The sequence below is a fragment of the Sturnira hondurensis genome, unplaced genomic scaffold (assembly GCF_014824575.4).
Source record: "Sturnira hondurensis isolate 20B ecotype Veracruz unplaced genomic scaffold, ASM1482457v3 Scaffold0010128, whole genome shotgun sequence".
Classification (NCBI taxonomy): Eukaryota; Metazoa; Chordata; class Mammalia; order Chiroptera; family Phyllostomidae; genus Sturnira; species Sturnira hondurensis.
Window position 1 is genome coordinate 15,868,799 of NW_028082759.1, and position 72,089 is coordinate 15,940,887.

The following is a 72,089-nucleotide window of genomic DNA, read 5'->3' on the forward strand; positions in this document are numbered from 1 at the left end:
GTCCTTCTTCACAGGGAAGAAAAGTGAGAAAAGCACTTAGTTGCTCACATGTCTTCAGCTGTTTTTTGCCACTTTGCATTCAATATAAGCTTAGCACTTAGAAATACCAGTTCTTCTTTATGCATAGATTATTTTTCCAAATTGCGATGGTTGCCTCAGGTTCCCTGCTTCCGTCCTCTGTCTTCACTCTAGTATTGAACCCATCCAGTGAGCTTTTGTTCTTGTTATTGTATTTCAATTCTCTAATTTCTATTTGTTTTTTATTTATGAACTTCTGTTTCTTCTCTGAGATTTTCTGGTTTTTCATGTGTTTCAAGAGGATTCGTTATTAATGAAGCACGGTTGTGATGTCTGTGTCCAAATCCTCCTCGGGCAATTGCCCTCTTTGCTCTGCCTTGGGGTTGGTGTCAGTGGATAAGTCCTTTCTTACGCAAGTTGTGATTTGCTTGGTTCTTGGTATGATGGTAACTTTCAACTGTATCCTGGAATTTCGTCAACTGTGCTCAGACACTCTGGATTCCGTTTAAGTCCTGTATTGTAGCAGGCACTCATCCTGTTTAGGTTTAACCTGCAGGTCCTGGACTACTTTTGTGGTCTGTGGTTTCAATGGCAGTTCAGTTCCTAGAACTTCTGTGGTGTTATTTTAGTTGGCTTGGTTTATCAGTCCCCGGAGGTTTCCCAGGCATCCTGCTGGTGCTGCTGAGGTGGTGGAGGGGTGGTCCCAGGCCTGGATGCTGGGTGACTTGTCCAGGAGGGTGGGGGGTGGAGGATGCCCCTATAGTGCCCCTGGCTACTTCAGTGTCTCTGAGCAAAGCAGTGTCTTGGCTCCACAGTCGTAAAGAGGCCTCATGGACCTGGCTGCTTCCTGTAACCAGGTCTATCCTGCCAGTTCTGCCCACACCTGCCTCAGTTTCTCTTGGCAGAAAAGGGAAGTCTCAGGCCCTGCAAGGAAGGAAAGTGCCTCCCATAGCTCAGGGCTCCCAATTCCCAAATGATCCCCCACGACTGTGGACTTGGGCTTTCCTGATGTTGTCAGAGGAACTCTTGTTCAACGTGGCAGCCGAGGTTGGCGGGGGTGGGCGGGTGGGGCGGGTTAGTTGGTGACGAACCTACGCACGCTGCTTCCACTGCTAGGTCAGGAGTTGGAAAATCTGTCCGGGGACCTTTCTTCCGCAGGCTGGGTGGGGGACAGAAGATGCCCTGCCGCTGTGCCCTTCCTCTTCTCCTGGGGTCCCAGACCTCGTCTTTTTCTTACCACTTCTCAGAGTTCTTCAGTGCCATGTCCATAGTTTGTTAAGTGAGAAGGAAAAATGACTCAATGCCATCTTGTCCATCCTGGAAGTCTGTGCGTGTGTTTTATGTCTTCTGTTGTTTTCCTTCGAGGGGTGGGGCTGGGATTCAGAGACAGAAGCTGTTTGATGTAGCAGAGACCCACCAGTTAGAACAAGGGGAGAGGTACTTCTCACTGGCTTACAGTCTGGTATGTTACTTTACATAGGTTTATTTCCTGAAGCGTTTTCCTTCATTTGCCACAAAACATTATTTTCCCCAAGCAACACTTTTTGCCCTTGCACAGGGTTGTGCCGTGGGCCGAGGACTTCTGCTTACAATATGCTGGAAGGTTGCAGGCTGTGCGGAAGAGTGAGAAGTCGCTTCTCCATCTCATCTCACTTCACCTGCTCCTGTACTTATCCAAGCGGCAGGCAGAGTTTCTAGGTAACAACCATCACCATAAGACTCACTGACTGAACAACCCCCAAACTCTGAAGTGACTGCATAGTTGTGGAATTACACATGCATCATAAATGGGCCCAGCCCTGGCTGGTGTAGCTCAGTGGATTGAGCTCGGGCCTGCGAACCAGGCGATCGTGGTTCGATTCCCAGTCAGGGCACGTGCTTGGGTTGCAGGCCAGTCTCCGGCAGGGGCCAGTTCCCTGCAGGGGATGCACAAGAAGCAACCATACATTGGTGTTTCCTTCCTCTCTCCTTCCTTTCCCCTCTGAAGATAAGTAAATAAAACATTTAAAAAAAAATGGGCCAGCAGTCATTGTCAGTTGATTTGAACGAATGATTCGTTTTGAGTTACATGTTCATTTTCTTTGTGTGCCCGAATCCCAGTTTTTCTCAAGGTTAGATCATTGTTCATTCATAATTCAACTGCATGTGTGTTGAAACGAGGTTGTGTGCTTTGGCTGGGTGTCTCCGCATCCGCAGGTCCAGTTCATTGAACGTCTTGTGAGTGATGAGGCTCACACATATGTTAGCATAAGCAAACCACTGGCTTTAGGAATGTGTAAAAATATATTCATCGAAAGGATCAATCAGCAACGCTGGGGAGTTGGAAGAGCGAGAGTTCCCTCCTCCCCGACGTCTCGGGATGCCTCCAGGAACCCTTGCCAGCTGAGTGCATAGAGTCTGGGCTGAGGCTCTCATGATTCTTACCCAAAACTCAACATAGTAGGAATTCACTCAGCTTCCCAAGAATTCCTATCCATCCTCAACTGGAAGGCTACCGAACCAAGGGCCTTTCATTTCACCTGGGAAATGCCGCCCTGGAGGGATTCCTAATGCCAGGCACAGCATGGAAATAAACACCTCACCTCCTAGCACAGGGTGCATGGCATTTTGTCCTTATTGTTAATTTAATTCAACCGCATCTCTTACCCACTGCAGACTTCACAGTGGGTAAGGAAATGGCACTAACTTGGCCGTACATTTTCCTTCCGGCATCCGACACAGGGCCTGACACACACTGGTGGGGGTGAGGAGGAGACAAACATGCGAAAGAACTGGTTGTTTCTCCAAGAACTTACAACTTTTGGAAGGAAGTTTAGGGAGGAAATGACTGACAGTGGTATAAGTCAGTAAAATAAATGCTAGGAAAAGATGAAAACGATCACTTCTGGTAGTCCCCACCACAGAACAGTTAAATTGCTAATTTATGGAATCAAGGAAGCTTCACGAAGGAAGTGGTTTCCAACTGCATCTGAAAATAATCCCGTCCGGTGCGCGTAGATTCCTGCTCCAGAGTGCAGCCCTCTGTCCCTGCTTCTATTTTTTTTTCTGAAAGGAGAAATTTTTACAAGGTCTTCCTGTTACTAAGGGTCTGCTTCCTGCGGATAGTCCTGGATAACAGTCAATGATTTCAGAACAAAACCCCCCACGTGGTGATAATGGGTCCAGATCTGGGTTAGGTTTGAACATTTTGAACCCAAATACCATCCCAGGGCCTTTGGGAGTTCACTCTGTTTTGGTTTAGGAGCGATTTGTTTTTGGCTCCTAAGTAATCTCAGATGGTAGTGGCATTTCTAATTAGATCTTAGTCCCGATGGCTGTAATTCATTTAAGGGTGTGAACGTTTTTGTTTTATTTTCTTAGATGGATTCGTAGTGTTTCTGAATTCTCCGATGACCAGGAGAAATTATACAGACTTCAGTAATTGGGTTTTTCAACTGAAAGGCTATTAACTCTCTCAAGAAGAGAGAGAGGATATGTAACAAATTCATTTGATCTCTGTTATTGTCTTATAAAAAACTATATTTTCATAAAATATTTTGCTGAAAGACTACCAAGTTTTGGGGGGGTGCATCTTACTGATTTTCGCTAGGAACCTGGTGAAAAAGGTGAGAAAGAGACAAATCATATTATTTTTCTTTCAATGATTTCTTCACCACAGAAAGTTTAAGTGACTGCTATACACTACGCAGCAGACCAGGAGCAGAGTCATGAATTGATGCTGTATTAGTGCTTGTTTTGTGGCTATAAAAGAAATTTAAAAAACCTTTGCCCCTAATAACAGAGTTTTCACTAACCACTCAGAACGTGAGGGGGTGGGAGCAGGGATGAAGGAGTTGAAACAAATGTCCTGAGAAAGGCAAGAGGAGGAGGAGAAGGCTGCCCGAGGGAAGCAGCGTTTCTTGAGGCAGTCTCTCCTAAGGCCACGCAGATGGTAGGTTACGCAATGTTAGGAGAGGCCGTGACTCTGGGGTGAGAGATAACCGAGGCAAAACTAAGGCAAAATTCACTATGTGAGGGTTGGTCGTGTGAATTAAACATTTCTAGGCCTTTCCTCTTCTACCTGGAGTCGTTAATATCCCCATTATTTTAAAGAAAGTTTGCTAGGGGCAGTGCATTTATTGTACAATACCTCTCACAATTAGCTCTCATCTACTCATTCAGTGCTGTTTTTACCCGCTTCTCCTCCAGTAGATTGCAGTCTCTTTAGGGACAAGGACCAGAGTCTGTAGATTAGATTCCACAGGATGGGACACAAGCTAGGAGATCCACCTTCCACGGGGATCTCACTGAGATGGGTGTAAGGGGTGTCCTTTGTGTTTCTCTCCAGCTGAAGACAATTCCCACCCTCCGAGGACTAAGGCTCTGGCCTTTCCCACCTGTGGGTGCTCAGAGGCGGCACCCAGAGTCCTGCCGTCACTCTGAAGTTCTCCTTGAGAGGACACATGGACCCAGTGAGATCCTTTCTGTTAGGCCTTTGGAGTTTGAACTAAGGAAGAAAAAGACATTGAGTTTCTTACTGAGGAACACCATTTACTAGAAGAAAGGAAAGTCCGCAAACTGCCGTGTTCCTGCAGGTGGCGCACACTCGGGCTGTCTACCAGGAGGCGGGGCTTCCACTGTAGTCTAGAGATGGACATACACCCGTAACCTGGTTCTACCTAAAGACATTCAGAGATCCAGTTCTGTGTGATCAGATATAATCAAAGTCTTCTGAGAAACACTGATTGTTCTTGATAAAAGAGAAACAAAGGTAAGTTTCTCTCTGCTTTAGTCACCTTCCTTACCCCAGCTTTCTGCCTTTGAAAGGAATGCCTGGTTTAAGGCAGCCACCTTGTGACCGTGAGGCAACCATGCATGAGAAAGACTGATAGTCTGAGGCTGGTGACATGGAAGGGTGGAGAGTCTGGCTCCTGGGTGATGTCGTTAAGTGGCAGAACCAGCCCTGGAATATCGGAAATGTTATTCTGCCAGATAATTGAATCTGTTTATTTCTGAAACCACTCTTGTCAGTTTTTTGGGTTACTTATTATAAAGGAAGGACCTAAGGAAGGACCACGTGGCCAGGATATGCCTTATACTCTATCAGATTCATCAATATACTTCCTATAGAGTCTTTTCCCCATTGGCTAACTAGAGTAAATTTCTATGTTGTCCAGCCAAAGAAACATTAACTTATAAAATGCTTGAGGATTTTCTTTGTATCACAGGAGGAAGTCAGAAAAATGTTTACCCAAATACAAAGAGTAAATAATACATTTTCTGTCTTTCTTGAGTTTTCTTCTGCGACTTAACTCACTCTGGATGAAAGCAACAGAAAGTCCAAACACGGCTCTTGCTGTTCTGAGCTCAGCTCTGGGAAAGAATTGAACAGAGAGGCGAGAGAATCCAAGCACAGCCTGATCGAAGACAGTAACCAAATGAATGCAATTCAGAGTTACTGTTGGATGTCACCTGAGGTGACAGTAAAGTTTAGGTACAAGTGTGCAACAACAGCATTTCAAACCAGCACATCTCAGTTTTCGGGGGATAAGATAACATTTAGTAGAGGCTATAAAGACATTCATTTCCTTTGAGCAAGTAACTCTAGACCAGAGAATTTTTCCTAAGGAAATATTTTGACAGGTGTAGGACAGATGTTTCTCTTTGTAATGGAGACAAGGAACTGAAAAAAAATTTCAATATTCAACAACAATCGAATAATGGAGGTAATTACAGCATGTCAATAAGAAGAACTACAATACAACCATTAAATATAATTATATAAGGAAGGTAAGAGTGCCGTTAACACTTGTGATATAGTATTAAAAAAACCCCACAATACATAATATGTAAACTATGATTGCAATTTAAAATAAGATCTGGAAGGCAGATGAAAAAATGAAAAATAATTTTGGAGCTGGGACTTGAGAGCGATGTCCCTTATCCTTCACTGTTGTTCCAGTGTGTGTCAGTGTTCATGCCACAGGGCGTCATGCGAGGATTGTCACCTGCACGCAGAAAGAAAGGTTTTTCTTTTTCCAAACGTCACACGGACTTAAGAATTTGCTCCTCTACATTCTTACACTGAGTGATGTGAATGATGGAAAACTCTTCAGGAGCCCAGAGCCGAGACCTGACAGGACCGCTGTCGGGAAGGGCACGGACGTCCAATACCCAGCTCTCCGAGGCTGCAGCAGGTTGGTGCAGATGGTCTAAGTGGTGTCAGGGCTGCTTCCCTTCTTTCTGACCCATCGTTTCCCCTCTCTGTGTCCTGGAGGCTGTTTCTCTCTTACCCTCGGGGAGGTTTCTGAGCCTGCACAGTCCTCTCCTGGGTCTTAGGGGTCTCTCTCTCATGGCCAAGGCTGTGTTCAAGGGCACACGGCACATGCTGCCAGGGGAATATCTTAGTGCGTGAAAACCGGTCCTTCTACCAGGACAGATAGTTCTTTTCCCGACAAGACTGTAATTGGTGCAATAGCCACATTGAGAAGATATTTTCCCCTGTCCTTTCAGATGAGACGAGAAAGTGCAGGGATATGGCGAATGGGGGCTGCACTGAGACAGGCTGGGAGTGAACTTCTGGGGGAAGCAAACACACTAAACTCCACTTCCATAGTTGCTCGTGACTTTGAAATAAGATAAGAAAACATTGCATCACGATGGTCATGTTCAGTGGTGCCTTCAGCAGACATGAATACACCCCTGGAGAGAAACCTGTGCATTATGAGTAGGAAATCCAGTGTCCCAGCCACAAGAAGCATGCACTCTCTTTTTGAGAGGTAGCAGGTGGCCTTACAGAGACACATATCTGAGGTATGGTAGTCCTTAACCACTGGAGCCTCACCTCCCGGCAGGCACTTGGAAATGTGGGGGAGAATTTGCGATGTCAGAATGACTGGGAGGTGTTGCTAAATTTAGTGAGCGAGGTTAGGCACGCTAGCTTCCTACAACTGACCTGAGCAGTGAAGAGTGATCCCTCCTAAAGTTCTCATAATGCCCCAGAGGAAAACCGCAGGAAATCAAAGCTGGGAATAATCATGAAAATGCGGTCAAGAATGAAAGGCATAAGGGGACGGCGGAAGAAAAACTCCCTTCTCTGGATGCTGCGTTCTGCTGTGATGGTAGCGGTTCAGGACTGCATCTCACATGTCGGGAGAGGCTTCTGTTAGAGACCCTTATGCAGCATCGTCCCAGGAGAAACCAGGTGCTTTGGAATTCTTCCGTTAGATTCATTCTGAAAAGGGTGGCGCTGTTTTAGAGAGGAGCCTACAGAATTTATCTTTCAAAATTATACCTGCAGGAATCAGCCTTTATAATTTTTCCAGGCCTTATAATTTAATCTAGGCCTCTGCAATGGTAAATCTGATGACAGAATGCCCATCAGTTAAAAATGTATAGGGATGGGACTTTTCATTGACGTTTTGAGCCCAATTCTTGCCCAGAACAGCCCCGCAGGTTTTTGTGTTTTGGGCTTCATGTATATTGTATTTTTCCGGTTTGTGGATAGCTGGGTTGCTGCTAATACGTTTAGCCAGGTAGCAGGGTAGACTTTGAACTGAGGCTTGTGCACGATGAACGAATTGAGCAGGAGGAAGTCTCCGTATCAGAGATTATTTATCTATCGGCTTCTTGCAAAGCTATTTCTGTAATCACACAACTGCGGTTATGTTTACTCAACCTGTAGTTTTAGGGTTTGACTAAACCTTTTAATTTTAATCTCCTTTTTCCTATGACTGATTATTCACTATTACAAAGGATTAACATAAGGAAAGGATTAGTCTGGTGATGATCCTTCCTTCGTGGCACTCATTCTATACTATATACTAGGGAAAAGCAGAAATTGAAGGGCACCACCCATTAGGTTGGGGGGGCGGTGAATACATTAAAAAGAGAAACATTACCAACTCATTTCCAGTCTTTTCTATATGCCCTAACACACACAAAAGTTTTCGCAACACTCAATTCAGGCTTCTTCCTAGTAGAGATTTTATTTCCCTTTAAGAAAAGTTAAAATCCTCTTTCTCTCTGCCCCTTCCCTGTCTGTACAAAGGATCCTAGTGTTTTGGCTAGTTCTCAATGTAGTTTTATTCTCCAAGTGCTTTATCTCTACCCGTCTTGAGTAATGGAGCCAAGTGGAAAAAGAAAAGTAACTTTAAAATCTTAATACACTTTCAGCCCTTTCCTTCCCTGCTTGCACCATTTTCCCCGTTGCTCAGGTTACTGTTAAGTCTGTGGAGAGAACGGGTGTGGGTCATGACCGGCAGTGGGTCATCTTCCTAGGTGGCTTTTTGGAGCCTGAACTTCCACTGCACTTACAGGAGAAAAACTCTCTAGAGACTGGAGGGAAAAAGATAAAAGAGTGCTGTTCTTAGTTTACAGATCAAAATAGAAACCCTATACTTGGCGGTGTTTTTCAGCACTCCCTGAGCCATGAAAAGGGTCAGGAGAGGCAGGGCTGGGCGCTTCTCTCCATTTAGGCGGCTGTAATCCCATTCCCAGAGGCGTTCCCCTGGGAGCTCGCCGCCTGGGTGGCCGGGGAGGCTCCCTCCCGGAGAGAGAAGCTGAGAGCAAGGGAGTGGCCAGAGCAGGATGGAAGGTGAGTGGTCTGTGCTCCTTCGTCCTTATACAGCCCAGAGCTCCTGGATGGGAGCTCAAGTTGGGAGGGTGGACAGAAACAGCTTCTTTGTTTTGTGCTGTTTTAAGTGGGAGGAATGTGATTATATTATTTCACTCTGTGTTTTCTCTTTAGCTTGACTTGTAGAGTGTGCCATTGTTCTTCCCCAACAGAGATCACCAACCTAAAAAAGGTTTGTAATGAAGGCCTCTTGAGTGGGTATGAGAAAACAGGCTGGGTGGTCAGTCTGGAGAGCTTTCCTCTTTCTGTAAAAGGGGCTTATTCTAGTAGAGGCTTACTGCCTGCTGTTTCTGTTGACTTGGTTATTCAATGCTTTCCTGTCTACGCAGAGGACTGATACTAAAATTTCAACCTTCCTTTGTGAAACATGGCTGAGAGCATCCGCCCTTCCCTCCCCATGGCGTATGCCCTCCCACGGCACCAAACACACCCTAGTGTAAATAAGGCTTCAGTATAACGTCCTCTACGCGGTCCACAGCCAAGTAGAGCCAGCAGCGTCTACCCAGTCCACCTATCTTTCTGTGATGGCATCTAAAGGTGTTCTTGCGATTTCTAGGAAGGCAACAACAACAAAACTACAGAAGGAGAAAGACTAAGTCCACGCGATGAATGAAAACCATTTACATTTGATTGTAGAACTTAAATCTTTGTGTTGTGTGTCCTGTTGGGATCCTGGCAACACTCCAACTCCCGTCTATTTCTCCCATCATTGTAGCGTCTGGAAGCCTGGAAACCACGTTTCATCAGGTTTCTGGTTTAGGTTCTATGAATGGGAGACGTTCTTGAGGTTTTGAACAGAACAGAGGAAAGAGAGAGAGAGCTGCCATTGACAGCAGCTATGGACAAGCATGTGAGCTTTGGAGCTCTTACTCCTACATATTACAGTGTACAAGGCCTGTCCGGGAAAAGCCGAGCCATTGTTAATACACCAGGAACAGTTTGTACAACATTGGTGTGACCTGGCAGCCAAGGAGCATGCATGAACAGTGATGACTTCACTGTACTAGTCAGTGGGAGCAGTAGACGCCATTGAGTGAGCGTGTGTACTGTGTGGCCACTGCATTTGAAATGACTAAGAGCAATGAATTTGCATGAGACTTTGTGTCAAGCTTGAACATTCCTCTGAGGAAACTATTCGGATGATTCAGAAGGTTGCAGCTGTGGGCAACTGGTGATTGGCAGCTTCATCATGACAACACGTCCGCTTATGCATCACGTCTTGTGCAGTTTTTGGCAAAATATCAAATCACCCAGATGACTCAGTCCCTCTGCAGCCCAGATTTGGCACCGTGTGACTTTTGGCTTTTCCCAAAACCAGAAGTGGGAGAGATCTCAGACCATCAGTAAGATTCAGAAAAATACAACAGGGAAGCTGATAGTGACTGCAAGAACTGTGTGAGGTCCCAAGGTGCCTACTTTGATGGGGACTGAGGTGTTCTTGTCCTATGTACCACGTTTCTTGTATCTTACGTCTTCTTCAGTAAATGTCTCTATTCTTCAAATTACATGGCTGGAGACCTTCTGGACAGACCTCATATTGTTGCATACAGTATATGCATGATACTTATTTGTTGAATTTTAAAAAAGAACTATGGTCATGCATTTGCTTTTAAATAATTTCAGGTACAATATTTGTCAGCCGAATACTGAATGAGTCAGGCTACTGCACTTCTAAAACATTTTTTAAATGTCTGATGTTCTTATACCAGGGAACGGTTCATCTCAGTAGGAATAATGTAGAATCATCACTTAATAATTTAAGCATCTACCAAGCAAATATTTGTTGATCTACCATGTGTCAGGAGTCAGGATACGCATTTTGGACCGCTCAGGGAACAGAAGAGGCAGGGATCTGTGCCCTCTTCATCTCACTGCCTTAATTTGATCTGAATCTTGAGACTGGGTGTCTCTCTTGAGACTGGGTGTCTCTCTTTTCCCTTGGTGTTAAGGGCTTCACGGTGACTAAGGCCACTGCTCTTGTTGGAATACGTGTCCTGATTCCAGGTCAGAATGGAAAACTGGTTCTCTGTGTGAGAAAGAAGCATGGAACCTAAGGCCCTGTCGGTGACACTCATCTTCCGGGGGTCCTTGCCGTAAGGATGCTGCTCTCTGCCTTTCTTGTCACCTGATGTCACACGCATATATGGATAAAACACCTTCTGTGTGAACCCCTGAGTGCCTACCCTTGATTAGTAACAGTAGGGGTCAGGCAAGGTTTCTCCCCGAACCTCAGCAAGTTGTTCTACTTGGATGGGTCACACTGAGTAGTGCTCTCATTCAAGTTCGTCCTTACCTGTGGTTTACAATACTGCTTTTACTGTTTATATTTAGACATAAAATAGTTCGGCATGGTTTCAGATCCTACATTCTGTTTTTGTCCTATTTTCACGAAGAAGTTCTCATTATCTTCGCTCATATGCTCCCTCTGAGGGATTTCTGGGAGGAGACTGACTCATTGCTTGTGACTAAGTTTGAGAGATTTTCTTTGACATGGATAAGTCTATAGTCAATCCTAACATGTAATCATTCTGAACTATTAAGTAATATAATTGTGGTAAACGGTAGAAATGTATTGACGTCACGTATGTCTTTTGTCCTTCTTAGCACATTTAAAATAGGGGGAGGAGAGTGCGCCCAACGCCATTTAGGGTATTTTACTTGTACTCACGAATAAAGGAGGCTGAAGCAGTCACTGGACTCCTGGAGGCCCCAGAGTGGCCAGAAGGAAAGTGGGGACATTAGCAGTCCTGGCTGATGGAGAGTCCCTAGACACCTTTGCCTGTATCTCCTTATCCAGGCTCTGCTTCCCGCCTTCCAGGCCAGAGCAGAGAGGGCGAGACTCTGACCAATGCTGAGAAGGGTGGGGTGGGGTGGGGTGGGCGGGGAGGGGCGGGGCGGGGCGGGGCGCCCTTAGATCTGCTGATCTGGCTGGCGGAGCGAGATCTGATCGCACTGCCTATTTCCAGCCATTTGGACAGCTGGGGTTTGGCCCTATTCAACAGAACCTGTGATTAAAGTCACAACATAGACCAGCTGAACTTGGACTTCAAAAATGTAAGCCAATTACTACAGCATGGATTTTTTTTTGAGAAGATGGAAAACTTACACTTCAAGATTCTTACTCTCTATGTTCCAACACGAAGATAGAAAACAAAGTCAGGCCAAATATACCGGTATTTTACTGAGCATGTGCTGCTGGCTGCCTGAATGTGAAGCAGACAGAGCCAGGTAGAAGACCAACAAATGGGAAAGAGAGCGGGCAGAGAGAAAAAAGAGGAAGGCATTGGGAAGACCTATCAATCAGTCATCAAAAAATACAAGGAAAGAAAATACTGGAGGCCTACTTTTAAATAATGCCTCTGAATTGTTTTAAATCAACAAAAGTTTAGAAAATTGGGAGCTAACTTTCATCTTTTCTATCCAAGCCAATCTAAGTATTCTAAAAGAAAAAAAAAGTTCAAACAAACCTCACAGGACAGCACAGCAATAGAAAAATTAATTTTACTGTATGTCAAGTAGTAATAATAATAAGAAGAATAATAAGATGATGCCATTTAAAAAACCAAGCCTAAAGCAGAGCTGGGGAGAAACAGAAAGATGAGGCTTAATAGTTGCTCTCTCTTTTGCAGCGTTTCCACTTTAACCTACCTATTAACATTCTGCATGTGACTTATTTAAATAAAGGAAGGCATGTAAATACGCTCAATATTGAAAGGTGTAGCTGGAGATGTTCGGTTTTGAAATGGGGCAGGTGGAAGGCCATCCGCGCACCCCGTCCCGCACATTCCTATTCTGTTGGCTAACCGAGAGGCGGTGCTGCAAAGAAATCCTAAGCAAATTTTTTTTTTCAGCTAATGGGCACAATTACCAAAATTTCACACAATACTTCAATCTCACTCTGCAGTTCCATTTCCCTTCCACATTCAATATCCACCTTTTTAAATCACACATTCATAGACCAACATTTGCTTTAGTAAGTTTTGAAAAGTCCTACCAAGTGGGTGGAGACATGCTTTGGCTTGGTTCAGACTGTGAATTTCCTCTCCTTTCCATGTCATTTTCTCCAGATTGCTGCTCTAGTTTAGGGAATGGGTTGAGCGCAGGGAGGAAGTGGGGGCCTGGAGGCAAGAATGCAGCACGGAGTCCCCTCTGTGCTCTCTGGGGTATCTTTTCTTGGGATGAAATCTCAGGGAGCAGCCGCAACCTTTTGGAAGGTGGAAGTGATCTGTCTACTAAGATCACTCCACCAAAGTTATTTCTACCGAGGAATATTTGAGATTATAATTAAAACCGCATAGAATGAACGACGTAACAAAATCAGTAAGTGAATTTAAAAGCCGTGTAGTACAAGCAAAGAAAATACAATGAGCCACAAATTATGTTCCGAACTTTATAGTAAGCAAACAAATAAAAGAAAGGGAAACGTGTATTAATTGGGTGAGTTCTTGCAATATGCCCAGCTCTGTATCTGAACACAGAAAAACACTCATAGTAATGCATAATAATGTCCAGCTATAGCATCTTTGGTGTCTTTACCCTGGAGAAAATTTGGTGTTAATTTTCTTTATCTGGACTGTAGTTAACTATGATAAGCAAAATACACCTTAAGCAACAGCCATGTCTAGGGACTTAGGGACTATTTGCAAACATGTCCACAAACATGAAAAGCCAGTGTTTCCATATGTAACTGAGGAGTCTGGCTGCAGGCCAGAATCCTCCGTACCATCTTTCAAGCCTCACCCTTGGCAATTACCAAGCTTTATCTGGAGACCTCTTTGGGAAAGTGCCCTTCTGCCCTTGGCGTCTAGTCCGAAGGGAATCACAGTCACTCAGCCCCCACGCAGTCTGGCCGAGCTCTTAACACTTATCTACCTTCCCAGGCTAAGTCCCTCCATTCAGAGGGGTCTTTAAAAGGGCCTTTAAGACACTGCTACACTCTTGGTGTTCTGCCCTTTTCCACTCCCCTTTTCCCTCCTGCTGTCCAAGGTTTTCCCCAGCAGTGGGATGGTCCCCCATCTGCACTGATACATCTGACCTTTGCCTAAAAGCTGGTGGGGGAGGTGGGGCTGGAATTTTCCTGTTCTGCCTCTTGAGTACACTGCCCCGGTAGGTGACTAAAGGCTTCGGTGGTGCTTCAGTTCGGCTCCTTATCTTAACTGACCACCTCATACCTGGCAGCTCAGCCTCTTCCAATTCAGCTCCTGGCAGTAATGAGACATTAAGGTTTGGAACAGAGACACAATTTAGGGTTCTCGCTCAGGGTTGAATAGCTGTTTATCCATAACAACCAGGCAGCTTCTCTGAATTCCAGACTCTGCTCATTGAGGGGAATGAAGCGCATCAAGGTTTCACAGACAGGACACAAGAATGAAACGTTGAGAATCTCGGGTTCTCAGATACTTTGCTGTGCAGTTTGGGCATGAAGCATCCTGCAGAGAGCCGCATGAAACATCCATGAAAACAGAAATTTCTAAATTTCTGTTTTCTCAACTACAAAATGCGAACCTTTGGGTAAATGGCTATCTAAGGTATCTTTCACTCTGTGCTCTTGTGAAGAGAGTGCTCACCTGAGTCATCATCACCTCTTTGCTCTTGGATGTATTTAGGTGGCAATACCTGTCACTCAGTTTGACAGGGGTATGGGAGTGGTGGAGAGAGGAGGCTGGGGCAGAGGGTAGGGTCTTTCGTTGGCATCTTTGGGAACAGCTGCCCAGTCCTCAGTGATCTAATGGGGAGCTGTAGGACTGAGATAACATGTAGGTTTTCTCTGAAAACAAGAGGAATTTGGCCTGGGAATTTCATAACTTTATACATATTTCCCAGAACAGACAAGTTTGTGGTTTAGTTTTAGGTCATCCTCGGGTTACTTTGTAGACACTTGGTAAATGATACTTTCTTTATGAATGTAGCAGAATGCTTACTCTTCTATTTATGAAATGTGTAGATTTTTGAACAAACATAGATGTTATGGATCAAAGTGTGACCTTCCAAAATTTGTATGTTGAAACCCTAACCTCCAATGGGATTGCATTTGGAAGTGGAGTCTTCAGGGAAGAGATTAGAGTTAAATGAGATCATAGAAGGGGGTGCTCCAGTTCCATGGGAGTTGTGTCCGGGTAAGGAAGATCGCTGGAGAGATGTCTCTCTCTGCCCGTGCACAGAGCAAAGGCCATGCGGGGACACGGCGAGAAAGTGGCCACCTACAAGCCAGGAAGAGAGGTTTGCCCAGAGACCAGCTCTGCTGACACGTGGATCTTGGGCTTCCAGAACTGTGAGCACAATAAATGTTGTTTAAGCCACGTGTTCTGTGGTGTTCTGTTATGGATGCCTGAGCAGACTAAGACAATTGGAGAAAACAATCATCTGTATAAAACTCATTGTCTAAACACCAAGTGAACAAAAAAGGGGCATGATATTGAATGGCTGGCAGACTCTAAGAAGAGAACACCCATTTGACCCTGACATTGGAACAGATTCCTTCAAGTAGCACAGGTTACTGACACAGGGTCATATTACAGTCTTCGTGAGTCTGCTCACGTTATTTGTTCTGCCAAGAACGGCATTTCCTTAAAAACATTTTAAATATTTGTAATTGTTTTTCAGTTTTCATAATTTAGTCTTTAGGCAGTTTAGAACATTTAATTATAGTAGTGCATATATGTAAACCTACATGAAATAACATTATTATGAATTGTAGCAGAGTAAAAACGAAAGGCAGAGCTGATAAGATAGAAGATGGTGTAGGAAGAAAGCTGGAGCAAAATGTAGGGAACCAATGCCTTGTTTTGTGAATGGGAGAGTTGAGAAATACTATCTGAAGTAGATGGATTAAGAAATAGGAAACACAGTTCTTTAAAGTTACAAAAATTACCAGTAGTAGAGTTAAAAATAAAAAAAAAGTAAGTTCTCAGAGGAAAAGGAGCTAGATAGTAAGCCAGATTCCCCATTGTTTATAAAGATCAATAAACTGCTCCCAAAGCTGCCGCATCAAGACACAGAAACATGAGGCTGTTGTTTGGAACTGAAACCCCAGACAGTGATGAGTGGGCGGTACTGGGACAGTCCCCAATCAGTAGAGTGGACTGATGGACATAGAGTGGACATGAGTGGACAGTCCCAATCAGTAGAGACCCTGTTTGCCACCCAGTTTCTGAACAAATTGGGGAATGAGACAAGCAGTGAGTTGATGGGAGAGTCAATTCATCCTTATTAATAATAAAGGCTAAGCTGGAGTACGTGGCTCATTCTGAGAGCTAAAAGGCCTGTTTAATGTGCTCCAGGAAGAACTTGATCCACGCAGTTATAAAAGTGCTGGCCCGGGGCAGCCGTCCCGTGTCGGGGGAAGAGTCCACATCTGGGAGAGCTAAAGAGAAAGCCTGCCACCGGGGCTCCAGCTCCCAGGAACAAAAAAGGGAAGAAGAGAGGAATAAATGCCAGCGTGAGACCAGAAGTCTTCACCCCACATCATCGCTAATGTAGAAGCCCCACCTAAATCTACTTGTTGTGTTCACTAAGACATGGGTTTGAAATGACGTCTTAGCCACCCTGTCCTGGTGTTTTGGATGCTCAGTAGCCTTGTTGTCTTTTCTCCTGTGTGAATAAATTCGAACAAGAGTGAGAATTCAGGGAGGGTGGAACTTTAGGCCCTTTGAACAGGCCAAGGGGGTTACTTCCAACAAAACTTGGACCCTTGTTCGTTGCTCTCCAGCCCGTTTACTCCTTCCACTCTGTTGTACTAAGAACATAATTCTTTAACCCCCAGAACTAAACATCCTTTCTTCCTCCATTTTTCAGCTGGTCAAGAACTTGACATTCATAATATCTGGATCTGGGTCGGAGTTAGTTACACAGGAAATGTCGGTATGTGAAAATGTATTGAGCTGTATACTTAATGAGTGCACTTTACTCAATTTACAGTACGTGTTATACACCAATCAAAAAATGAACCGTCCCTTTCAGTTTCTTGACAGTTTCTGTCCCTGCCCCAAACTGGCACAAGAATAGGTGTGGCCTTTCCAGCAGACTTTAATTATGGTCATGTGTTGAAGGTGGGGCTTTCCGAATCCTCCGTAACCTGCCAATGTTTTTCTGTCTTCTAAATATTTCTTTTCTTCAAGACTTGACTGTTTTCTATGCACAATTACCTTTCTCCTTCACCAGTTTTCTTTTTAACTGAGACACAAAATGTACAAGCCATTACAAAATATTGTTTGTTACTTTTTACTGCCTTAAAATAGGGCAACTTCTGCATGACAAAAACACCATGAGTGAAATAAATATGAATACTAAAATGAGAAAAATATCAAAAACTCAAGTCAAGTCAAAGGATTATGTTCCTAATATGGAGTGCTGACCAATTTTTAAAGAACCCAATAGAAAAATGAACACCTAGCCCTGGCTGGGGTAGCTCAGTGGATTGAGCACAGGCCTGCGAACCAAAGGACTGCAGTTTGATTCCCAGTCAGGGCACATGCCTGGGTTGCAGGCCAGTTCCCAGCAGGGGATGCATGAGAGGCAACCATACATTAATATTTCTCTCCCTCTCTCCTTCCTTTCCCCTCTAAAGATAAATAAATAACATCTTTTAAAAGAAAAATGAAGAAAAAATTCAATAATATGTAAAACTCCGAACCCACGAACAGATGCATGCTTATAATAGAATACTAAGCAGCTATTAAAATGAGGAAGTTCTTTTTATTTTAACATAAAAAGAATCTAAGTTCATTTTTAAAAAATCCAGTGAATAATGTAGTGTGCAGGTTATACTAATAAGTGTGTGGAGGAGGAGAGAATGCACGCACAAAGGAGGGGTAGGTCCCTATCTGGCTGGAATGTGTGTTTGGGGGATGAGGGAGGTCATGGTTAATACAGATAGACTCTGATGTAGTCATAACTTATCTTGTGTGGCCTTCTTTCCCACTGTATCCAACCCTTTCCTTGCCTTTCAGTTCTTTGTTCCTTTCCCTAAACTTGCTCCTTAACCCCTAAGGGTTCATAGTCCTACTATCTTAACATGGCCAATCTCTCTGACAAACACAGTTTTGTTTGCATTAGTGAATTGTAGTAGAATTCCCCCCGGTTGTTAGGTCAATTTTAAGGGAGGACCTGCAGGATGTGGGTATCTACCATCCTTCCCATGGCTGCATGGCCTGTGGTCCTTGAGGCAAGAGGGTGTCTTTGGTACCTGCTGGGCAGCTGTGGCTAGAAACGTTTGCAATGAGAATGCTTAATGGTTTAATGTTCTCAGAAACGGGAAATGCTAGAAACGATTTGATTTTGTGTGGTGTTTCTCTCCCTGATGACTGCCAAAAGTCCAATCATCTTATCAAAATAATAAGGTTTCCAAAGGAAAATAAAGAGCTCCTTTTGAAAGGAGAGGAAAGCACGAGGCTGTTGAAGAGGTGCGGAGCGTGCCAGGCCCAGCCCCCGCCCTGCACCACAGAACAGAGTGAAGGCGTCACAGGGGAACAGCAGAGAGTAGGAGAGCGAACGTGGAGGGAGTAAATGCCTCCCCAAACACAAAGGATGAGGGGCAGGAACAGAGGCATCTGAGAAGGAAGGATGGGGGTCAGGAGCACTGCCAGTGGCCCTGGTCTTTTGGGAAGGCGGAGCCCTGACCCCTCTGCCCCGCAGGTGAGCACAGGCACTTGACACTTTGAAAGTGGCAGCAGGCCAGCTACTGGACGCTGGCCGGGGAGGACTCACTAAGGAACTAGCCTGTTACCCTGCTGAGGACCGTCTATGGTACTACAGAGTGGTCTCCAGGGTAGACTTTTTAAAAGAAAAGGTAGATAAAATCATGTATAGTGTGCTACCATTTACCTAATGGATTGACATAAATAGAATAAAAAATGTATCTATCTATATTTGCTTTAAAAACAATAAGAAGATCAACTGTAAAATTAAGCAAAATGGGGGAGGAAATAGAATGGGGAAAGAGACAGAAGTTGATCTTTGAATCCACCTGGATTTATAGTTTTGATTTTGGAATCATGTACATGTTCTATTAATTTATAATCTAAGTATTCAATGAAAACAATTCCTGAAAAGAGAAATTAAGAAAAAGCAAATGAAGCTAACTGTGTATCAAATTAGAGGCATAATCATACAGTAATTATTCTAAGTGCCTCTAGGACAGTGGTCTGATGGTGTTTTCTAGAGGGCTATTGGCCACGGGAAACCATGGGACAAGGAGAGGGCTCACTCAACAACGGCGACAACACAGTTCGCAGGGACAGTAAAAGAGGAAGAGATGGAGAGGGGGACCCACAGGCTGAAGAGGTCTAAGGGGGCGCCTCTGAATCAACTGCAGTGTATCGACCAGATTTGGATTCTTATTCAAACAGAAACATTCTAAGACAAAACATTTTAAGAAATGTAAAAGAAAAATTCTAAGACAATTGGGGAAATATGCACATTTACTGGACATTTCCAGATATGAATAAATCATTGTTAATATTTTAGGCATGAATGTTTGATTAAGGTTAAACTTTATTTTAAAAGGAATTTTTAGGATTTACTGATGTAAATGGAAAATTTTAAAGACAAAACGGTGCCTGGGATGCAAAAAAATCATCCCAGGGGAAGGAAAAGTGGTGGGTACACGGGGGTTCGTTGGGCATCTTTCTTTTTTACATCTTTGAAAGTTTCCAGGCTACAAAATTAAAAGTTCTCATCGAATGGAACGTTAGGAAGTTCCATGAGTAAGGTCTTCACACAATGGAATTCTTTTCTCTGGACCTGGGTACTTGTGTCCTCGCCAGTGAGATGTAAACCCCCAAAGGTAATGTGCTCTTTCAGGGTACGAGAGAATGATGAAGCCTTTGGCGGGGTCAGGATTCAGAGGTTCAGAGTTCATTTCCATGTGCACCTATTATGTGCCTGCTAAATGTCAGGTGCTACGGTGGATACTTAGTGCACAGACGAAGCTACCTTCAGAGGGAATGCACTCTAATTGCAGTCAGACATATTTGCACATGTACAGAATTAGCAGTTGACTGTCCCAACACTTTCGTGAAGGTTGTGTTACATACACTTTTTTGAGACTCTGTAATGGCAAAAAAAATCACATAATTCAATTTATTTAAAGTGCAAAAATTTAAAACAGATTTTCTACTTAGAAATGGTGCAGCAAAGGAGAATGTTTGCAAATAGTTCGGTACGTTGTTGATACATGTTTAAAGTTCTGTGACAACCACTGAAACAAGACTTCCTCTAGGGCACCTGTCCACGCAGTCCAGCCCCTGATTCAGAAAACCAATGGGGAGCAAGTTGGGCACACAGGAATGCTCAAGTATACGTGTTAATCACGGGGCTCCTTGTTAGCAGCTCTGTTGAATTTCTATGCAGAAAGTAAGTCATTGGCTCGCCTGGGCCTTCAAGGTTGTTGCTGAAGTCCTGCTGATTCTAATCATATGGTTTTTTTTTAATTTTACAATTTTATATTTAGTGCATGATGGTTTTGCTTACCATCTTCTTTTGATTTAAAATGACTTCTTTCTTGGAAGATGTTTTTTTAGTAACTAATTAATACATTGGTTTTTTAGTTCTGGATTTAATGACATGAATTAATGTTTCCTATGTTATACTAGCACAAAACACTTTTGGAGTGAGTCCTTCAATTTCTCTTTTTGGAGGTGGTGGTCTGTTATTTATTTCCTTTCTTTGTATTAGGTTCAGGTCTACAGCTTGGTGGTTAGACAATTATATACACTCCATAGTGTTCCCCTCGTTATTTCCAGTACCCAACTGGGGCCATACATAGTTATCACAATATTATTGGTTATGTTCCCTATGCTGTACTTTATATCCCTGTGACTATTCTGTAACTACTAATTTGTAGTTATTAATCCCTTCCCCTCATTCTCCCATTCCCCTAACCCCCCTCCCATCTGGCAACTACCAGTCTGCTCTCCGTGTCTGTGAGTCTGGCTATGGTACACACATAATAGAATATTACTCAGCCATAAAAAGGCCTGGCTGGGGTAGCTCAGTGGATTGAGTGTGGGCCTGCCAACCACATTATCCCAGTTCGATCCCCAGTCAGGGCACATGCCTGGGTTGCAGGCCAGTTCCCAGCAGGAGACTCATGAGAGGCAACCATATGAAATATCAACCATAGTGATATTTCTCTCCTTCTCTCCTTCCCTTCCTCTCTAAAGATAAATAAATAAAATCTTTAAAAAAAAGCAAAGCACATAAAAAAAAAGGGATGAAATCTTACCACTTGCAACAACACAGATGGACCTAGTGGGTATTACGTACAGTGAAATCAGTCAGTTAGAGAAAGACAAATACCCTGTGGTTTCACTTATATGTGGAATCTAAAGAACAACACATATATATTTTTAATGAAAATCTTCTATAAAACACACTATTACTCTCTCATTGTTCTTCCCCCCAACCAAGCCTGTGGCACACAAGGTGAACTTAACTAACACTGGGTTATCTAGAAAATGAAGATATGAGTTGTGTAAGGCGTTTATTCTGAGTCAACGGTAGATTTGGGAAGACAGCTTATTTGCCTGATGGCAGCCAATCTATTATTTTGTTTCTAGTATTTAACACAAACGTAGCCTTTTATACACTCTCTATACTTTCATGTGTCTAGTCACAGTGAATGGTGACATGGTCATCAGGTTGCTGACGACTGCTCACTTATACTGACAGCCACTGCCCTTGATGAAGACGGAACGTTTTGGGCAATCACTCCCCAAGACCTGATTCTTATGTTTGGTGGGAATGTTTTCTCTATTACCATTTTGTTGAGATTTAGGGAAGGGCAGTGGAGATTGAGAATCAAGTTTTGTATTATTATCATCATCATTATTTTATTTGTTGTTTTGCGTTGATTCTAACCATGTCTGAAGAAAGTAACACACTTGTCTTGACCACTGGCTAATTTGATTAGGCAATTGCTTCTGTTATTACTAAAAACCAGAAGGGTGGAACTTATCCGAGGCAAGAAATTATTCCGCAGAGACATACGGAATTGTATACCATCAATTACAACAGAAAAGGACATTTCCATGTTTTTAAACCAGTTTTCAATATTTCCTCATTAACTCTGGAGCATGTTTGAGAACAGACTGCTCCAGACAGAACCAGATTAAGGGCAAGAGTATTTTTCACGGCTAAAAATGATCAAGTTCTCTGGAGAGATTAGCTGTAAAAATACAGTGTGAATGGTATTTGTAAACAGGAGGCTTGGACTTGGCCAAGTACAGGTTCTGGAGGAATTCAGGGGCAGCAGCGCCCCCTACTGGGATGCTGTGAGTTAGATCACAAACCACAGGGCAGGCACCCTGCAAAAGGTGCACCCCTGTTGTCTGTTTGTTTCAAAACAATTTTCAACTACAATTGGTACCCAATATTATATTAGTTTCAGGTTGTTATGGTCTATAAAGACACTGGGGTCGGTTCCAGGAAGTGGAGGGAAAAATGACACCCAAAACCCAAGAAATAAAAATGAACTTAAGAAGAAGAAAAGATGTTCTAATAAGGCAAGGGAACATTATGAGTTACTTTCTTTTTTAGAGTCATGGACCGATCGGTTAGTAAGTGGTGGACAGGAGAGGCATTAAAATAAGCCTGTTGCTCCGTTGTCTTGAGAATGGAGAAGTCGTTAATAAGTTCCTCGTTCAGAAGTTGTATGTGGTCCATTCTCTGAATATGATTGAAACGGAAATTTCTAAGATGGGCACCCAGAATTTTTTTCTTCAGCATTTGCAATTATTTAGAGGAGAGATAATCATAATTAGAGGAGAGATCCGTATTTATTTTAAGTACCCTGATGACGGGTACCCAGGATGGGAAAGAGGCGTGGTTTGCCGCAGCTATGGCGACTCACCATTGTTTAGAGTTGTCCTGTGCCCAGTGGCAGCCCTGGCCACTGACCACTGAACAGCTGCGCCTGAGGAACTGACGTTTCCATTTGCATTAAACATAGGTACTCAACTTACATATATGCAAACAATTAGTTCTCACCTATTTTCTGCAGCTCTTTCGGCTTCTTAACTGCTTTCTTTTTTTTTATTTTTTTTATTTTTAATAATTTATTTGATTTATTTAGAGAGAGGGGAAGGAAAGGAGAAAGAGAAGAAGAGAAACATCAATGTGTGGTTGCCTCTCACATGCCCCTAACTAGGGGCCCAACTTGGCCTGCAACTCAAGCATGTGCCCTGACTGGGAATCAAACTGGCAACCCTTTGGTTCACAGGCTGGCACTCAATACACTGAGTCACACCAGCCACTTAACTGCTTTCTTGCCTCTAGTCTTAGAGCTTGCTTGTCCAGCCTCAAAAGAACTGCAGTTACAGCAAAACTTTTAAATTCTCTTTCCGAGGACAAAAGGCATACAGAAAAGTACAAAATTTTAAGTTTACCGTTTGATGGGTGACTATTTTTTCCACGTGACTGGTTTGTTTTTCTCAATATTATGCTTGTGAGATTCAGCCATGTTGGGCTGTGTATCTGGAGTTCATTCATTTTCACTGCTCTATTGGAATTTATTTATTTATTTATTTATTTTGTCCAATTTCAGTAAATTTTATATTGACACAATATTTTAATCTGTATGCATTTCAGTTTTGTCAGTTGACCCAATATATCTTTACAGCATATTTTTTCTCTTCCAGCACAGGAGTCTAAGCCAGGGATTACATTTAGTTGTCTTGTCTGCTCACTTTCTTTTAACCTGGAACATTCCCACAGTTGTACTTTTTCTTTAAGGTCCTCAACATTTGAACAACTAGCCTCTCTAACTTCCTTTGCCATTTTTTAAAAAATATATTTTATTGATTATACCATTACAGTTGTTCTATTCCCCCCCTTCAATCCCCTCCACCCACACCCTCCCTCCCCCACCATTCTCCCCCCCTTAGTTTATAACCACGTGTCTCAAGTTCTTTGGATTCTATATTTCTCCCACTATTCTCGCCCTCCCCCCTATCTATTTTCTGCCTACCATCTATGCTATTTTCTGTGCCTTCTCCCCTCTTCTCCCCCTCCCACCCCCCTGTTTCTAACCCTCCATGTGTTCTTCATTTCTATGGTTCCACTCCTGATCTAGCTGTCTTCTTGGTTTGCTTTTGTTTTAGGGGTGGTTGTTAATAACTGTGTGTTTGCTGTCCTTTCACTGTTAATATTTTTCATCTTCTTTTTCTTATATAAGTCCCTTTAGCATTTCATATAACAAGGGCTTGGTGATGATGAACTCCTTGAACTTGACCTTATCTGAGAAGCACTTTATCTGTCCTTCCATTCTAAATGAAAGTTTTGCTGGATAAAGCAATCTTGGCTGTAGGTCTTTGGATTTCATGACTTGGTATACTTCTTTCCAGCCCCTTCTTGCCTGTAAGGTCTCTTTTGAGAAATCCGCTGACAGTCTGATGGGTACTCCTTTGTAGGTGACTGTCCCCTTATCCCTTGCTGCTTCTAGGATTCTCTCCTTCATTTTGGTCTTGGCTAATGTAATTATGATGTGCCTTGGTGTGTTCCTTCTTGGGTCCAACTTCTTTGGCACTCTCTGAGCTTCCTGGATTTCCTGGAAGTCTATTTCCTTTGCCAGACTGGGGAAGTTCTCCTTTATTATTTGTTCAAATACGTTTTCCACTCGTGGCTGTTTCTTTCCCCCTTCTGGTACCCCTATAATCCGGATGTTGGAACGTTTAAAGATGTCCTGGAGGTTCCTAAGCCTCTCCTCATTTTTTTGAATTCTCATTTCTTCATTCCTTTCTGGTGGGATGTTTTGTTCTTCCTTCTGGTCCATTCCATTGATTTGAGTCCCAGTTTCCTTTCCATCACTATTGGTTTCCTGTGCATCTCCCTTCATTTCAATTAGTTTAGCCTTCATATGTTCCTCTAATTTGTGACTTTGTTCCTCTAATTTGTGACTATAATCTACCAGTTCTGTGAGCATCCTGATAAATAGTGTCCTGAATTGTGCTTCTGAGAGGCTGGCAATTTCTTGGTCGCTTAGAGTTATTGGCTCTGGGACTTTGAGTTCTTCTTGTGCCATCTTTCGGGTTGTTCGTGCCTGTTCCATAGCAGGATCAGAGCCCTAAAGTGTTCACTAGAGCAGGGCAACTAAGTCGCTGGGTTGTGACGTTGTATGTGGGGGCGGGGTCAAAGAGGGACAATGGCTCTCACTGGTATAGCAGGGCAACTAAGTCGCTGGGTTGTGACGTTGTATGTGGGGGCGGGGTCAAAGAGGGACAATGGCTCTCACTGGTCTTGCAGGGCAACTAAGTCGCTGGGTTGTGACGTTGTATGTGGGGGCGGGGTCAAAGAGGGACTCTGGCGTCCTGTCTGCCGCCTGCCGCCACGGCCCTCACCGGTGCCACAGTTGCTGACGTCACCGGGCCCACGTGTTTCGTCCCACTGCACGCGAGTGTGCCACCGCCGTCAGCCCTCGCCCCCTGGGGCCTGCGTGGTCTGTCTCACTGTGCGCGAATATGCGCCCGCGGTCTGCCCCGCACCCCAACTGGTTCCCGTCTGCCTGCGCGCCTGGGTCGGGGGCTCTGTCCTGCCCGACCCTGCTCGCTGCTGGCTCCGCCCCTCTTACCGTCCCCGTTGAACGGTTAGATGTAGTTGGACTTCCGTATAATTCAATTTTCTGTCCTTTGGTTGTGTCTTTGTTTCTCCAAACCTTTGTTGTATTCAAACTTGGTTGTGGGAGAAGGCACAGTGTTTCCACCTATGCCTCCATCTTGGCGGAAGTCTCTATTGGAATTTAGAGTGAATAGTTTATCGATTCTTCTCTTCATAAACAATTGGGTTATTTCAGGTTTGAGGCTGCCATGAGCCATACTTTGAGCATGTTAAAAGGTGTTCTGTGTACACATTTCTCTAGGGTCAATCCCTACTAGTAAGTCTCTGGGTAATGGAGTACACGTGTCCAGGTTTGGAAGATACTGCCGGTTTTCCGAAGTACAAATACTTTTACTAATCTCCATTCCTGTAAGTAAGCGTATATAGGTTATGTTCTACAACCTCATCAATACTTCATACTGTCGATCTTTTAAAGTTCATTCATTTTATGAGCATTTAGTCGTGTACGGTTCTGGTTTTATTGACATTTCTTGATTAATGAAGATCAGCAGCCTTGCTGTATGTTGACTGGAAATGTATTATCTTTTGACGCTCCTGCCCCTCTTTTGCTCACTCTGTGGGTTGTCTTTTTAAGTGACTTGCAGCAGTTCTTTGCGTATTTACTTAGGAGTCACAAATACCCCACTCCACGGCTGTCTTTTTTTTTCTCCCTGGTGTCTTTGATGAACAGAAGTTTTCTACTTTTTTCCAGAAGTTATCTGCTTTACCATTGTTTTCCTTCATGACAAAGGTTTTTGGGGGGTTCCATTTAAGAAATTTTTTTCTATTAGGAGTTGAAGATATTCTACAGAGTTGTCTTTTAGGAGTGTTATTTTGCCTTTTAGATTTAGATGTATGGGATTCATTTTTGTACATAGTGTGAGGTAAGGGGTGAGTTTCTTGGATTTTACACAATTATCCAATCATCCCACTATGGGTTATGGGAAACAGCATCCTTTCCCCAATGAAGTCAAGTGCTGTCTCTGTTTAGGGAGTTACTCATCCGGATTTTCCTAATTTCTCTGCAACTCTCCTGGTTTGGGCTCTGAAAGTTCTGTGTCCTGGAAACTGTCTCAGGCAAATCGGGATGGATATTATTTTTTGTCATAAATCGTGTGTGCATAAAAATATGGGTCTATTTCTGGATTCTCTTGCACAGAAATAATAAGCCCATCCTGCCCATTTCAAGCCCTTTCCACTTTATAATCAGCTTAATTAACACACGTAAGAATGCCAAGATTGGGAATGCATTGGGCCTACAGGCCAATTTGAGGGAAATTAGGTATTTATAATATTGAGCTTTCTAAGCCCTGATTTATTTCGGTTTTCAATTTCCTAAATAATGCTTTGTCATATTGTGTGTGGAGGTCTTGTCCATGTATTGGTCGGTTTCTATAAAACCACTTTTTTTTTACCACTGTATTTGATATGATTACATTTTATATTCTTGTTCCTCATACATAGGTATACACTTGAATTTTGTATATTGGCTTTATATTCAGGGAACTTGCTAAATTCACTCACCAACTCTAAGACTTAGTTTACATGTGGGTTAAACATTCTTATGGTGACATGTTGGGTTTTCTACCTAGTGGCTGCCTCGCAGGCTGTAGTTGCCACCCCTGCTGTAGAGCGTGTTTACACTCTTTTCCTGGGGAGGGAGGGAGCGCCCGGTCTGCGTGGCATGCTGGCCGCAGCGGGAGGGCCGGGTCGCTGCTTGCGGGCACAGTGGGAGTCTGGAGCTTTCCAAGGCTGTCCCTCCTTTCCTGGATATTCTGTGAATTCGGGCAGGTGCCAAATCCATGTCCAGCGCTCCATTGCTGTGTGTTCATCCAAGTTTCCATCTGGCATCGTTTTCCTTCAGCCTGAAGAATTTTCTGTAACACAGTATGTGGTGCAAGTATGCAAAAAAAATTCTCTCAGGTTTTGTGAAGTAAGTCTTTAACCTTCATTTTGAATGATGGTTTCTCTGGTTGATAGTTTTTCTTCCTGCCTTTTAAAAAAGTCACCCCACTGCTTTCTGGCTTGCATGATTTCTAACAAGAGTGCTGTCTTTCTTGTCTTTCTATATCGAGATTTCAAAACATTTTAAAGTATTCTAGTCAATATTTTTGGCTTTGCAGGCCCTGCAGTGTCCGGCACAGCTACTCAACTGTGCCATTCTCCTGTGGAAACAGTCGTAGACAAGAGGTAAACTAATAGGTGTGGCGATGTTCCAGTAAATTCCGACAAAGAAAAAGGAGAAAGGATAGGTTTGAGGGCTGCATATAGTTTGCTGACCTCTGTCTTATGTGCAACATGTTCTTTTTCTCTGGTTGCTTTCAAGTTCTTCTTTATAACTAAACTTTTTTTTTCCAATTGCAGTTGACTTACAGGTGTCAGTTTCAGGTGTATAAATTGATTAGACATTTATATAGTTTATGAAGTGATCACCCCAATAAGTTTATTACCCACCTGGCACCATATATAGTTATCACTGTATTATTGATTATATATGCTCTATGCTGTACTTTACAACCCCATGACCGTTTTTATATCCGACAATCTGTAAATATTAATCCCTTTCCTTTTGACGCAGACTCCAGCCCTCAGGGTCCGTGTGTTGTGGCTGCGATGAACAAATTCACACGGACTACCGAAGTCCTGTGGAGGACAAGGGACGGCATGGCCACTCTCTAAGTGAGAGAGGGGGCCCCGACCCCTGCTTGGACAGGCTTTTATTGCTTTTCTGGGCACATTACATCAGGGATGGTCCTCATTTACTAGGCACAGGTTCTCTGTAGGTGATTACTGTTTACAGATAACAAGGAAAGAATGTTGCTTGTTACTTCAAAGAGAAGGATGTTGCAGATCAAGGGGAGAAGTGGTTGGACTGGTTACACTCCATACTTGGGAGGTTTAGCACAGACTTTAGGAAGCTACTTTAAAGATAGGCAGCAAACGTTTGCTGCCTCAATTCAGGGTGAGGCACTTTTAGCAAAAAGCAAGCCTCAGAGCAGCCCAGGTACAATGCAGGCCTGATTCCCCATGGGAGAACCAGTCCATGGGCTCCATTCCTATGTGCTGACTCGTTCCCCACAGGTTTTCCAAGTCAGGGGCTGGGCTACATTGGCCATGCCACTCAGATAGGTTCCTTATACCCTTTTTATCTTTTATCAGTTTTGAACTAATTTGAGTATGATGTACCTTGGTGTGGTGTTGGTTATTCTGCTGGGGTGCTATTAAGTTTCTTGGATTTTGTTTCTTTACTCACTGTGTTCAAGTTTTTATATCTTTAGCTGCTAGTATATCCATTCCTCCTTTTCTGTAACGGCCTGAATCTGTTTCTGTTGATTGATTTTTCCCCTGCGTAGGAGTTTTATTTTCCTCCTTTGAATGCCTGATAACTTCTGATGAGATGCTAGATATTGTGAATTTTACTTTCTCAAATGCTGCATTTATTGTATTCCTTTAGAATAATGATGTTCAACTAGTGTGCTGCAAGATTTTTAAAACATGCAGGGGGACCGACCTCTTTCCCCTTAGGTTGTTAAATAAATTTTAAAAAAAGACAATAGCCAACACAACAGTATCAATCTGGTGTGAATGAATCAGAATTGAGCTTTTTAAAAAAGTCACATTGGCCCCCAAATGTATTTTCTGGTGCGCTGCACGATTTCAGGAATTGTTTTATGTGTGCTGTGAGATGGAAAAGGTTGAAAATAGCTGCTTTGGACCTTGTTCTCCACGCAGTGAGTTTGACTCTGTCAAGGGCTGCTTTTAGTCTTGGCTGGGTATAAAAAAATCATCTTTTACTCGAGGGCTCATTTAGCTCCACTACTAAGCCACAGCCTTTTCAAGAAGCACAAGATAGAAGCCAGGATAAAAAGGGAGACCCATCGGTTTGTGCGGTTGGTGTAACACTTGAGCGTAGTGCCAGGGGAGCAGGCAGCCATCCGTTGAAGACGGGGTGGGAAAAGTCAGGTGAGGGGAATGGCCGGCTCTCCCGAGACTTGCATGTGTGAAAGCCTGGAGATGGCACACCCACGAGTCATCTGAACAAGAACTACGCAAGGTTCAGTCTGAGTGAGGAGGGCGGGAGGGAAGGAAGGCAAGAGTGCAAGCAGAGATTGAACGAGGACAGCAAACGGGTCTGTGAAGGCCCATTTCCCCACCGTTCAGCACGCTACCGATTTAACAAAGCAGAACTTTCTGTGGTTGTAGAGATTGCGTTTGGAGGGCAAAAGCGTGAGGATAGCAGCCTGCAGACATTATACTTCACAAATGTTTTTGCAAGCCTTTATTATGTAATTTGCTTAAGTCTTTTGCTCCCATTTTCCCCCTTATTACTGTCCGTCCATTGTGGCATTGATTTTTGGAGTTCTGAAGATATGTTAAAATCTCAATTCTGATCTGAAAAAAACACCCCTCAATTTCTGATTTTTTAGCTGCGTGGTTGTAAGTTCCCACTGTCTTTCTTCATCCGTCAGAGGGTAAGGGAGGGCAGAGGTCTGGGTCCACTCACAGGGCCGGTGTCAGCTGACAAGACGTGTAAATACAGTACCCACCAGCGTCCAGGACATGGCAGCCACTCAATAGTCAGTCTCTGGAGAAACGCCTCAGGAAGCGAACCTCTCTTTTCTCTAGCCTAGATGTCTTTATCCGGGTTGCACATTAAAAGCACGCGAGAAACTTCAAAAAATATCGATGCCCAGTCTTCATGCAGTTTATGAGGTCTGGGGTGGAGCCTGGGTACGGTGTTATTTTTAAAACGCCTTTGAAGTGATTCTGACATGCGTGCGAGGTTTAAAACTGCTGATCCAGTTAACAGGCTAACCTTCCATCGCCCTGACACCAAGGGGCGTGTGTGCACACGCACTTGCGTGTGTCCAGCACACACAGCACAACGTGAAAACACGAGCCCTGCCAAGAAGAAACAACTGCAGGCCGCAGCGGACACAGGTGAGAGCTGGCAGGGCGCTTGGCTGACTCCCCAGGTTCTATTTTTCATCTTAGGGCCACACCGATTATGTAACGTTGGGGCGAAAGACTTTACATAACAGACTCCTCTGACTTGTGAACGCCAGACTGTTGGCTTTTACAAAAACACTGACTTCGTTTCTTTAAAAAATACTTCTATAGCCAAATCTCTTTTTACATGGGAAAGCTGCCGTTTCTTTACAAGCTCGTGTTTTTTTTTCTCTTAAAGCACTGTTTACTTTGAATCCTTGTTTTTTAGAAATTCCCTACTCATTCCGAGCTTCATTCACTTCCAAAGAGGACTCTGTAAGAAAAATTAGTCAAAACAAAATAAAGCTAGCGCTATGATGACATGGGGTGGTTTGGTAAATGTTTATACATGTCTGTGGAACAACTTATATTTTAGACTTATTTTTTAAACTTGGGATAACTTCTAATTCAAATTTCCTGGGTGCTGCACTGTAACCTCGTAGTTACAGGACCCCATCCAACTCGGTCCTCTCGATGGTGTTGCTGAGTCATTAAAAACGCTTACCATTTCCTAGGAAGTTTTCATCCAATGTGAATCACTTACCCTTGTCTACTTCAGAAATACGCAGTTTTAGAAATCTAAACTCTTTAGGAAAAAACCCCAGGATGTAGGTACGCACAGAGTAGGGCATTCCTATGAGCAAAGATGCCATATATAAATGTATGATGCTGTTGAAGTCCACCATCACGGGAAGCCGTCTGCTGAAATTTAAGGACTGGAACAAAGTCCACATCAAACGCTGGTTTCCAGCAAGACCTGTCCTAGACGGACGACACCAGTTAGGTTTTCCGTAAACCATGCTGGGCACACACAAGCATTCCACACTTTTATCAGAGGGTAGGAGAAAGTTTTTAAAGAGGAATCGTATCAAAAGACAACTATTCTTACAAATAACAGTATCATAAAAAACATCTAAATGAAAAAAAACACATAGATTTGAATTTGAGATACACTTCTGAAATATTTTTGTTCTTTCCAAATGACAGTTGGAAATGTAACAGGCATTGGGAGCCTGTCACAAAGTGCCCCCAGTAGCTGTAGACGTACGTGATGGACTTTTATTTCTACACCCAAGGGATTCTTCTGGAATCTTCTGGAATCTGGAATCTTGAGAGGAGAGACAGGGATCTCCTGCTCTCAGCTCTGCTTCTTTTTTTTTTTTTTAAATTTTATTTATTTATTTATCTTTAGAGGGGAAGGGAAGGAGAGAAGGAGAGAAATATCAATGTATGGTTGCCTCTCATGAGTCCCCTGCTGGGAACTGGCCTGCAGCCCAGGCATGTGCCCTGACTGGGAATCGAACCGCGATCGTCTGGTTCGCAGGCCCGTGCTCAATCCACTGAGCTACACCAGCCAGGGCAAGCTCTGCTTCTTTGATAGTCCAGGGGGCAGGGAGCGGTGGGAGACGTCCGAATGAGAAGGCTCGGGTTCCTTCTCCAGCGTGAGCTGTGAGGCTGTTGCCGGTTGGGGTGCACAGGCACTACTTTGTGGATGGGTTCCCAGGGCTCGCTGGACTGAAGGATTTTTTTGCAAATCTCTGAAAAAAATCTACTTTTCTCAACGTGTCAATAAAGATCTTCGAAAGGAACAGACTTAGATTTCTAGTTTTTCATTTTTGTCAGCAGTGAGGCCTAATGAGCTTTTTAAATAGTTTTTTTAATTTTAATTTTATTTTTTATTTTTTGCAGCAACAAGCGGCTTCATAAACTGATTAGCGTGGACCGAACTAGAGAGAAACAGCAGTGATGCTCTAGGTCAGCCCTCAAGTCAGACCTGCTGACATTGGCAGGAGGCCGAGGAAAGTACAGGGTTAGGGATGTGGCATGAAGAAAAGGCCTAAATGACAACGAACTAAAGCCACGGGCGCTGATTGCCGACTGAGGACCACACAGATGAGAGCGGTCCAAGTGCTAGCTTATTCAAAAAAGTTGAGTTGGGTGGGATTTTGAATAAAGCTTCTGATTGTCCTGGTTCCAAGCCTGGCATGGGTATAATACTTTAAATTCGGCAAATAACTAATGTAACTATATTTTTAACCTTAGAAGGAAGTCTTTAATTTTAAGCCTTTGGAATTGGAATGAAGTTATCCAAATAGTTTGTTATTATATAACTAGAGTTTTATCTTTTTGCCATCATTTTGAGAATTCAATACATACTATCTTGACACATAAAATCCTTAAATAACTTGATATTCATAGACAAAACTGTGTATATAGGTCTAATTGATTTATGGAAGTTTCTAGAAGCAGCTGAACTCAACATCAATCCGAGTATTAAATGACTTTACCAATTTCAGGAAATGCTAAGACTGATACAATCTGATTAGAAATCATCGAAGCTACGGATCACACAGGGTAGCTTAGAAATTAGCTAAGCTAAAATTGGAACAAGAGGACACCCACAGGAAAGGAAGTGTGATAAAAATTCTCCTGGTTCATTCACTTACACAGGAAAGCTCGTTTGATTCTGCAAAGAATTTCCGGTTACTAGCTAATCCAGTCAGTTCTCTGGGTGACTGGAAACAGGTCAGAGCGGGGCGTAGTGGGACGCAGGTGAGGACCGCGGCTTCATACCACTCCCACTCCCACTAAAAGCTTGGGAAAAAGATAAACCCCAAATCACCGAAGACCACTCTTTCCTTAACCTGTTTTCAGAATAAACGAGACCGATCTTGAGAACAGTGTACAGCCGTGCAGAGCTGAACCCTTACGGAAAGGGGGCAATGGGACTGCTCTGGAAGGCTGCATCGTCAAGACTCAGGCGGACCGGCTTGTTTCCGTTTCCGGCAAAAGCAAGCGTGGGATGGTAGAATCTGACACTTTATCACTTTTCGGAAATGATGAAATGGAAACAATGGTGCAAAACCTCAAACAAAAAAAGAAAACCCAAATATACAACTCTAAATATGCGTGATCAATGTTTAATATTTTGAGGAATAAGTAACAAAATCAAAAAAGATTTTTTTACTTGACTACATTCATTTCCTCTGAATTCTTCTAAGAGTTAAAAACAAACTATCACACACTGATTTAGAACCATTAGATTTTACTTCAGGAAAATCTAATACCTTTCAAAAAGTTATAATTTTAAGGTTAGCACAAAAAATTACTTCCTAACATTTCATTTTAAAAAAGCTTTCCCGCAGCCAAAGACCCCGTTTTTGAATTACAGTACTGCAAGGCACATACAGAACCCCTCCTTCAGACACACAGAAGACACACTCCCTGAAATAGAACTTCAAAATTCTTCAACGATTAGAAATACTACAAAGTTAGCAATTTTCAGGTAAAAATGTTGCTCCTCTGGGATCATGCACCTTTCTTAAAAATCGGTTCAGCACGAATGTATAAATAATCCCTTTAAAAACATCTGTCCGCGAAGTGCAGACGCAGCGATGCCGAGGGGAGCACTGCGCGAGCCCGGACAGGACTCCGGCCGACGGGCCTGTGTCACTGCCTCCAGCGGAGACCGCGTCGCCTCTAGTGTTTTCAGAGATCTGAGTGTGACCATGGGGTAGCTACACGGGGAGTAAAGGGTTTTCTTTTTAAACAATATTTCCTTCACCTCTGACATAATTCTTTTATAAAGGATGCTAAATGAGTTCTATTTTTTCATTCAGTAAAACTGAGGATAGAAGCCTTTAAATGCCTCTCTACGAAATGCAATGCAGCTTAATTAGGGACCAGGTACATACTTTCCTCAGAAAATTTTTTGGTCGAGCATGTCTAACCACAAAAGCAAATGAAATTTTGAGAGGTAGATTTTTTTTTTCCATGATGAATTTTGTTAGTAAATGTATGGTCAAGAGAATAAAAACAAGCACTGAGTGTGTTTTCTTAAAGTATAAGGGTCTAATGAAAAGAAAAATAAAAGATATGATTCTTACTACAGTCTGACATTTTAACAGTCATAGTACGGGATGGTTTGTGACCAGTGCATTTTGGACTCTCGCAGGATCAAAACACGAGTCTGCTGACAGTATTGAATCCGCCTCCACCCCCTCCGCCCGTCGGGCCGCAGCTTCCGGGAGGGTCGTTGTCATCGAACCCGTTTGGCCGAAACGAGCAGGAGGCAGATGCAGCTTGCAGTGCCCGGGCTCGAGCATTCAACTCTTGTTCCTAAAATTAAAATTAATTGTAACAAAATTAAAATGCTGAATACAGTGGATGGGTGTTATCTACGTACATATTTTAAAGCTGCCTGAATCCTTAGTAACATCCTTCACATCGGAGTCACTTTACAAACACTGACTGCACTGACCCTTTCCAGCTCTAAGCACAGAATCGCGGTGGAGCAAACGAGGTGGAGGACCAGGAGCTCGGCGGAAGTCTCCGGAACGCCAGAGCCTCAAGGCTGTCTGTTTCTCATCACACTTTCCACAAGAGGAACCCGAAGCCCACAGTCCCAAAATCCCTCTGCATAACATTACAGTTCTTGCTACACTTATCAACCCATAAAAGAATGGACTCCGTCTCTGAATACAGAGGATGCAGAGTTCAGAGGTTACGACAACGGACTGCCCGCCTACTCTGTGACAAGTGAGGCTCTTCTGGAAGTGGGTGATTCCAGTAAAGGATGCAATAATGACAGAGGCTGGATTTTTCTTCCCTTTCCTAATAACATGACTAAGTAAAAGTAAACATCGCAAAACACTACTGAGGAAAATGGAGCCTATCTTCTTGCTGTAATACTTAAAAGTTGTCTCTATCAGACCATTAAAAATTTTACCAGGAATCATATTCACTTACGTGCTCCAGACACACATTAGGTGCTCAATAAATATTAATGACCTCAGGTTAGATAGAACACTATTAGGCTCTTAGCTGCAAAAGGAGAAAAAGTGAATAAATTCTGGCAAATTCATTTGGCAAATTATAAACCTGGGTTCTAAAAACTGGCATAACCCCTGGCTGGTGTAGCTCAGTGGATTGAGCCAGGCCTGCGAATCAGAGGATCGAGGTTCGATTCCCAGTCAGGGCACATGCCTGGGTTGTAGGCCAGTTCCCAGCGGGGGATGCAAGAAAGACAACCATACATTCATAATTCTCTCCCTCTCCTTCCCTTCCCCTCTTAAATAAATAAAATCTTTAAAAAAATAAAATAAAAATTGGCATAAACTCCTTGGAAAAATACATAAAATATTCTCCCAATTTTCTGGGAAAGGGTCTGTAAGTCTCAAATGGGGTCACTTCAACCAGGTCCAGAAGCCACTGCGGCAGCATTGGCCTTAACCTGGTAGGCATGATTCCCCTGAAGAGCTTTCAGAGTACAGTCACCATCAGCAACAAAAATTGTACTATATTCTATTTTTTAAGCTAAAAATCCACTTACTTTGCTCCATCTGTAAGGTAATATTATTATATAATTTCTAACTAGATTTTTTGTTAGAAATTGAATAGTTAAATATTAGTTAAAATTAAGATGTTAGTTAACTATTACATAAAATTAGTTTTAATTTCGTGATATCTCTTTTGCTTTACATGACTGGCCGAGCTGAGGTGTGAGATGAAATTTAGAACTGCACAATCCTGAAAAACCGCATAACAGTACCTAACACTTCTCCTTTTACAGGGACAATAAAACCGTAACGAATGGGGCACCACACTCGAGTGCTATACGGCCAGGAGGTGATGGGGTACCCGGCAAGACAGAGGGAATCAGCGCTACGGGGCAGTACAAGTAGTTGCTGCGGTTAGAGAGCCGGCTGGCACTCCCACCCCAGAACTGGAGCAGTTTCTCAACTTCTCAAAATCCACGTCTCTCCTCTGGTAATTTCACCCAATCTCTGATATAGGGCTACTCTGCATATTTCCAAAACCTCAAGATCGCATTGGTCATAATCACCTTATTCACATTATAGTGAATTTCTATTTCAGCCTGCCCTCGTACCCTTGCTCGGCCTCTGTGACGTTTAAGAATCATGACGTTTATCATCCAGTGCTTGTCTGCTGCCCGGCACGGGTGCGGCTGCGCACCTTCCACCCCTGGATCACAGGCCTTCTGACTGGGCGTGGGAGCCTTTGTGAGTCAGTTCTAACAAATCCTGTTTCTACTTTTTTTCTGTATTGTTTTTGTCACTCTCTAGTACACTGCCACACTCCTCTAAAAATTTGTCACATACCATCATTTGACTATTTTATAATACAGTATGTTTCAAAACTTTTGAGAAAAATTCCCTCTAAAAGTCAGTGGAATCAATACTATAGTGGTCCCTTCCTTCTCGTACACTGTCTGTATCTTTTAGTAGTTTGGGGACTTTTAAGCAAAAATTTTAGAAACTTTTGGATTTAGCTGGTTAACATACCTACAATTTCACTTGTAATTTACTGTTGGTCCTTTATATCAACAGGAACTTCACAGGTTTCAAAGAAAAATATTTTGAGCAAGATCTTTATTAACTTGAAAGTATTAAAAATCACTAACTCCTTACAAAAAGTGTATTTATAAGTCAATTCAGCTTATATAAAATATTTTCCCATGAAAGGTTTTATTTACAAACTGTCTTCTTGGTTTTACGTTCAGATCCTTAAATAATATGAACATGCTTTCTTTACATGTTCTGCCTTTAGTTTCTTTATCTTATCCACCTGATGTCAGTAAACAGCCCTCAAAATACTCACACAAACATCTCGAAGGAATAAACACCAAATTTAGCAGTTGTTTTCCCAGGTAGGTGGGACTGAAGAGAGAGGGAAGGTACTTCCATTTTATTAACTTTCTACATTTCTGTGTGGAGTGACTTTATAATAACCCCGTATTTTATAATTGAAAACAAGTTTTCTCTACCGCACCTAGCTATGACTTTTCATAACTCATCCCATTAGAAAGTCAGAGAGTTTAGTTATATAGGTTGAGCCCATTTCACATAAGCCCAGTTTCAAATTTCAGAATTACTACTCCATAAATTCCTTGAAGATGTGTTAGCTGGATTTCAGAATTAGGATGCTCATTTCACCAACTATCAATTGTTCATAAATATTTTCCACAAATGAGGAAGTTGTATTTCCACCTTACCTGTAAATACAGTATATTGTCTTTTGTAATAGCGTCCATAAGTTCTTTCTGGAGAGGCGGGTCTCCATTCACCCAGAGTCCACTGCTTGAATTATCACCCCTTAGAGCATCAGTGCCGTTCTGTTTTCTGTACAAAAGCACGTAAGCCGTGTCCTTCGGGAATCTACTCGTAATTTTCTGGACTGACTGAAATGAAGTAAACGTCACTCTGCTGTCGTTAAATAAAAACCACTCTTTGGACACTTCCTCATTTTCCAAGCCCTGTCCTGTCACTGCACTGGGACTTTCCAGTAAATGACTCTGGGAGGGGGCCACCGCGCGGGCCTCGGGGCGGCGGCACAGCTGGTTGGAGGGCTCTGCACCGGTGACGCTCCTGGCGTAGGAGTAGTAATGCCCGCTCTCAGAGGACACGCCGGAGTGCACCACGACCGAACTCAGCAGGTAGGGCACCCGCCTGGGGCAGCGCTCCTCCTCGGTCCCAGAAGGCTTTAACTTCTTAGCTAGGTTTTCACTAATGTCAGTGAAGTCCACGTCTACAGACCAACTTTCTGACAGCGAAGAGAAAGAAGTAGTTCTTTTGACTGGCAACTCCAAAACCAGTGGCAGTGACACGTTGTCTAGGATTTTTCTTCTCACATGATACTTCTGATCATAAGAAAATCGCAGGAGAGTGAGGATAAGGTACTCGGGCTCCTCCGTGATTTGCATAGTTTTCTCGGCGTTCTGCAGAGAGGCACAGCTTTCACAATAATACTGGTTGTCTCCAGTGAGAATCTCTGGAGCCAAAAAATAATTTAGTAAGTCAGTTACTGAAGGCGTGGCTTCACCCCCCAGTTTCTGAGGTACGTCTTTATTAACAAAATTCTTGCTAGATTCACTCGGGACAGAAGTGTTTGCAGCACAGCAAAACCCATCAGGAGCGCTGCCTGCCATTCTCTCACTCAGGGCCGAGTCGCAGACGAAGGCCGCCGTCACTGGACCATAAGCGCCTGGCTCTTCCGCAGGCCCAGATGCACAGGCTCCCGTGGGACCCCCGTCCTGTGTACTGGGCGATGAGGCCGGGTCTTGAAAAGACAAGTTGTCCACAGAAGAGGAAGGACAAAAGGCAAGTGAAAGATCTGTAAAGGCTTCCACTTTCTGGGAGGTGCTCCTGCAGTTCAAACAACATATGTGAGTCCGCAGTTTCCCCCCAAACATTGTTTCTATCAGAGTCTTCTCACCATCGCTTGTGTAAGGGGCCTGTGTCAGAGCTGCGGCCTGAGCGGCCACTGGCTGCAGAGAAGGTTCAGTGCACCCCAGGCTTTCAGGGAGCGGGCGTGAGGCCTGGGCTTTCAAGACCTTCTCTTCTTCGTGGAGCCTGCAGGAGAGGGTGTCATTACACAGCTGCTTCGGGGAAGTTTAAGTGTCACTTCTATTTTATCAAATATAAGGCTTAACTTAAACACCGAGTTTCTCTTCTTTTAATCAAGATGAATATTAAACACTTTGAGAACCTAGATTAGAAGAGAAGCTATGGGCTATTACTACCCTCTATTTCATTACACTGCTGTCTTACAGCACTTGTTATGTTACAGTTAATGTGCTTATTACCTGTCTTGTACATCTTTGCCTGCTTGGCACAAAGCCACCATCTAACCTGTCCTTAGCTGAGTGGATGAAAGGTTGTACAGGGGAAGCTCCACTAACTTTACTGGTCCTTCATGTAACAGAAGGGAGGCAAAGGCAGGAAGATACAAGAAGACAATAGGTTTTATTCACTGAATGGTAAGGAGACGATGAGATGCACCAAAGCCACCCAGTACGAGCCGGCCTGCAGAAACAGCCACGGCACCTGTGGGTCTCAGGGCCGTTTGCACTCTCACCTGAGAGCTTTCACCCACATGGCTACTATGCCTACCAACATTTACTGTGTTCAAAACTGAGAGTAAAGTAAAACACATATTTAAAGACAACTACACACTTATTGCTTGTTCATATAAATAACATTTTAAATGAAAAATAGTTGTAAAGGCTTCCACCTCCTTTGGTGAGAAGAATGGCATTGTCTTACATTTTGCACATATTTCAAGTACTTGGCTTAACAGAAGACAGCCGGGTCCTCCTATCTGCTCTGCATTCAATGTCATGTGATTGGTGTTTGGATAAAACACATCTGGGCTCAACCACATACACACAGATACACAACCAGGAAAGGAAAGACCCCGAAAGTGTTTGGGGAACCCGTAAGGGGTCCTTGTGCCACACTTTGAGAGCTGGTCTAAAGTAAGGGAAAATAAACCAAATTCATAATAAGAGCACACAATAAATGCAAGGTATGTTAAAGATTAACACTTGAAATATATCTTTAAAGCTAAAAACAGCCTTGGCTAGTGTAGCTCAGTGGATTGAGTGTGAGCCTGCGAACCACACGATCATGGTTCGATTCCCAGTCAGGGCACATGCCTGGGTTGCAGGCCAGTTCGTTCCCAGCAGGGGACTCATGAGAGGCAACCACACATTGATGTTTCTCTCCTTCTCTCCTTCCCTTCCCCTCTAAAGATAAATAAATAAATCTTTAAAAAAAAAGGCTAAAAACAATATTGTGTAGACACGATCTGTTCTGAAAGAACGCGACTCCGACCCTAGCGCTGCAAGCCCCGTGTACCTGTCCAGCAGAAACCTGAGGTACTCGGAGCAGTCCTGCTGTGACCGGGGCGTGAACCAGGGGGGTCTCGAGGCCTCGAAGAAGATCCGCGGTGCGTATGCTTCTCTCTTTCGATGTCGGTAGAGACAGTACAAGGAAACGATTTACACACCATGAACCAAAGAACTGGAATCTTAATATATGTTTAGTCAAGATGACTTAAAATTACATTGTGCTTAACCTTTACTATAAGCTGTCAAACACGAAGGCAGATAAATCAGTTACAAATACAGTTCGAAAAACTTCAGTCATAACTTCTCATTGTGCAGATGAGGATTAAGATCCAGAGAGACTATGGGACTTGCCCAAGGGCGCACAGCTAAATTAGTGACAGGAGATGACTTCAGAGCCCAGGTCTAACCCTGAACACAATGCTCGAGACATCCTCCCCCAGGCCGGTTGTGTGGTGGGGTCCACAGGATTATTTTAACTGTTCATTACAGTGACAATTGGTCTATTTAGTATCTATAAACAATCAGATTCTCTCTGTAAGATTAGAACAATAGGTCAGCAAGAATGGAAAGTAGGAGGAAGAAATACAAACTTAGTGCACATCCTGACTTTAGGCAGTATCTCTGTAGCATTTCTAAGTGGGTTTGTTGTTCTGGGTGAGATACATGTTAGTTCATCAGTTAAAAAGGGCTTACGAAGTTTGGGATAATGTGAACTTTAAAGAATATTATATTAACAAGCATATTATATATATTCACACATATAATGCTACATACACTTACACTCACCTGTGTATGAGCCAAAAAGGCAAAAAGATGCTGTAATTTTTTCATTAACGAATTGCACCCATTTAGATTTAAAGATAATACTTGTCTCCTAAAACTGAAAGAGAATAAAATATGATTTTGTAAAAATGTGTACACACACATGCATTTTAAAAGCTAAAAGGAAGTTAGTTCCAGAACTTATCCTCAGAGCACAACCTTGCTGGCCCTTCACCTGGCAAAGCCGCCCCTGCAGCGTGGGGGGAGGGAGGGAGAACGACGGCTCGTGAACCCTGGCTGCAAGGCCTGGGAACGGCCTGCACACCGCCACGCGCCTTTCCTCTGTTCTGGGTCATCGAGTAGAAATGGATTAAACTGTTGATTAGTAACCTAAATTTACATTTGGGTTACTAATTAATAGTTTAAATTCTTTCGAATTTGCATGAAGTAAGGAGACCCTGTCATTAAAGCAGACTATGAAGTTAGAGTGACTTAAGGACTGCGTTACATAAGGAACACTTGGGTGTCCACGTGGAAAAAAATGGAGTTAGATACGGTTTACATCCTCACAAATGCCAGCTGGGGTGATAAGCTAAATGAAAAACACAGAACTACTCAATTATTTAAAAAAGAAAAAAGGAAAATTTTGAGAGGGAAATCTTTCTAAAATTCAAATTTCTGCTATTTCTCATTCACTCTAAATGAAAAATAGCAAATCTGATTACATAAAATAAAAAATTGCAAATAAAACACTGCAAATCTGAACTGCACAGACTGGAAGAAATTGAAATCACTATGAAAAAGAAAAAAGACCCAATAGAAAGGTGCACAGAGGAAAGAATAGATTATACATAAAAGAAACATAAATGAACAATATCAGCAAAAAAATAGAGAGGAAAAACTCTGTAATGGTCAGCAAAATGCAAATCAAAAGACAGCTTCCCCCAGACTAGCAAAAATTTCAAAGACCGCTAAACTTTAAGGGCCGCTAAAGGGATGAGGTCAGAGGTACGACCAGGTGTTAGGACACAAGTTCAAGTACTGTAGCCTCTCTGGAGAGCACCTGGCCTGTCCGAGTCAAAGAACACACTCTATAAGCACACGGGCGGAGAGAGCTTCGTTACGAGCAAAACGAGCTAATACTCATCACCAGGAGTAAGGTTAAATAAATTACAGCGGACCTTGTACTGAGAAAGACAGAGGTCTGTCACTGCCCTAACATGGGGATGTTTCTCCACACAAATCATTAAAAGATAAAATAAAATCAAATAGCTAGAAAATATGTAAGTAGGATTCTCTGTAAATATTTTTTAATTGCATTGTTTTTGTATTAGACAAAATCTTGTAGCTACAAAAAAAGATCTGGAGCAATGCACACAAAACAAATTATCTTTGGGAATGGAAATGTCTGATTTTTTTTTATTAAAAAATTTATTTTATATACTTTTAAATTCAATTTTTTAAAAACCATGAAGGATTTACACGTTTCCAAAGAAGTAAAACCTGCTGCTGGCCTCCTCTGACACACTGTCATTGGACTGTTTGGTACGCGAGCCCCGAGAACTGCTGCGGCCCATCAGAACCGACTGGCCCGAGTGAACCGACTGCGTCCCTGCTCCCTCCAGCCCCTGCAGGGTGGGCCTGGTATCACTCGCGTCTAAGCGTAGACATTTTCTTAAAAACAAACAACAAACCCAAATACAAACAACCCCCCAAAACAAAAGAAAACACTAAACCAAACAAAAAACACCTCAGTGTTGACAGTACACAGAGTGGGGAAAACAGTTCATATATGACTTGAATTCCTGGTTTTTTAGTATTCCTCAGCTGGGTAAACTCTGCCTTTAGGAGATTTTAGTAGACAATTATTTTTGCATACAGTGTAATTTGATTTTCTGATGACTGGGATGCGCAGTGTACATGGCATATATAGTAGGTTTATAGCTGTTCATATGGAAATAATATAATAATTAATAAATAATAATACAAGAGTAAACTGTGTTTCGGTGCTCAAAACTGTAAATCTGCTTTAGCCAGACCCTGTATTTGGGGGTCAGGAAATAAAATAAAACCGACTCTTTATCTTTTAGTTTATGGTTCCTCTAAGAAGACAGAAAAACTCACAAAGACTCGGAACTCAACTTGTGAGCCTCTTTAGTCAAGTCTATTGGTATTGAAGAGAAAAAGCCAACCGTGTGTTTGGCTTCAGGACAGTCTACTTTTACAGACAGCATTCACATGCTAACGACCTCTGATTCCTATTTGCTTGGCTGTAAAAGAAAATGAATTTAAAGTAAATCTGTAAGGCAAAGGAACATGCCTATTTTTACATTTGTTTAGTATCAACCAACTTGGGGTGGGAAGCAGAGCGGAACTTTCTTTGGCAACACAAAGAAGTTACTGATCTGATAAACTGCAAATTATCTCAAGCAGAAAAAAACCAAATGGGACCCCCTCCAAAAGTCATACAGGTGTAAAAAAATACACTGCCTTACAGGATAATAACAGGCCACTAACTGAGAACACCAACTCTTTGGCATAAAAAATCAATCCCTCAATTGAGTTACACTAATAAATACCACGAGTAATTCACAAGATTCCAAATATATAATATATACATAAAAGCAGAATTTATGTAAGTTAATATTTTAGTAGTTCCTGAGCACTAAAAGCAATTTCTTTTCTGAATATAAGACAATTATATGAAAATATTAATATCTGTGCCATTTATAAGCAATAATATGAAGTCAATCTTTCCATTATACATTTCACCAGCATGCATCATTTCCACAGTTAAAAGGAAAATACAAAGGTTCACATGTCAACTTACTCGGTGGCCATAAACAATGCTTGTATAACACTGTTCATATAACACGTGTTTCCAAGGTTAATAAGACCAGTTTTCCCAGTTTCAGATTTTCCAGAAAGTCTAGACAAGCAAGACGCCAGAGCGTTGGATTGAGAAGTCCAGGCACTTTGACTGAGAATCAATTTAATCTTCTCTTCACTGGGCTTAGGGAAGTCCTGCAGACCACAAAGAAGAAAGTTTTAAAATATGAACTGTTTTGTTATTAGGTTAATTAACACCATAAAGAGAATCTTTCCGCTGATACTGTATTTTGCAGTGTGTAATGCGCACCCACATTTTTGGCCCAAACTTTCAGGAAAAAAATCTTTCTACTTTTTTAAACTCAATTATTTACTTATTTATATTTAGATATTTGTTTTTTGTATTATAAAGGAATTTTAGCGTTTATTTTTAAACATTTTATGGTACAAGAAATTTTATGTAACAAATAATTATAAAACCACAAGAACAGATACAAGGTACCGTATTTTGCTGTGTATAATGCTCATCCACATTTTAGTGCTGATTCCCAAGTACAATTCTCATTATACGTGGGAATCAGTACACCCCATGTATAATGCGCATCTTGGTCACCAACAAATCAAATTACATGATATGCAACAATAATCGTCTCCTACAATATACTGAAATCTCCTAAAGGTAGAGTTTATCAAGCTGAGGCATACTAAAAAAACAGGAATTCAAGTCATATTTGAACTATTTGTATTTCCTATTTTCCTGCAAAATGTTTTAAAAACTTTTGGGATCAGAGTAAACCGCAGCGCTATTCAAAGGCCGTAGAATAAGGACTTCAATTCACCTCCTTTTCATTCACTACTAATATTTAGCCAGTATTAACCCTTATAAATAAAATCTCAAAGCAATCGGGGGTGAAAAATGAAAGCATATAAGCACAACGACCTCTGACTTTGAGAGATAAAACTCAATCTCATGTTTAACCATTCTGAAAATTATTACAAAATGAGATTCTTCTTGTTCTGTGATATATGAGATAAAATGTTTAGAGTAAGTGATTTCAACTATGACTAGAGCACTGGAGAGTAAGTACAGCTGGGAAAACCATGAAGGCTCTTTTGGACTGCTAGTATCGTCTGGTACTAACTGGCACCTTGGAAGGCAATTTCTGAAGGAATTCTAATCTGATGTTTGTTGTTGTTGTGGACGGCTATTCGAAAGTGCTTTCCTGAGTTCAGAGCAAGATCCTTGCTTCTTCTGAACCTATTTCAGTCAATACACGAAAAGCACGAAAGAATAGCAATCAATTAACAACAGCACCACCTTCCACCTACGGACACAGTGACATCACGGGGCGAGACTAACATGGCTGTTAACAGCTCCTACATGTGAGACATTTGCTTCTGCACGCATCACAGGTCATGCCAATGGTATGCGCTAATTGTTGAACAGCGCTGTGTTTGGGGCTCAACTAATATCATTTAATCTAGCTAAGTACACACAGTACAGAGAAAATGTTTTTATTCATTTCAGATACAGAAGTAAAGAAAATGAGACCTTATGTTGTTTCAAACCTCAAAAATGAGTGCTATTAATAGAACTAGTGTAGGATGACTCTGGTTAAGTCTGGCTGAGGCAAGCCCCCCGTTTTTTGCTGCACTCTGATCGTGCAGTGAGTTCCCTAAACGCAAAGCGTGCTTATCGTGACCCATTCGTCCAGACAAACAGCAGCAGTGCCTTTTGGATCCCACTTGTACACAAACTTACAAAACAATGTAAGTTCATGAATAAGTCAATTAGGATTCTCTGAAATATGGACATTCATGAACAGTTCATAGCTAAAATGGAATAAAAAAACAGCAAAGAAACCAAAGTCAAATATTTTATTAAACTGTCTTTCCTTGCCCTGGCTGGTGTAGCTCAATGGATTGAGCGCGGGCCTGCGAACCACACAATCGCGGTTCGATTCCCGGTCAGGGCACATGCCTGGGTTGCGGGCCAGTTCCCAGCGGGGGACACATGAGAGGCAACCATACATTGATGTTTCTCTCCTTCTCTCCTTCCCTTCCCCTCTAAAGATAAATAAATAAATAAATAAATCTTAAAAAAAAAAACAACAAACAAACAAAAAAACAACAACAAACAAACAAAAAAACTGTCTTTCCTTGATTCTAAGGTGCATCTTACACCTTTGAACACTTCTGATATTGCGCTGCACTGATGTAGGCAAACACTTACTGTAGCGTTTCTTTAACAAAGTTCCTCAAAAGCTCTTAGAAATGTAAAGACATGCCATATACTTGATGGTACTTTAGCGTTGAAGATGGTTATTAATTTAGATTAGTTATAGCATATAAGAAGGAGATTGCCCACTAAATATTAATGAACCCTGATTTCAACTGCATTTTTCAAAAATAAAAAGCGTTAATACCATTAAGCAGTAAAGTGAGTGGCTGGTTACGGGAACGTGTCACCACATTGCTCTCTCACATCATGTGCTGCAGACCGACAGAGAGCGGTACAGCTATTCTCATACCTTTACTGCTTCCAGAATGGGCTCGTAAAGATCTGGAAATCCAGAATAATGATACATCATACAGTGTATCAATTCCGTTAACTGCACCAAGAAGGCCGTACTGGAAGGCAGACCATCACTTCTCAAGGAGTGAACCAAGTTAACTACATGAGGAACAATCTGAAGAGAAAAGAAGACAAACATGCAAGTTATAGAAATTGGCAACAAATTCTCTAGCTTGCAAATAAAATCCAGTTGTTACACAATCAGCAAATACCTTTCTATTTGTTTAGCCACAGGCTTTTTCTAAAAAAAAATCTGAGAAGTAAAAAATGTTTTTACATCAAGGAAAATCTAGTTTTCAAAGTTACATGATTGCAATTCCACGTAAGATCCCTCTTTCCATCCTTATTCTCCATCTAACACAAACTAAGGCACAAAATAGGAGCCTTAAGTCTCTGCATTCTAAAAAATGCCTTCCACTGGAAAATGTGAGGGCTATTATATTACCAGACTGTTCAACAGGAACAAACTTGTGAAAGGTGAACCTAGAATTAGCTTAAGAGCTCCATCTAGTGTGACTTTTAGATTTTTCACTTGAAAGAATTATACATACTTTGCACATTAAAGTTTACCTCAAAAAAAAAATCTTCAAAATACCTTATGCACGTAACCAAAATTATAGCTCAGTGTACAGGAATTCCTGTTTTTCAGATAAGCATAGGGATAATGTCTTATGTTAGCTAGCATGGTTATTCTTACAAAATGACATCCATTCCCCACTCTAAAAACACAGGGAGAAGACACTATTATTTTAAAGGAACTGGGATTAAAAATAAGAGGGACATCTAAAATACTTATTGCTCATAAACATGCAGAAACTGTTAGTGTTATAAGCACAATAATGTCCTATCCTTATAAAATTAGACTAAAAAGTCAATATAGAACCAGTCACATATTTAAGAGTTGATTAAAAAATAAAACTACTTTGCAGAAATGGCTCATTCCCTTAGTACAGTGCTATACTTGTTCTGACTAATTATTAATCATTGGGTTGGCCAAAAAGTCTGTGTGTTTTTTTCTGTAAAATAAAGATACATTTTTCATTTTCACCCATAACTTTATTGATTTGGATATTTTGGGTGTGCTGGCGATCTTCTGCGTTGTAGAATGTTGGTCGTTCTCAATCAATGTCTCGATTTGATCCCTATCGATCTACACTGGTCTCCCTGACCATGGGACACCGTCCAGTGAGAGATCTCCAGCATGAAACTTCGCAAACCACTTTTGACACGTTCAACCAGTCACTGAATAAATCTTTTTTTGTATCTCAGTTGCACTTTTAGCCTTTCTTGAAATAAAAAAGCATATATATGCTGAAAATGTTGTGTATTTTCTTCCATCTTTAATATTAAAATGGCTACACCAAAATTCACCAATTTTGATAAGTTTTTAAAAAAATACATGCTGATATGACAGCTGTCACAACACAATCTAGCAAAATTGTTTTAAATGAAGTTAAAGATAATGAAGCACTTACTATAGCCTTCTTATGGAAAAAAAACCCACAAACTTTTTGGCCAACCCAATATAACCTGATACTATACATTCACACTTCACATGTAACAGCATCTTATATTTCATGTGTAGAACCTTTTTTTGGTTGCTAACTAGTGATTAAAGTGAAGCTATAGCTCTATGGTCTTATCATCAAACAGCATCAACAACGATTATAGTAATATCCTAATCAACGCCCTTTCCTTCCCTAAAAAGAAAAACCATATTCTTACATTAACACCACTGTTTTCTTTCTGCTCTGTCTGGTTTACAATTATGCTTGAAGTCTTAAATCACATTTCAGCTTTTGTACTACCTTCTCTAATCTTTGTCAAAGGTATCCATCTATCCGAGCATGAAACCACCAGTGCCTAACGAGTTCGTTCTACTCCTACCACTTCTTCACTTCTAAGCAAATCTGAATTTCTATCAGCATATCTATCAGATATTGTCTAGCTAAAGTAGTCAGAAATCAAAAATTTTTTTCTTAATTTATTTTGTTTCCTCAGAAGTGAAGGGGGGAGAAAAAGGTGTGAAGAGGAGAAAAGCATTTAAAAAATGACTATGTAATTTACAGTTCCAAATCTTTCAAAAGCTTTTCTAGTGTAAATTTGGCCTTTGTAACCAGGCAATACAGTTGTCTACTCTACATCCTCTGTAGTCAAAACTCTCAATGACACAGAGAAGACTCAGTTCCTCACCGGCCCACAGATCCACGTACATCAAAGCAAGCTGTTACCCTCTAAATGCTTGAAAGTTGATTTTTTAAAAGTGAACAAATATAAATACAGAGATTGGTCAAAAGTAGGTTTACAGTTGTACTTATGGAAAATAATACAGTAATCAATCAATAATAATCTAAGAATAAACTGTTTCGAGTACTCACAACTGTAAACCTACTTAGCTTACCCCTGTATTTGTTGACATTATTGTAATACTCATTAAAGTTGCTATTTGAGAAAATGCATATACATTTATTTAGCTAGAATCTTTGATATTTTTACTTCTGTTTAAATTTTTTCCCACTTGTAAAAAGCATATGAAAAGCAACTTGGTCCATAATAACATACATAACATTAATCTTGGTTTGCTCTAAAATACCCTTAAACATACAATACAACGAACAGTGTGATCCTGATGACTCCAGGTTACTGCTCATAGTCCAGAACTCCTGAGTCCTTTGCTGAGTTATTTAGAGCTGCAGGTGACGGAACTACCACATGACCCTCTACTAGACGCCCAAGTTAATTTTAACTCAGTAACAGGTCAGACCACACCCAGTGTGTGGATTTGATTTCATATTTACTTACTTCAATAAGCCAAATATTTCAAAGGAAACCATTTGTTATCTCAATTGCCCCCATCCCCCGCCCCAGAGACATTAAGGAATTTGCTCCATGTGAAAAGCAATAATCCTTCGAATGGATGATAAAGTTATGTTAGGGACTCTACTTCTCGGAAATTTTGAAAGTAAACCCGTTCTCAAATGGTGCATGTGACTGTGCCTGAAGACAGGGACAAGTAATTGATCACTTTTTCCCTTGGGGGACTTTGCTGGTGCACTTGCTGCTAGCTCCAGTTTGAGTTCTGTCTGTCTTAACAGACACAAGGTCACTGACCGATGATCAAGCGCAACAACTGGGGCATCTGCTGCAGAAATCGCGCATCCTGAGCGACATCTCTGTGTAAAAGGTAGCCATGTGTCAGTAAGGCTTACTTACTACAAGGCCTGCGAATTTCCCTTCCGTGGAAACGAGGCACTGAAGAGCCTATGTCAGTATATGGTTCTCTGAGACTAGTTGTATTTCTAGCTAATAATCAATCACTGGAACCCTATACTTCTTTGTCAGTCTCCTTTGAATTTGTTTGTGGTGGGTCAGGGCTCCTAAGAGTTTCACCTCGTGGACACACCGATAATGAGTTTCTCGTCCCTAAAACTGAGGAGCAGACCCTGGAGGAGGTGAGTAGTCAGATAAAGCACTGCTTTCCTGTTAGGCCCTCCACGAACGGACAGGTTCCCAAAATAACTTTCTTCATTTCCCACCTGCAATAACTGATAATCAAAGTATTAAAACGATTAAAAAGCAGTGATGGAGCTGGTTAAAAGTGGTGGTGTTTGCATGTATTTTAAAGGAGGAGCCAACAGAATCTGCAGGACGTGGACTGAGAGAGCGTGAAGAGCCCCGACTCCAGGGCGGACGTTCTGATGCCTTTGGAATTCTGCAGTAGTCAGTGGTTTTCAACCATTTTATTCCTCTACGCCGTTCACACATGCGACAGACAACTATGAGGGGCAATGACACGCGTCATCTCCTGCATGACATCTCATGCAGCACAGTAACTTTAAACTGCTTGTTGTGGTGACAAGCGGAGTGCTTTTGGTGAGATCCAAAACATTCTCAAAATACATTCTTTTGAGGGAAATCCCACCAGCTCACATTTCTAAGAAATCACAAAGCTACATGTAATACTTAGCCTCAGAACTAACCCGCAGTCTTTTCACTGTATGCAGATGTGACTCAATGTTAAACTAACATTTTAAGACAACGTAGAAAGCGTGCGTCGTAACTCACCAAGTGGAACGCCTCTGGAGAGTGCTGAAAACTGAGCAGTGTGTGCGAGAGGACTGCCAGAGCACCAGGCCGCACAAGAGGGAACCAAAGTCGATTAAAAACCTTCAAAACAGTAAGACACGCACCTATAGAGTTTGTAAGGAAACCATGAACCCAACCAGTGGGTATTTTCCTAGGGCCCAAAATTATTTACTCGAATACCCCCTTCCCTCTATCATAACACATGTTATTAAACTTTGGGAGACGGAAACAGTTGGGAAATGATACAACAGAGATCAAGGGAACATAATGGCCCAGCCAACCCTTAAACTTTCTGATCAAGTGAAAATCTGTCAAATCACGTTTACAGACAATAAATCCCTGGTCCATTATTCATTCAGTTCACTCGGCAAATATTTATTGAGCACCTGCTACTGCTTAGCTCTGTTCTAGGCACTGGGGATACAACAGTGGATCAAAAAAAAAAATCTCACAGGGCTTGACGTTGAGCACAGGGAGAGACAGGACAGAGAAACATGGAGACAGGTGCTGCGAAGACGGGGCACAGTGAGTAGGAAACACTGGGCCACCAAGGGGCACCTTAGAAATGCCTCACGAAAAAGGCGGTGTCTGATTATAAAACTGGAAGGAAATGAGAGTAAGCCTGATAACCACCGAGGAGAAGAGCGGGACAAGCAGGGCAAAGGCCTAGTACCACAGGTCCCGAGGCCTCCGCCCGGTACGCTGGAGAGCCAGCAAGGAGGGTACGGCATGGGAAGCACAGAGCCTGAGGCACTGACAGGGGCGCTGGGTGAGAGAAGCAGCCGTGGGCCAGGTCACGTAGGACCTGTGTGACCCCTGTCTGAGACCATGGGCAGGAGCGGGGAGGCCACAGCCATCACAGCAAGGGCTGATGATGCCTTCAGACCAGGTGATGTAGCTGTTAGAAGTGGTAGCATTGGGGGTGTTTTTTAAAGGTGGAATCAATAGGATTTGTAGGCTACGGGCTGAGAGGGAATGGAAAGAGACAGGGGTAGCTCCAAGATGCTTGGCCTGAGCAAGTAGAAGGATTGAGCAACCACTTGAGACAGAGAAGACCAGGCCTGGGAGGGAAAAATCAAGAATTTTTTCAACTGTGGATATGATGAATTTGAGATCCAAGTATAGACAACTGGATATATGAATATGGAGGTCCTGGAAGAATACTGGACTAGAAATGTAAACCTGGCAACCATTAAGTTAGAGATGTACTCAGGTATATCTTACAGATGTATGGGTGGGCACAGAAGTAGACCGAAGACGAAACTTGAAGGTGCTCTGAACTTAGATCCACCACAAGAGACTGAGAAGCCCGTGAACTAGGACAGAAACCAGGAGAGTTCTATAAGGTCCTGGAAACTAAGTGAGGAGAGTGTTTCAAGAGGGAGGGACCAGCTGTGTCAAACGCTGCAGGCAGGTCAAATGAGAGGGGCCAGGAAGTAGCTCCCGGGTTGGCAACAGTGGACAGCCCCGGTGTCAGAGACAGTCTGGGCAGAGTGATCTTAATAAAAGCCTTATTAGATGGACTCAAGGGGTAATGGAGAAACAATTTTCATATCAGAGATTTGAAAACAGCAAAATGATTTTGGTTACCTATATTTGAAAACCGTTTTCAAGTCTACAGCCTATTCAAATTTATTATCCAAAACAAAATCAAACAAGAACATACTCAAAATCAAATGTTTTTAAAGGGGACAACCCAAAGATAAAAAGACTGGTTCTATAAGTTCATACACTCTAATCAATTTGTAAACTCCTGCTTACCAGTTCTATTTTCAGTAAAGTCACATCTATCAAAATAGTAAACTTCTGGACCGCTGCCAGCCCTTTCAGGAGTGCGATCACCCACGTATCCACGTGCTGGGCCAGCGGCCAGGACAACCAGTCGATCATTCTGCAAGTTGAAGACAGACAAAGCCATCAGTGGGTTACACTACAGTGTAGCATAAACTACTTCTTTCTATAAATAAAATGCAAAACAAAACATGCAACTTGGAAATCTTGACATTAAAACTGGAAATAGTATAAAAGGCCACAAAATAGATTTAATCTTAAAGTGTGGAGAATAAAATCAACTTTCCCTCTTAGTTGGCAACTTAAGGGCTAGTTCAGGCTTCAGTTTTATTTGTTCCAATGTCCTAAAAATTGGGAAATTTCATATAAAAAATTGGATTTCAGGCTTCTTTACCATACCTCATGTCTACACAATCTCCTGACCACCTTAAAGAAAATTCAAATCAGAAGTAGCACAAATTAGAAGCCATAAATACGAGTGTCTGTAATATAATAGGTACTATGTTAAGTGCTGAAGATGTAATAGAGTAAGCTACGGCTTCTGCTCTCAAATTGGTAAGAAAAGCTAGGAAAGTTGTCAGCAGCCACACAATTAGCACATAGGAGGACCAGTGTCTGAACTAAGCCCTGCTGGTGTACGAGGCAATGCTTTTGTCTACACTTTAATTACACTCCCACCCTGCTCCAATCTGATTGAACTCGCACATGCCCAGACCCTGCCAGACAGGCAGTGAACCTGAGGTCTTTCTATGGTTCACTACAGTAATCGTACCCACCACGTACTGACTGCTATGTAAATTTTAAGGACCCTTAACCCTAACATACTGATTTAATTTCTTACTGTTTTAACCAAAGTTGTAATTTACATTCTTTGTGTCCTCCATTGGACCATGAGCTTAAGAGCAGTGATCTTTTTTCCTGTGGTTTTTAGTTTTTAATCGTTGATCTCTGGATCCCCAGCACTCAGCACAGTGCTTGGCATTGAGGACGGCTCAAATTTATTGAATAAATGATAACATTTCTTTCCATAGCTAAAAAACTCCCCCAAATCCCCACCTGCCCCCAAATAACCACCCAAAATAAAAAAACAAACAACTTGAAAATCTTAAAAAAAAACCTGGTAACATTATGGAAGACCACAAAATTGATTTAAACTTAATCGGTGAACAAATCCAATTTTCACTTTTAGATGACAGCTTAAGGGCTAGTTCCAGCCTTTAGCTGTATTTGTTCCAGTGTTTGAAAAATTGAGGAATTTCACATAAAAACCTGGATTTCAGCCTTCTTTCGAGAAGTCACATCAATAATACTTAACTTGAATTTCCTTACGGCAACAAGAAAGTTGGAGTTGAGGATCAGCTTTCTTTATTAGGAGGTGGTTGTGTACCTATTCCCCACTATTTCAGTTGTGCCTGGCCTATTTAATATTATTTATCTGGTCCTGGTACAGTATTTGCATTTCTGTGTATTACTGAAAAAATGACAGTAAATTTTTAAGTATTATGTATGGGGAGGTATGGAGTATTGGGAAGTAAAAGTTAGGAGTATGGTAAAAATACACATGCTACTCTTTTCAACTACATTTGTAATATAATAATAGTTACTTTAGGATTACATAATAGCATCATTCAGCTAAATTGCAAAGGCAATACAGAAATTGGATCACAACTTCCCATAGAAACAAATAAATAAAAATTATCTTCAAAATATAGTTTAAAAACAGAATAAAATCAGAAGTTGGATACCACGGCTATCCTGAAAACACTGAAAAATTAAGACCAGGAATGCCAAATGCCAAGGAGTAGAACTTGCATTTGACTTGGTAACTGGTAAAAGTCACTGCAGTTTCTGGATCAGAAGGGAAAAATGAGTAGACCAGGCTGACATGGAGAAGAGAGATAGGTCACTGCTAGCAAAAAAACCCAAGAAGACTCTGTTGCAATGTTATGGCATGAAACAAAAATATTAGCTATTATTACCTAGGCAATAAAGGTGATAGACCAACTGTTTTCTAATTTCACTTTCGCTTGTGAAACCTGTAATTCTCTGAATCTTCCTATTTTACGTAGAGGTCAACATAATTTATGAGGCACCCATCTCAGAAAGAGAGAGATTTTAGTGCTGTGCAGTCACACGGATAAAGGAGCGTCACTGCTGAACAGGACATGGAAGGGGTTTCATGAGGAAAGAAGGAGGAGATAAAAATATTTTTCTTAAAAGTATGAACAATGAGGACTTTACATAAAGAATTGGAACTAAACCACATACAAATAAGAATAGATAAAACCATAATAATAAAGGGAGAAGTAAATGAAAAGAGATAATATGAAAAAGATCCTAACAGTATAGTGTCATTGGAGTAGCTATGTAATAATAAAATACAGAAGAAAACAAATATAATGAAGAAAATTTTAAGCAGACAAATGCTACCAGTGTATTACTCAAAGCTCCTGATTGAAAGAGAAAGTAAAAGTATGTACTTAAGCAGAAAAAAAAATACCCCAGAGAGAAGAAATAGGTAGCAAGAAACAATGAGCAAAGAAAATACATTGATAATCCAACCAACTCATGGTTGTAAAATAGGTATAAGTGAATGTATGCTTTTGGAAATTGAAAAAGCTGAAATAAACATGGATTTGTGAATTACTGGGATGCCTGTCGGGCCGGTAGTAAAGTAAGCAATTCTTTCCAATTAATTTGGAGAACCTTTATATATTTGATTCCATGATTTCAACTTCAAACATTTCTCTTTGAGTTTTCATTACCGACAAAACACAACAAAGTGTCTCCCCCTCCCAACGCACGGTTACACCTGCAGTGTCACGGAGAAGTACCTGCAAAGGGCTTGGGTCATACTCGCGTCTTTGACATTTGGATCCGTGGTAAGGCTCCTGATGAGAACTGTAATCATCTGAAGAGGAATATGCTGCACAAGGCTTGCCAATGCTACAGAGGGTTCAAACGATGCATCTATTTTTTTAATTAAAAGAAAAAGAGACATTGGCAAGAAGGTTCAAGTGAAATACTGAGAGAATACAATGACCAAAAAACTGAATATGGAATTGAAGCAAAGGTGTCACGGAGGCAGTGTTGCGCTCCACCTCACCGTGGGCACTCTAACACGAGAGGAATGTTACAGCAGAGATTAAGAATGAAGAGCAGTGGTTGCTCATTTACAGACAGAACTCCTGCAATGTAAGAACTATTGTTCAGTATCGCCACATTTAGTCTACAAGTTACTTTACTTCTTTGCATTCTTTAATGTTAAGTTATTGCCATGCTAAAACATTCACTTATAGAGCAGAAATGCAAGGCATTTAAATTCCCACGTCAGATCTCCCAAAGTAACTTACAGTTATTAATTATAGTAGTCTTTAAATTGTTTTCATTTTATTGAGACAAAAAGTCTAAGAGACTTTTATAAGTCTCTTAAAGGAAATTAAGGTGAATTTTTTAAAAAGATTTTACTGATTTATTTTTAGAGAGCGGGGAAAGGAGGGAAAGAGAGAGAAACATCTATTAGTTGCCTCTCACATGCCCCCTTCTGGGGACCTGGCCTGCAACCCAGACATGTGCCCTGACTGGGAATTGAACCAGTGATGTTTCAGTTCACAGGCTGGTGCTCAATCCACTGAGCCACACCAGCCAAGGTGAATTTTGAGGGGACTTTGCTTAAATCATACAAAAAGTAAGCAAATCCAAGGTGACCATCTTTATTGCTACGGGTGAAAAGTTCTGGAGAAATGTAACACTGGCAATACAAGAAAGATTTCAATTAAAAAAAAACCCAACTTACATACTTAAAATACATAGTTGGTAATTCCTTCATAAATGTACCTAATTCATCAGAAAGCATGGAGCTTGTTAAAACTGCTATTATTTCTGGTTCTCAAGATAAAGGAAGACCACTTCCTTCTCAAGTTCAGTCTCCAACAATAACCGGAGAAAACGGCCGTACCAAGCAGACAGGCAATGAACATGGTTCTGGATCTACTGTTTCACAACTCACAGAGCTGGAAGCTCCTAGTTCAAACAAAGAATGTGAATGGACAGGTAACTTCCTGGGTGACAAGGCATTTTTCTGGCTAAACGTCACTTGACCGCTCCCTGCTTTCTAAGGATGCAGCTGTCCGGCCATAACCCAGGTGAAAAAAACCCTCTTTAGGTCCTCACGGTCTTTCCCTTCCCTCCTTCTAGCTGCAGCCTCTTTCACCGACACAACTGCAGACTGAAAATGCCATAATCAGAAACTACATGCATAACTGGGATAAGCCAGGAAATAAAACAAACTGCACAGTCCATACACGAAAAAATGGGAAAAATAAAAAAACAGGAAAAACTCATGATAACACAATGACAGGGTTACACTACAATAATAATATGGTAAACATTATTACGCTGCATTAGTCACTAATAAGTAGAAGCTTTATATAGCAGCTGTCACCCTCAAAGCATTCCATAACTTGAGCAGAGGCTGGTTAATTAAGCAACTTCTTTAGTGCCAAAGCTCTTAGCCCTCAATGTTCTCAACCTTTAAAATAAAAACACGGCCTGTTTTTTAAAGTGGAAGCGACAGCCTGAACGACAGGGTAGTGGGTGGGGATAAAATTTGGGATGAGGTTCTAAGACGTGCTCTCCATTAATATTTTTAGGGTAGGAAAGCAAACATGGGGTGTATGTGGCAGACAGGCTGAATTTCCAAGAAAGATTTTTTTTGAATATAACGATCCTTACCTGTAGAAGAAATGCTTGCAAAAATTTCTTGCAGGGATGGCAGCAGAGTGGAGGGCTCGGCCTTCCAGATGTTCTGAAGCAAGTTACTCACTTTTGTCACCTGAGAGACATACTCCCGCAGCTCTTTCTCCTGGGTGGACTGGCACTGGAAGTGGCCTATCGTTCGAACTAGCTGTTGACAGAAAGTAATGGACAGTTTCCCCTTGGGGATGCATTGCACGAAGTCGGTCAGGAGGTCGCTCAGTCGGGCACACAGCTGAGGCTCCGGCCTCTCACACACCATCCGCAGCACCTCCACCTGCAGGAGGCTGAAGAGGTCCAGCACCGAAGGGCAGCTCATGATGAGCTTCAGGCCGTTGTGAATGTAGTCCAGGATGGCTACGTCCTTCCTGTCCAGCGAGTGGTAGCCCTGCTGAAGGAGGCCCAGCACGAACGTCTTGTTGAAGAAGGACTCGAATTCGGGCCGGTGGTACCGTGCGTAGGCCTCCAGCACCTGGTGCCCCACCTGCCGCTGAAAGTGGTCCTGGCCCTCCAAGATGAGCCGGGTGGTCAGGTCAAACATGGCCTCGCACTGCGCCTCGTCCAGCCAATGCTCAGCCGACTCCACCACCTTCCGCACAATCACCCGCTTTAGGGACAGCGGGTGGGAAGAACTCACCAGGCCCTCTAAAATTTTGTCCATTGTCGCCAGGCTGCAAAGCCAGAAGGTAGGGAGCGGGCGGAGACAGCCCCGAGGTGGGGCAGCAGGGCCCCGGGGCGGAGGTGAACTTGGAGCGCAGCAGCAGCGGGATCGACCACCGCCACCGCCGCCTCAGCAGCCACATTTATCGGGCAGGGGGACCCATCCAAGCCCGGGCGGGAGTCGGAGTAGGCAGGCTCGGGGCGCGTCAGAACCGGCACCGCCCGCAGCGGGCCTAAGGAGCCGGAGGCCCGCAGTCTGCCGCCGTCCCGAGCCCGGGGTCCTTCTCAGCATCAGCACGGAGGCGCCAGCGGAGGTCCCCCGGCAGCGGCCGGCGCTTAGGGTCCGGGGTTGCGAGGCGGCAGGTGGAGGAAGCGCGTGTCCGCGTCGCGGGACAGGTGTGGGTGTCCGAGCTCCAGGAGATCTTGAGATGAAATGGGCCCCGGTTTGAGCCTGGAGCCGCTGTCACTGAGGGTGCCTGATCAGCCGGGGAGAGGTGAACACCCTTGACCCGGATTCAGAAGGTCCAGCAAACAGGAAGTGACGGTATAAGAATCTCGGGAAAGGCCCGCCCCTTCATCCCGCCGCCCCGCCCCAATTCTTCGGTTCCTCTCCGCTACCCTTGCGGCGCCTAGTCCCTCCCGCCGGAGCTCAGATCCCCTCCCTTCTCCGCAGCTTCGCTGTTGCGCAGGCGCGACCGCCTCCATTGGAGTCGCTTGGCGACGCTCGCATCATTGGCGATCGAGTGTCGAGTCACAGGCGCCTTTACCGGGTGAAGGCCCGAAGCGTGGGCGAGGAGGTGGCCTCGACTTTGGGATTCCCACCTGCGCGTCTCTGCGGTTTTTTTGCGGGTCAGGTTGTTCGTTAAAGCCTGAAAAAGTGGTATTTATGTAAAATCTTGTGAAGGAGAAAGTTTTGGGAAGACGAGTTCTTGGGCAGAAAGAAGGAAAACATCAAAACTCAGAGGAAAAATCGTTTAAGGTCTAGGTTCATCCATTAAGAAATGAGCTAGAAATGAGCTAGGGTTCCCAAGTGCGACTGCCTTTCTCCTCCTTTGTGGTTGATAAAGCAAGAACGATAGTAGCTTTGGTGGCATTTATTTAGCGATGGTCATTATCAGCTGAGTTTTGTATTATCAAACCTTTAGCAAATAATCTTGAACTTTTGTGGCAAAACTCAAAAAATGCGAGGAGCGTTACTGGAAAATGACAGGCGAGAAAATGAAAGCTTATGTAGATACCTGTATCATATTAAGGAATACTTTGAAAATAGAAAACTAGGTGGAAATGCTCTATTATTTAATTTATGCTATGCTGACATTGAAGATCGTTTACAACAAGGAAGAACACATGCAGTCATCCTGCTTGCACTCGCTCAAGTTCCAAAGATTCACAGTAAGAATTTCGGCTTTCATCCGAGGCCTTTATGTTGGAAAATATTACCTAATTATAGCCCTGTACAGTTGGCCAGTAATACCTGTAAACTCACACATTAATAACCTGTAATATAGACATGACATTAAAGAAATGGTTTGTTTAAAATGTCCAATAGAAAAATGGACAAAATTGTAAGTTTACTTTGCTAAATACCATTGTTTTTTAACAAACTTATGAAATGATTACACCACTATATTTAATACATCCCATAGGGTCATCTTAAAAAGAATTGCAGTTTAGCTGAGATAGGACCTGGGTAGAGGAAATTTAAGATTGAGTTTATAGGAAGAGATTAAAGATACAGGACAAATGAGGAAATTGATGGATTTAAAAGACAGTCACCACACAACACAGAAATAGCTCCTGAACTTCCGGAACTTCTCCTTTTCTCCTTCTCCTTTTCTTCTCCTTCTCCTTCTCCTCTTCTCCTTTTCAGATGGAAGGTAAAATGACAGAGAAAAGTTTAAGTTTATTGGGAATGGTGCACAGTGGAAGACCAAAATAATGTAGAAAGTAAAGCATGAAGAGGAATGAATATGTAGATTTGAAATGTAGCAGAGGAGATTAGGAGCGAACTAAGGGTGAATGAGGGATGGTGAACCATGGGGAAGTGATTACTCCGAAGCCGAGTCAGGGTAATTAGTAGTCCTGTGTGGATTGGACTATTGTAGATTTCCACAGACTTTAACCACAGGGTATGGATTATTAAGAGATGTCCTAAAGGATTTTTTCTAATCCAGACAACATTCTTTATCTCCATTGCAGGGTAGTGTCCAGTTTCCCCTTGATAGGATCAGACACCCCAGTCACCACAGCCATTCTCTGTCTGTTGATTCTTAGGTGTGAAGAATCCAGAGTGGCCTAGCCGCATTCTTAGCTCCCAGTTTAATGGCATCATATTGTGTTTCCTGATGGAAGTGTTCCTTCCTTTGGAACTAAGATTCCTAAGCCGTCAGAGCGTAAGACAGGGAGCAAAAATTTTGCTAATAGGTCACTAGGAGTAATGGTGAGTGATGCCACTCCTATTTGTACCTCTTGATTTTTGGACTTGCGAATCCTGGGCATGAGAGAAATAACACCACGTACCAGGTGATGAGTCAGAGCATATATAGCCTTCTGGAGAACTTTGCTCAAGGCCTGCAAGCTGTTTTCACTTAGCTAGCACTGTAATTGAGTCTTTAATAGACTGTTCCATTGTTCTGTCAAGACAGCTGCTTCAGGATGTTGGGCAACATGGTAAGACCAGTGAATTCCATGGTCATGGGTTTCTTGCTGCACTCCATTTCCTGTGAAGTGCATTCCCTGATCTCAAGCAGTGCTGTGTAGAATACCTTGATGGTGGATAAGGTATCCTGTAAGTTCACAGGTGGTGATTTTTGCCTGAGGCATCGTATGAAGGGAAGGCAAATCCATATCTATAGTAGATGTCTATTTCTGTAAAACGAAACACTCATCGTTCCATAATGGAATAAGTCCCATGCAATCAACCTGTCACCAGGCAGCTGGCTACCATCTCAGGGAGTGGGGCCATAGTAGGGACTTGGTGTTGGTCTTTGCTGTTGGCAGATTGGGCACTCAGCAGTAGCTGTAGTCAGGATGGCCTTGTTCTGTGGAAGTCCATGTTGCTGAGCCCCTCTATAACCTTCGTCCTTGTCACCATGTCAACTTTGTTCATGAGCCCATTGGGTAATAACAGGACTGGCTGGGGGAAGAGTAATTCGCCTCAGACTATGAATTGGTATGTAATCACATACCCGGCCATTTCTCCTTCCAGGCAAAGTGAACAATGGGGTACGTTGATCGAAGTTATTCCCACTGGGAGAATTTCCCTTTGCCACCGTCCTTCAGGGATGTCCCAGAAAGAGGGACTATCACGCTGCAGTTGCCCACTTTGGGGTGGTGCCTGGATATTGTCCAAGACCGTATCTGTGAACCAGGCCGGTTTTCTTTGCCTCTGTCAACTGATGATAGGCAACTCCCTCCGACACCAGCTGGCTGGGAGCGAGAAGGTCGTGTGGCAGGACTGGAGACCAGAGGCATTCAGGTCACTTCCATAGGTACCTCACTTGTGCCAAAGGGCCTGCTTAGGCCCAATCACACGTATACCGTTTCCACTTGATGGTGGTGTGCTGCTGTGCATAGCTTAGTGCATAGCTTAGTGGCACCCAGTTCTTGACGGGCAGCTCAGGTCATATGATGTTTTGGTGGCTCCTGGTTTTGCATTCAGTCTCTATTAAGGCTCAACAGCAGTCCAGCGGTTTTTTTTTTTTTTCCAGAAAGGAGAGTAGTTCAGCTGCATGCAAGTGTCCTACCAAGTAGTCTGGAGTAGTTGCTGTATTTGGCTCACCAGGTCCAGTCAGCATAGTGTCATCAATGAATGAATTAGTGTGCTATATTGTGGCAGGGAAGAGAGACCAAGATACATGTAAATTAAATTGGGACTCATAAGTTAGGGCTAGAGAGTTAATAGTCCCATGAGGGAGGAGAATAAAGGTATATTTCTGGCCTTACTACCTGGAGACAAACTGTTTCTTGTGGTCTTTATTAACCGGTATCCAGAAAAAACAAAAAACAAAAAATGTTTGCCAGATCAATAGCTGTGTGTTAAGTACTCAAGGGATGTCTTAATTTGCTCAGGCAATGAAACCACAGCTGGTAGAGCAACAGCAGTTGGAGTCTGCACCTGGTTAAGCTTATGACAATCCACTGTCATTCTCCAAGATTTGTCTGTCTTCTGAATGTGTCAAATAAGTGAGTTGAATGGACATGTGGTGGGACTCACCTCTCCTGTGTCTTTTAAGTCCTCAATTCTGGCACTACTCCCTGCAACCTTCCGGGAATATGGTATTGCTTTTGGCTTGCTGTTTTCCTAGGTTGAGGCAGGCCTAATAGATTCCACTTGGCCACTAAGAGCTCTCACTCTGTAGGCCAGGGAACCAGCATAGGGATTCTGCTAGTTGCCGAGGATTAGTCTTAATTCTGGAATTGGGGAAATAACCACAGAATGGGTTAAGGGGGACCTATTGGCCCCACTTTGAGACAGACTTGAGCTAAAATTCTATTGACCACTTGGTCTCCACACTCTGGTGGATCACAATGATGTTTTAGATCTCCTGAAATTAGTGGCATTTCTGAGTCAGTATCCAGTAGTCTCTCGAAGCTCTGATTCCACCCCCCACCCACCCATGCATAGTTACCCTGGCAAAAGAATGTAGGTTACTTTGGGGAAGGCTGGGAGAAAAATTCCCAGTGTAAATTTTTGGCAGTGTCCTGGGGTCCTTCCTAAAGGGCACCCAACCTTTTTATGCAAGGGGAGGCTGAGGCTATATACTAGCTCCAGTTGGGAATTGATTAAGAGGTCATGACTCGCTCTTTTTATGATTTCATTAGACTTTTGCTCAGTGGACCTAGAATTCTTCTGCTTATACAGATCAAGTAAGAATTCCATAGGTTTCATGCATGTTTCACTTCTAGAAACACCACGATAAACTAGCCGACTCCATAGGTCCCTGCAAGTCAGACTTTCCTGATGGCTGCTGTGACTCTCCTGTCCGTTACGGTGACCATACCCACCTTGCCTGTGGCAGTAGTGGTCTTGCACTTGACTCCTACCACTCCAGGATCCAGTCACTCCCACTGCATTTAGATTTTCCGTTTTGGCGACTTCGATCCCTGCTGTAGGGTCTGGCCTATAGAGAACAGCAGTCACTGAGTTCTTCAAAGATGTTGGGACTCCCCTCATAGATTTATCTCTCACAGTACTGGTGAAAGATGTTTCCTGGATGCCCCCCCCCTCCGCAATGTGGGTAAGTAGGCCTTAAATGACTAGTCCACTGTAACGTTTTAGTCTCTGGAAGCCTTCGAACCCCTTCCTCTGCATTAAACCAAGGCAATCCCAGCATTTCTAATTTGCTTACTGGGAGGTGATTGAGATCACTAAGGGAATTAATGTAGACAGAGAAGAGAAAGAGCTCTAAGCTGGGCTCTGATGTTAGGATAGTGGAAGTCTAGGAGGAAGCAAGGGAGGAGGCTATGAAGAAGCTGCTAGTGTGGTAGGAAGAGAACCAAGAGTGTGGAATCCTGGAAGCCACACGAAGAAATCAATCAGCTATGTCACATTGCCAAAGGGTCTAACCACGGGTGTCCACCCTGTGGCTCGTGGGCTGTGTGAGGCCCAGGATGGCTGTGAATGTGGCCCAACCCAAAATTGTAAATTTACTTAAAACATTATGAGATACTTTTTGTGATTATGTGCCACGATGTATTCAATGTGCGGCCCAAAACAACTCTTCTTCCAGTGTGGTCCAGAGATGCCAAATGTTGGACCCCTGGACAAGATGAAGATTAAGAACTGACTACGGCATTAAACAACATAACAATACGCAGTTAGGTGGAGGGATGGGTGTTGAAGCTTGATGATAGACTCAAGAGAATATAGGAAATTGGTGACGGTGAGCATAAGCAGTTCTTTCAGGGAGAATTGCTAACGAAAGGGAAAACATGGGGTGATAGCTGTGAAGCTAAACGGGATCGGGCAAAAGCTTTATTTGTGAGAAAAAGCATATTTGTTGGCTAATGGAAAGAATCTAGGAAAATGGGGGAAATGATTGGTACTGAAGAGAGAAAGCAGAATTGCTGGGTCAGGGTTTCCCTTTGCTAGGAACACAAACAAGTGCACTCCGTAGGAGGAGATACGGCAGCGGCAGGCAGGTGGGGGAATGTGGTTGTGGGAGTTTTTAGAAGTTTTCGTCCTATTGCTTATGTTTACCAGGAAAATAGAAGTCAAGTTTGTCAGTTGAGAGATGGAAAAAAGAAGAGTTGGAGATTTTAGGAGGGGGTGAAGCTATGTAATAGTTGTTTAGGAGAATGGAAATACAGTCCTAGACAGCACTCAAGGCCCATTTGAAATTAGAGCTTGTGAATGTAAATGAGACCAGGGAATTAATTTTTTTCTGGCAGCCATGTTTACATGCACAGGTACAAGTACCAAGAGGCAGCGTGTTGAACACCCCCAAGGTTGTAGTTTGGCCCAAGTACAAGGAAAGGAGAGTGGGGCGGGAGAGTTCCGAGTGGACTTAAGGGAGGGATTATGACTGTGCGATTGAAGCTAGATGAGGGTAAAGTTGGGACATGAGAGGTGAGAGACAATAAAAAGGGATTTGAATAAATGAATTGCAGCTTCTGGTGCAGTCAGAGGGTGGTTGGAATTTTCCAGAATCCAAGTAGAGGTCATGAGCTAGAAAGATAGGAGACAATGATGAGAGAATGGAATGCCTCAAACTGAGATGACTGAGAGACAGTAGTTACTGGGAATGGCAAGGACTGAGAATTGGGGTGAATGTAAGTAGCCGGAGTAGGTGGAGGATGAAGTCATCCGAGGAGAGGAGGTCAAGGCCCTGGGGGAAAATATATTAGGGGGATCATCGATGTGAACACTGAGGTCAGCCGAAGGTCCTGACTGGAGGAGGATTGCAGGCAGTGTCAGGGAGTTAGGAATGAAGATCTCCAAGGCCTGGGTGGCAGGAAGTTCTGCTGTAGTCTGATGTCATAAAATGCAAATAGGAGTGTTAATGGAGGAGGGGGAAGAACGGCCTGGAAGAAGCAGAAGGGAGCGAAATGTCATCTTCTCCACCTGCAGACTAGTGGCAGTGGAGTTAGGGCTGCAGTGAAGACGGCTGCAGGCTGATCAAGTTTTACAGCAAATAGTGAAGGTAATGTTCAGAGACGGCAATTTTGCTGCTGATTGTGTCTTACAGGGCACAGTGGAAAGATTTCAGGCGTTAAACAGGGTGAAAAGTGGGTCAGAAAAGGGATGTGCCCGGCTTTATGGGAATTAGAGTCCCAAAGATGACTTTGGCTTTTTGTGGCAACTAAAATCAATAAGCATAAAGGGCATAATGGGATTAATCTTGATGAAAGTCTCTGATTAAAAAAAAAACCTTTCAGAACTGAAGCTATAATGAAACAAATGTGAAATCTTAATGCCTTTTCAAGGACAAGCTTGGACTTAGACTAGTCATGAGTGAAATGCCTGTTGGCAATGTGTCTGCTTTGTAAAGGGCACAGGGTGGTATATGAGCTAATGAAGAAATCTGAGGACCTTGAAGCTAATCAAGGTTTATTATTCATTACCTTTAATTTACATCATCCAGCAATTATTTCTGCTATCTCGAAGACTTTCATTATCACTAAGCGGAACTTTTTTAAAAGCTGGGTGGTGAGTTTCTGTCCTCTTGCCTGAGCGGTGTTTGAGGAGCAGCGGCGTCTTGTTGATTTATAGACATTTTGCCAATTTTACCAAGTGTTGCATTCAAACAAAATTGGATATTTGAAATTTGATTTAAAAAATCCCAAAAGATCAAAGCAGTTTAACTGGCTAATATGAATTCAAAATAAAGATGGTGGGGGACGCCAAACCTAAAGATGGACATAAATATTTATAGGCCTGTGAAAAACTAATGGTTCTCTTGATGACACCTAAAATCATCAACACACGATGGAGGAGGAAAAGGTGGGTGTGAATATTAATTATCGTTTGATTCCTACTTTGGTCACCCCCCTTATCTTCTGCCTAAGACAAGGCCGGTGTGTCTCCTCTTCATGTATAACAGGAATTCAGTACTATTATTGCTACTTTTAAATATTGAGAGGTAAAAAAATTTTCTGGTTGGGCACAATGAAGGCTTTGACCAACCTGGACAGGGGCCTGTAGCAAATCTGAAAACTCATGTTTGCTAAGACAGGGAGAATGCTGGAATGGATAATTGTGCAATGTTTGTGTAGCAGAGGTGTCCAACCTTTTGGTGTCTCTGCGCCACCATGGAAGAAGAAGAGTTGTCTTGGGCCACACATTAAAAACATTGTGACACATAACCACACATGTATCTCATAATGTTTTAAGTAAATTTACGATTTTGTGATGGGCCACACTTACAGCCATCCCGGGCTGCCTGCAGCCCATGGGCCACAGGTTGGACACCACTGGTACAGGTTTTAAAGATTTAGATGGAAGACAGGAGGGAGAGCTTATCATTTACTGTTTCGGTTCTTTTTAAAGTTTCTGCCATGACAATTGGTGCGGAAGACACATTATAGAGAGAACAAACCAGGGTCTGTAAAGCTCATAGTTTTGTCTCATTGAACAAGTGAAGTCAATGAAAGATGCAAGGCACATAACCCATCGCTTGGCTTAAGGTGAAATTTTTTTCTTAAAATTCTTGTAGAAATTATCCTCTCAGTTTTGGAATGTTTTACATAAAAGAATGACTCTAGTGCAACAAACGTTTCTAGTTATTAGATGGGCTCTTCGGGGCCGTGTAGCCGTCTTGGCTCTCACGGCCCCTTCCCCACGTCTCACCGCCTCCACCGCCCCGTCTCCAGGGAGGCCTCACCTGACTTAAGAAAATAGGTCAGCTGTTCTGCAAAATATCTGCTGCAAAATATCTGCAGAGCATCCACGTTTCTCTCCAGCGCTTATCACAGTTGAATGATTTTTTCTTTATTTTTTGAGTGTCTTTTTTCCACCTTAGGAGGTAAGTTCTGTGTGGTGAGGGATCATATTATCTTCCTGATTTTTACCAGGCACCCAGCACAGTGTCTTCCAGGGCTCAACACTCACTAATGATTAAATAATGAATTTTAGTTATGGTAAACATTCTTTTGGGGATATCCCTTGGCATATATCAATATTTTTGAAGAGAGATTTGATAGGAGATGAGCTCTTTAGTGACATCATAAGTCTTTAGGAATTGTGCATGTTAACTTTCCTTTCTGTAACTGGAATATCTATTAAAGATAAACTGCTGAAGAATTTTGTTAAGATGAGGTGGACATTAGCAACATATAGGTTATTAAATGTTTCGAATAACATTTTATTGCCTTATTTCTGAGGCTTTGTAATACTTTCTCAAACATGTATCAACAGGGAGCTCAATTGCTTAGCTGAAAGAAGCTGTGATAGTCTCTAATGCAGTAGAAAGTGTTTGTGTTTTAGGAAGATGACACTTGAGTCAACTTTAGTTACAAAGTCCTCTCATGTAAAGAGCAAGCCAGAGAGTTCATTTGAAGTGTCCCTGCTAGCTCTGAAAAGTAGGCTGTAGTGGTGGGAAACAAAGAACCAGAAGATTAGGGGCAAAGCAGGCCAAGACATCTTTCTGGTTTTTAGTATCGTATGCTTTTATACTTCCAGGTTAATGAGAAGAAATATTACTGTTTTTTTTAAACAGATCTAAGTGGATTGATTCTACCCTCTCTTTTTAAAAAATATTTTATTTATTTTTAGAGAGAGGGGAAGGGAAGGAGAAAGAGTGGGAGAGAAACGTCAATGTGTGGTTGCCTCTCGTGTGTCCCCTACGAGGGACCTGGCCTGCAACCCAGGCCTGTGCCCTGACTGGGAACAACCCTCTGGTTCCCAGGCCCATGCTCAATCCACTGAGCTACACCAGCCAGGGCCTCCTCTCTATTTTATGACACGGCCTTGGGTAAGTTACATACTGGATCTCCGCTTCCTCAGCTGCAAAATGAGGGCAGTACCACCTTATTCTCGGGGGTATTTTGTGAGTTAAACATTCTAGTGTACATCGTTAGATGACATAATGACACACAGAAATATTTGTTTCCCTTCTTTCATCAGCTAGTCAAACGGAAGAGAGGGATGAGTAGGTAGAGCACAGAGGACTTTTACAGCAGTGAGACGACACTGTGTGAGTATAATGGTGGGCAAATGACATGATGTATTTGTCAAACCCATAGACTATATAGCACAGAGTAAACCCTAACGTAAACTATAGACTTTGGTTAATAATGACCGGTATTGGTTCATCAATTGTAACAAGTGTACCACACAATACAAGCTGTTAATAATAGGAAAAATTGGGTGTGGGGGAGTGTAAACACCATTTCAACTTTCTGTGGTATTTTTCTATAACCTAAAACTGCTCTACAAAAACTTATTAAAAACACATTATGAAAGATGTTATTTACTTCATCCATCTATTCTGGGCCCTGGAATCTTGAGATGGAGTCAGAAAGGGTCTATTGGTTCTGGGATTTGCTTTCGCCACACTTACAAGCTAGTAAGTTAGCCTGTTACTGTTTCACTGAAGCATCAATGTGTTTGCACCGGTTCCCTTGCCCCCTCGTTCACATGGGGTACACAGAAGGCCCATTTGGGAGCCCACACATACAGTCGGTTATATTATAATACAGGAACACTGAGCTTGGGAATCCACTGTTTTTACAGCAAGCAGTAAGCAAGCTTGCTCTTTGTGTGGGGTGGGTGCATTACCTTATCTCTCGAGTTGCTCTCTGCAAACACAACCTTGAGAAACGGCCTGGGCAAGGAGTGGTCAGGGCTGTGGGTTCTTGACATACCCTGAAAGAACGCGCGTGATGCTTACTGCCCATGGCAGATTGCCTTTCTCAACAGGTCCTTCCAGTTCTGATACTTCTTTGTAACAACACTTGGGGAAAGAAATTCTTGACATAAGGACTTCTAAAAAAAACAAATATGCATTTTTATGTTCAGTTGACTTATATTTCTGTATATAAAATTAGATACTAATTATTTGCAAATGGGTTACTACTGTCAACTTCTATTTCCTCTTTAATAAGTGTCCTCATCTCTTCTGGTCCAATCTAGATTTATTTTCTCCCACATCCTCCTAATATTCCTCGGAGGGTTCCATGTAAGCGTGCCACAGAATGATGCCATTGTTTTTGGATCAGAGCTTTGGTTACTATTTGCAGAGATTTCTTTGCTGTTGCATCTGCAGTTCCTAGATCGTACCTGAGGTACAACCCCCCCCCCAGATGACTGCTGTGCACCCTGCTTTCACTTTCATGCCCTGTTTCCTGCAACAGCAAAGGCTGGGTTGTACCCCCGTTGGCAGGAAAACTTGCTTCCTGCTTGATATGCAGACTGAACACCGGACCGCAATGGGCAGAAACATGCCCGCCATCATGCTTCCTGGGTAACATTAGGAGACTATCTTCTATCTGTCTGTATCAGGGCCACTGTTTAATCACTCATTCTAGTGTTGTTCGTGTGGGCAGTAAGAAAGTCCATCATCACCAAGCCCTTATTATATGAAATGCTAAAGGGACTTATATAAGAAAAAGAAGATGAAAAATATGAACAGTGAAAGGACAGCACTCACAGTTATTAACAACCACACCTAAAACAAAAGCAAACCAAGAGGACAGCTAGATCAGGAGTGGAACCATAGGAATGAAGAACACATGGAGGGTTAGAAATAGGGGGGTGGGAGGAGGAGAAGTGGGGAGAGGCACAGAAAATAGCATAGACAGTAGGTAGAAAATGGGGGGAGGGCAAGAATAGTGGGGGAAATATAGAATCTAAAGAACTTGAGACACGTGGTTATAAACTAAGGGGGGAGAATGGTGGGGGAGGGAGTGTGCGGGGGGAGGGGAATAAAGGGGGGAATAGAACAAGTGTAATGATATAATCAATAAAATATATTAAAAAAAAGAAAATCATAGAAATAGGATTTAATATTCAATCTACAGATATTTTGTAAAAATGAACGTCCTTAAGGAATACAATGGGATAAGATTAAACTGAGTGCCTATAGTTTATAACTGTCATTTATGTAATAAAAACCATGGAATGCTTATGCCATTTCTAAATATAATTTCAAATCCAATCAATGCTCTTATTCTCCAGAGTAATATGTTAGTCATGTATGTTAATCTAATTATTGCTATTAGCAAAGTTGGTAGTTGACTTATATTTCTCCCTTTTCTTTTTGCTCATCCCTATTGTTGTCATAAGAAAACCATGAGGGCGTGAAATAGCTTGCATTATCTGTGAGCAAAGAGAGAAAAAAAGAAACTCTCTAAACCTCATGCTGATTTTCCTAAAACTCCAGTCTGATCGCCTTGTTTCAGACTGACCAGCCCATGCCTTTTTGGGGGAAGCACAGGGGGCCAAGCTCAGCGGGCCAAGCTCAGCGGGATATCAAATGGTGACTGCATTTGGGGCAGTGGAGTAAAGAGCAGTGGATAGTGCAACTCCTTAGGTGGAAGTCACATATATTCAGAAACTGCATTAACATTTAAGTCCACTTTGGTGCTAGTTAATAAATTACACTTTCATCATGCTAAAAATACCATCTGGCTTTCAGAGACAGAACAGCGCAGCAGGGCAGTGTTACTGAGAATCAAGAATAAGAGCTCCACCGGGGAGGTAGACTGCCTGGGTTTACACCTTCCTGGGTTTAAACCTGGGGCCCAGTGTTGTAGCTCCAGGACTTTGGGAAAGTCTCCAGGCTTCAGGCTTCTCATAGGTTGATACTAAGCGTGGAACAGAGGGCTTTTTGGATGATTAGATGAGATAATCCGTGGACGGCACTTAGCTTAAGTGCCTGTCACTTAATATTCATTTTATAAATGAGAATTCTTATTATTTCTCAGGATTATAATATATTAATCATAGTGATACTTAATGAATTCTGGCTGGGGGCTTAGCACTGCATTTTCACAAGTACCGATTTATTTGATCTTCACAATTCAGTGAGACAATGATCTGAACACAGGGTTGCCTCGTCAAATCAGACACACGACAGAGATCTTACCCGGCATCCGGCTTCACAGACCTTCATTGTCAGTGGTCATGAGGCCCAGGCTTAGCAGAGAGAAGTCTGAGGCCACTGACACGGATTCCCATGTCCTTTCTTGTGTCAGGGTCATTCTGTTGCAGATTAATGCGAAGTCTCTAAATAAGCAATGCAAGTTGCTGTATTACTTACCCAAAGGATGCTTTTTCAGTGATGACACATTTCCATCTTATACTCAGGTAGGTACTAGTTCATATGACATTGCCCAGTACTGTGCGTGGCCCATAAATCCCTAGGTCCCAGGTGTGTCTACTATAAGCGGTCAAAACAGACCAGGTTCATCCTGCTAAAGTCTGTCGTAGGTAAGGACTGTGCTAGTCTGCTGGGACTGCCATGAGGAATCCCTGCAAACTGGTAGCTGGCACAGTGCACATTCATGTTCCCGGTGCGTGGGGGTGGAAGTCCAACATCAAGGTGCAGCGAGGGTTGGTTTCCAATGAGTCTCTTCTCCTGGCTTGTAGGTGGCAGCCTTCTCACTGTGCCCTCACGTGGCTTTTCCTTTGCGCGCATGCAGAGAGAGAGAGAGAGCTGTCTTGTATCTCCTCCTCCTCTTATCCCATCAGATTCAGGTCTCGTTCTTATGACCTCAATTTTTATTACCTTCAGGTAGGCCCCGTCTCCAAATACAGTCACATTGGGGGTTAGCGCTTCAACATAGGAATTTTGGGGAGACACAGTTCAGTCCATAACAAGGACTCTCTCACTAACATCATTTGGTGAAACAATTACTTGTCATAATTAACTTCACTCCAAGTTTGCCAGGTTTATTATTAGTGTTTTCATAAGGAAATTTAACTAGAGCAACTTCTTTTTTGGGAGCTTCCCTTTAGTTAGAGGAGAGAGTGGATTGTAGGGATACTGCTAGCTAGTTCCTTTCCAGGCAGGGGTGGTATTATTCCCATTTTAAGGTTGAAGAAGTTGGGGCACAGAGGGGTTAAGTTAGTTGCATAAAGTCAATCACCTACCTAGTAAATGATGGAACCTGGATCAAAAAGGTTATAGTTTGTTGAATACCTACCTACACGAGACCCTAAACTGCAGAAATATCTTCAAACAAATTCACATTTAATTTTTTAATGACTTAAATTTCAAAGAAGATAATCCAATAAATACATAAAATATGCAAATACATAGCAATGCATTGACAGAGAAGATGATACAACTATGGTCTTCTGGTTTTCCCTTTTTGGGATGGCATCACCATCTGGTTGTATAAACCAGAAGTCTTGGAGTTGCCCACGACACGTTCCTCTTCCTCAGCCCCGCGCCCAGTACCCCATCACAAATTTTGTTGTTCCTACCTCTTAAATAACTCTATACCTGATTTACTTCATTCCACTTTGTCTGCATCCTCTAGCCTGAGTATTAGCTTCTCTCTAATGAACTACTGCAACAATAAATTTCCAGGTAAGAAAACAGTCTATACTGGTACACTCTTAAAATATGGTTTCCATATAATTTGCAAAGTGATCTTGCAAAATGCAGAACTGATTGTGTCCTTCCCCTAATTAAAATATATTAAGGCTCCCTGTTCTTGAAATAAGAACAGAACTCTGTATTATGGTCTGTGAGACACAACATGGTCTAGCTCCCAACTCTGTCTCTAGCCTCGATTCACACTTACCCCCCACCCCGTGTCCTCTGTACTCTAGCCACCCTGGCTGTTTTGTAGACTCTTGTAATTTCAGTGCTTTCTCC

The 72,089-nt window shown here is 42.5% G+C and overlaps 1 protein-coding gene across 1 annotated transcript; it reads right to left on the reverse strand.

Moving 5' to 3' along the window:
- Positions 1-33,116: 33,116 nt before the first annotated feature.
- On the reverse strand, positions 33,117-57,830 carry USP38 (ubiquitin specific peptidase 38). The gene is made up of 10 exons (XM_037058470.1): positions 56,641-57,830; positions 54,741-54,876; positions 51,877-52,006; positions 50,095-50,196; positions 45,986-46,144; positions 43,456-43,649; positions 40,650-40,743; positions 39,871-39,977; positions 37,227-38,583; positions 33,117-34,330 (listed from the first exon to the last, which is right to left on the reverse strand). Exons 1-10 carry the CDS (start codon positions 57,320-57,322, stop codon positions 34,169-34,171), a joined length of 3,123 nt encoding a protein of 1,040 aa, XP_036914365.1. The 5' UTR covers positions 57,323-57,830; the 3' UTR covers positions 33,117-34,168.
- Between the last annotated feature and the right edge of the window lie 14,259 nt (positions 57,831-72,089).

Bases quoted from the DNA above. Each gene is read 5' to 3' on its own strand.
- USP38 (XM_037058470.1), bottom strand. From the start codon at position 57,322: ATGGACAAAATTTTAGAGGGCCTGGTGAGTTCTTCCCACCCGCTGTCC. The intron at 38,584-39,870 runs GTACACGGGGCT...CCTCTCCTGCAG, and splicing joins CTCAGGTTTCTGCTGGACAG to GCTCCACGAAGAAGAGAAGG. The intron at 34,331-37,226 runs GTAAGGTGGAAA...TTTTAATTTTAG, and splicing joins ACAATATACTGTATTTACAG to GAACAAGAGTTGAATGCTCG.